At 41.1% G+C, this 72,089-nt stretch overlaps 1 protein-coding gene and 1 pseudogene across 1 annotated transcript; both read right to left on the bottom strand.

Annotated features, from left to right (window-relative positions):
* Positions 1-36,396: 36,396 nt before the first annotated feature.
* Positions 36,397-36,514, bottom strand: LOC124596665 (annotated as a pseudogene).
* Positions 36,515-40,229: 3,715 nt separating this feature from the next.
* On the bottom strand, positions 40,230-56,850 carry LOC124591155 (greglin). The gene is made up of 2 exons (XM_047131712.1): positions 56,564-56,850; positions 40,230-40,405 (listed from the first exon to the last, which is right to left on the bottom strand). The coding sequence occupies exons 1-2, from the start codon at positions 56,748-56,750 to the stop codon at positions 40,278-40,280; spliced, it is 315 nt and encodes a 104-aa protein (XP_046987668.1). The 5' UTR covers positions 56,751-56,850; the 3' UTR covers positions 40,230-40,277.
* Between the last annotated feature and the right edge of the window lie 15,239 nt (positions 56,851-72,089).

The following is a 72,089-nucleotide window of genomic DNA, read 5'->3' as shown; positions in this document are numbered from 1 at the left end:
TAACTACTCTTGTAACGGTTTTTAATTATGAGAGTGAATGAAAGTGTGATGTGAAGTATTGTTTTATGTGAAGTTTTTACACTACATATGTAAGTAACTAGTCTGTTGAAGAATGTTCGAGAATGACATGTGCGTTAGTGATTCGTACCGGGGAATTTGGTATTAACTGTTTCGTCCGTTTATGGTACTAGGGAAATGATATAAGTACAGCACATTTGTTAGGAATGAGTTAATTTTTTATTTGTAGGTTATCGAAATTTGTGTATGTTAATTTACTGTACTGATTCAGTGAAAAGTATTGATTGGTCCTGTATGTATGCACGGGATTGAGCGGGCTTGAAGCTGCTTTCCGATTTGCTGTGATGTTTCTCTGCCAATAAGAGATTAGCATATTCCCATGTTTTAGGAACTAGAAACTTCTTTTTTGTAGGCAAGTGAGGAGAATCGGGGCTTGTATCTCATAGTAAGCAGACTTACTGATTGACGCTCCGGTGAAAATTATTAATATTGTGATATTTTGGTACCAAGATGTTTGAGAACTTCTCTAAAGTGTGGAATAGAGTTAGATTTAATGCACGGTGAGATATTCAGGAATTCTGGTGTCATATGAAATAACTAAACTCTACGTGGCGTGTAGCTTACTCGCCGGCCGGGGTGGCCGAGCGGTTCTAGGCGCTACAGTCTGGAACCGCGCGACTACTATGGTCGCAGGTTCGAATCCTGCATCGGGCATGGGTGTATGTGATGTCCTTAGGTTAGTTAGGTTTAAGTAGTTCGAAGTTATAGGGAACTGATGACCTCAGAAGTTAAGTCCCGTAGTGCTCAGAGCCATTTCTTTTGTTGCTTACTCGCGAACGTGAGACTAATTAGAGCAACATTTGAGCGAACTATTCTAAAAGAAACCATTTGTTTATAAACTTTCTATGTAGGGTAACTAGCAATTACAATAAATAGAATATGGTTATGAGTGATGTGTGCGTGTGGACGTTTCAGGCTTTGTACAGCTTAGAGTAAGGTTTGGCAGTAACAGGTGTGTTTTACGCCCATATATAGTGTCATTCAACTATTCCTTCCACTGACAAAGCAATTTTTAGTGCGGCTTATGGTTACAAGGTATACAGCTGTTTTCTTTTCTATAGGTTTTTAAAGCTCAGAACTGCATTTCAGCAACTTCAAGGATGCGTGCGTACGAGAAGACATTGACCTCAAAGTGATTGGAACTTTTTACGCAGCAGAATCGCACTGCGCCGCCGCACTGCCGCCTGTTTTATACTTCACTATACATCGTTTGTGCCAAATACTTTACGGCCTCATCAGTAAATTCATTTCTGAAAACGACTTACAAGTTCGAGGCGCCCTCTATCCGTAATGCTGGAATTCAGTATGGTGTTTGCACACCCTTAGCCTTGGTGACATCTTCCACTCACGCAGGCATCCGTTCAGTCAGGTGTTGGAAGGTGTCTTGGGGAATGGCAGACTCTGCGGACGGGAATCGATGTCGGTCGGTGAGGCCTGGCACGATTCAGATCAGGACTCAGTGCAGACAACTCCATTACAGGAATGTTATTGTTGTGTAACCACACCGCTACAGGCGTGCATTATGAACAGGTGCTCGATCGTGTTGAAAGATGCAATCGGCATCCCCGAATTGTTCTTCAACAGAGGAAAACAAGAAGGTTCAAAAATGGTTCAAATGGCTCTGAGCCCTATGGGACTTAACTTCTGAGGTCATCAGTCCCCTAGAACTTAGAACAACTTAAACCTAACTAACCTGAGGCCATCACACATCCATGCCCAAGGCAGGATTCGAACATGCGGACTAATATGAATATTGTTTTTAGATGTAATCTTCCTCCAGACAATGTACAACAATGTATAGAGTGTTTGTAAAATTTATCACTGCAGCGGTTAAAACACTGTGTATTGCCGCACAAAGCAACATTTAATTCATAGAATGTTGCAACACTTTAGTGATTAATTACGTAGATACATACAGCTGCAAGCAGTTTTACATCTGACTTACGTCTACGTAATGCAAAGATCGAGGTACTATTAAGAAGTTACGTGTTCTCGTTTACATTTCTAAATTTAAATCTCGAATTTTATTCTGTGCGGACTACAGTACGAAACAGATTTTCTTACGTGTGACAACACTCATAACGTATCCTTTTATTAATCAATAAAATTATCAAATGGCTTCAGCATTCATGCAAAAAATGCTGGAAAGTTTATATATGTATATATATATATATATATATATATATATATATATATATATATTACTTTTTTATAATACATAAATAGGTAGTAAACGTAGAGCTAAGTTGCCGCAATGAGTCCGAAATGGCATAATCATTGGCTTTCGGGCCAAGTGTGGAAGCATTGCCGAAATGGCTAATTTTATAGACTATTTGCGTGACACCATGCTTAAAGTATTCCGTGTACGGCAGCAATGCAGTTGTGATGCACAACGGGGGCATAGATGGCAGGGTTGAACCACTGCTGCAGAATGAGTACGGAGGAATAGACGTGCGAGTGTTGAGTAACTGAGTGCACAGATGAACCTAGGGGCTATCAACAGTATCTCCTGAACTACCGTTCAGCAAACGTCGCTCATATGGGCCCTTGCAGCCAGTTCCTGGATCATGCACTCATGCTGCCTGCTGCTCGTCGGCAACGATGGTTGGAATTTTCAAGCCAATGTCGCAACTGGACGTTCACTGACGAGGAGAACATGGCAACTGTCACATTCTGATTTCCCAGAACCTGCGCCCAGTTAAAGAGGGGTAAAAACAAGCGAACATGTGTCTAAGTTAATCAATAGATACTCGACCGTTTCTGAGATAAAAGGCGCTCCAAGTTTTCGAGGTCGTCTATTTGCCTTTTGGGGCGTAGTAAGCGGGACTATAGTGGCGTCACAGGTTCCGACTTTTGCGCCCCGTCTTCAAAACCCGATTACTTTATTTATTTATTATTTTGTTTTCATTTATGTACCTATATCCGTAGCAGATCACTACCTGAATGTGTAAAGCAATAAACGACTGCGTCACATACTTTAAATTATTTTCAGTGGCATCCCTGTAGCATGTCTTCTCATAGTGTTGCGGGTTTCTTCCCGAGAAGTGGGGCTCGGTCAGCCAGCAGACATATCTGTTTTTCCTTGAAGGTTGGAAGGAGGGCCTTGTATCTAACCGATTCTGACCTGCCCAGCTGGTTTTGTCCCAGTGACCCCGTGAAGGTGTCAGTAAGGGAACATTTCATTTCCGAGCTAGTTCTCAAAGTGAACAGATATCAAAGAAGTTAAAAGTGAAAACAAAAAAATAACGAAACCAAGCCTACAAACTCGACCTTGAAAATTGATCTTCAGGAAGAGTGTATTATGGCAGAATCTACCGATATAGCAAACGAATGAGACACAGCGAACCCTGAAACAAGAGAAGAAATAACTGGCGCAATGTACTAGTGTAATGAACTATTTGAGAAATTGGATATGACTAAGGAAACAAGAACAATACAATCCAACCGTATGAAAATCTTGCGTAAATCAATGAGGGAGAACCCCGCTACGTACGAGGTGCAAATGAAACAGTAGACTTGACTCCGGAGGAAACTATAGATGAAGCAGGTGAAGGACATAGTGCACATGCAACAGTGGAAGGAAAGCCTTACAGTCCTAAAGGAGAGGTGAAAATGAGTCAGAAATAGCCAGACTTCCTGTAGAACTGAAGGTAAATTTAAACATTTTTAAATGTATTTAAGATATTTTCGTATATGTAATTTTAAAATTTTTTGGCAGGAAGTTCATGATATAAATAAACAGTCTTTCATTTTTGTTTACAGGTAAATCCACTAACAATTGCAGAACTTCATTCAAAATGGACACTCAACTTGATCGTGTCAAAAACTGCGCGCAAACTCGGAAATAATAAACCACTAAGGCGACGGAAGAACCATGTGTGGAAGGGTGAAACAAAACATGAAAAATGTCAACTGTTCGATTCGTGGGTCTACCATCGTTCCAAAGTACCAGAAAAGACGGACGCCTAGTTACAACTGGAATATTGCGTCACCGGGCATTGGCTTCATTGCAATGGGAAAATTTTTAATTTAAAACTTCGAACGCACATGGAATGCGATATCATCAAGAGCTAGCACTAGATTCGCTTGAGTCTTTCTATCCAATATGTCAGCACATTGGACAAATGTACAATCGAGGCATTACTGCAAAACGCAGAGACGTTTCAATGTGAAACGTCTGTTATAATTCCGCACTCTTTGACAACGTTTCTTTGAGCAATATGGATCACCCCGAATGCGAGTGTCACATCAAACGTAAACGAACATTGCCACACCGAGATGAAAAAGTCACGTAACTTGCTGTCAACCATTTACATCCCTTGACACATTCATATAAAACCGACCGGTATAACACCGTCCGGGAAGCTCCTGGCACCAGTCTCAATGTGTCTTCAAGAATTTAGCAGACACTTCGGTCCTCCAGTGCAACAAGAGGTGAACTAACTAATGGAACCGCATTCGAATGTGTACGCAACCGCCACAAAATCCGGGAAGTTGACGAAAGAAACAGAAGTCAGTTCTTCCATAAAGTTACCCATAGTTGTGCTAAAACGGATGCATCCTTTATCAAAATTAGTCGTATTCACCTTCATGGTGTTATCACCTTCGTTTCTTATAAGAAAATTTCCAAATTCTGTCTCAATATCGCTTTCCTGTATTCCCATGTGGCCGGTTTCGAGCCACCTGCCCATCTTCAGATCTACTTAAAAAAAAATTTAATAATTATAATTGGAGCAAATAACAATTGGTTTAAAATATAATTTAAGAAAACTTGAAAGAGTTAAGAAAGTTATAACACAAATTTATGGAACATACCATTTCCTACTGTTAGAGTTACCTGTCGAATGTGGAACTGAGAGTTCACTGTCATAACCAGTCATACACTAGCATGCTGCGGATTTATATTTTTTTTAAGAACCCTCGTTGGTGCAACAGCTCTGAAAAGTGCTAGCATTCCTGGAAGACAGTATATTACGGAGACATCCCTCAGCCAAAGCCTGGGGCCTAGTTTCCAGAGAGAAATTTCATTCAGCAGTGGAAGGTGCGCTGGTATGAAATTTCCTGGCAGATGAAAATTGTCTGCTTGTCCGAGACTTTTGACTTTGACAGGTAAGCTCTCTATGGCCTGTTTGTTTATTTATTTTGTCTTTCTATCTGTTTCTCCCTCTGCATGTTGTCAGTGGTTCCTTCCGGATGTTGCATGACGTCTTTCACATTTTATCGGTGAGAACGTCTCTCACTATGTTATACTACAGAGGGAGCCCAGTTCCCGATAAAAGGTAACAAGTTTCTACTTCTGAGATGAAGAGGTTAGCTCAGGAGAGAAATTCGTGGCGGGCCGTATCAAACCAGTCAGAAGATTGATAAAAAAGGGAAAAAAAGGTTCGACTCCAGAACCGACTCTTGACTGAGCTATTCAAGCACGACTCAACAGTCATCCCCACAGCTTTTCTTGCACCACTACCTCCTCTCCTACCTTCTTCTGTACACCTCACGGAAAAAGCACTCCTTGTAGAAAGGATTTAGTGATGACATGGCTTGGCCAAGGTGTACTAGTCTCGCAATGTAGCAGAAGAACTTCTGTGAAATTTGCAGTTGAGATACTGGCTGAAATAGAGCGGTGTGGGTGGATAGTGCATCGTATTGGATAGTTCAGTCTGTACAGCATTTGTCCGCGAAATAAAAACCTCCCAGGTTCGAGTCTCGCTCAGACACACAAATTTAATCCGCCAGGAAGTTCGATTATTGTACTTTATTTCAAAAATGTTTAACCTTGAAGGTGATAATTGTGGGAGATGCATTAAATTGCAATAAAGAAGTGACAGTAGTGAATTGTTATTTATTGCATAAACGACGAACCAAGGTGGAAAGTGTGAGGAAGCGATGGACTATGTAGATTGGAATCTGAGATTTTAATTAGGGCTTCATGGTTTGCTATAATAAGATGGAGAAATTCCTTAGTTGGTGGACCGATAGGATAGGGAAAGGGGTAGAAAACAAGAAGAAACCGAAAGCCTTGATGTGAAATTATACAAAAATAAAACTATGTTTCATGATCAGGGACAAAAAGTGGCTGAAGTGTGAAGACAAAGAGATAGGGAAAGAAACAAGTCTGGGAAAACAGAAAGTCTGTGTTTTTTTATGGGTTAACACGGAGAGAAAGGAAATAGATTAACTGCAGAATATATTACATCTACATGTATTGTAAATTATCTATGCTGTAGAGCGCTTTGCCCAGTACAGCTCCTACTTTCATTTGTCAACCAGCTAAATTCACTTTAGTTCCTTTAGGACTAATTTTGTATTTGTATTTGTCAGTTTCCTTCCCGACAGATCCCGCTACAACGCTCTCCTCCCATTCTCCAGCCTAGCTTTCCGCACATGGATACCTTGAGTAGTGCACGAATGTATGTTTAGTTTATGTCATTGTTATTGTATGCTGCAGTTCCTGCCTTTCATTGATGCCATTTTACACAGATTACAGAACACTAAATTAGATATACATACATTTACAGCCTACACATACCATCAGGCACAGGAAATACATCTATAATTTTTTATATTTTCAGAACGTCAGTTCACAAACAACATTGGTTATTAGTGTAAAATGGCAAAGTCCAAAAACTTCATGTACACCAATTGTACCTGAAGATGTGTTATTAAATCTTCAAACGCTTCGCATGGGAAAAAAAATATTTGTGAATAGGTATTTCAGTTTTCATCCACCTGAAGGAACCAGACGAATGTCTAGAAGTTTATAGGGGAATTTGACGTCATGTTACAACTCAGGAAGATTTACTATCTAATTTTGGTTTGTTTTTGTACTCTTTTCGCTGTTCACAAACTAAAATCTGAACTCATTCACAAATAATTTTACTGATATTACGTATAACGCTGTAAGTTTGCCTGTTCTTTGTCTGTTATAGGAAAGTGCTGTCGTTTCGTAAAAGCTTACTCTGGAAGTGAGGAGAGCGAATGAGGGAGAACTATTGCTGCTATAATATATTCAAACCATTGCTCTACAAGCATAAAGCATGGAGATTGTGTGTGTGTTGTTAATGTGAGCAACATGGATTATTACATGAGGTCGGAAAAATACAGCTGCACTACTCGCAGCAATACATCATAATCATCGACATTGAACTGACGTTCAACTGGCTGGTACTCTTCTATCAATTTAGACACCGTCGGCTTACTGAAATTCAAAACTGTTCTAGTTCTATTTCAGAAACGTACCTCATCTTGCTGCTCTGTCATACATGGTAATCCTGGGCAATAGGTGTCTGCGCTGTGAGGATATTCCCTGTGAACAGCGCAATGGGGTATATTATGCAAACTATATCGCACACTTAACTCGAAACGTTAATGGCAAACCCTGTCAAACAACACCTTAAAGAACCTTCATGAGAATCATCTCTGCATAATTTTCCTTGGAAGTTTTATTGTGTTTGAATTCTCAGTACAATTTAATCTATACATAATGTAACATGGAATGGTGGCCTCCGCAAATGTTCGTAGGTCTGAAATCTTGCTTAAGGCAACAAAACTGCTCTTCCAGAATTTTTGCTGAAAGAGTGTGACGTGTGGGTTGTCAGTGAGGTGTTACCCTTACGATACAGAATGCATGACATTTTCCATTCCATTCTGCAAAAGTAATCAACTCGCAACGTTTGCATTTTTCGTAATTCATGTCAATCAGGTACGTTTATAGAAAAATAAATTGTTTATTTGATGCACGACTTGAACCAGAACAGCTTCGGATGTAGTGTTTAATTTATATTTACTTGACAACGATCTACATTGTTGTTATAGTAAAAGCTGCAGAAAGTATCACATTTGACAGTAAGTGTCATGATAATAATCAACTGTAAGAATGGTATGTGCAATGAAAATGACAGTAATTGTCAACTGCCGATTTGCTGACGCTGTCTTGTGTTGTCTCAGTGTTGATGAAGAGTGCTTTTGAATTGTGCGTACTTGTAACAATACAGATTGTCGTCCCAGCTATTGTTCCATGCAATGATTAACTGCATGCGAAATTCTCATCACAATGAGTTACTTGTGTTATACACGTTCTGCAACTCGGGTATCCACAGTTATTAATCTGTCCGCCGCTCGTGGTCTCGCGGTAGCGTTCTCGCTTCCCGAGCACGGGGTCCCGGGTTCGATTCCCGGCGGGGTCAGGGATTTTCACCTGCCTCGAGATGACTGGGTGTTTGTGTTGTCCTCATCATTTCATCATCATCCAGGAAAGTGGCGAAATTGGACTGAGCAAAGATTGGATAATTGTACGGGCGCTGATAACCACGCAGTTGAGCGCCCCACAAACCAAACATCATCATCAACAGTTATTAATCTGGGTCCAGTTAATTAAATCTTTTTTCCCCTATAAATACAGATTGGCTACAAAGTCATTGCCCCAGGACATCCAAAATTTTTAACACGTTGTAACTAAAGGCCTGCAAACCAGCGACGAACACAACAAACCATTTTATTACACGCTATTATTAATAGGGACTTATTTTATTGTTTTGTCACAGGTCGCTTGATTTCAAAGGACAGTTCTACTGAAACATTGTCTTGTACTTGGATTTACATCTGCGTTTGCATTTGTATTTAAAGGCACGAGACAGTCAGCTCGTACTGAAATGAATCAACGATAGTGGAAGGTAGTCTGCAACCCACCTGCTGAAACGACATCGCAGACATCGCATATCAGCGACGCGGCAACGCTATGAAAGCCAATAGCGCCATCTAGCCGCCGTGCTGAAAGTTAATATTGGCTTCCAGGCGCCATGAAGCTCGGCCTACTGCTCGTCGCAAGTAAGTTCCGGTGAGAAAGTGCCGCTCTCTCCTATAACTAGCCGTCTAGTAACCAGATAAGGGAGCAATTTTGTGGATACCGTAAGGCATAAAAGCAGCTCGGTATTTTTATGAATACAGATCGCACTATAATAATTGGTAACTGATAAACACTAATTTTTAAAATCAATTATTAAAATGTGGAATCAATTTATGATAACATTTGCTTCAGTGAGAAGCTATTGTTCGAAATATGTCTGGAGACCATATCTCATTAAGGAAAATACCTTTTGCGAGAAATTAATTGTATCAAAATTGGGCTGGTACGTATAATATAGTGGTGTCTTCGACAACAGAGCACTTCGTTCGAAGACTTAGACAAGCAATGGAATATACAGATTACAGGTGACGATTTATATTCTTCTCAGTCCATTGTTAAAAGGAAAGTAAATTTAGCTCGAGTTTCGCAAATTACATGGTGATCAAGTAATGCTGAAACTTTGCTTAACCCCTTTCAGGCCTTATTCGTTTTGAAAGAATGAAAAGTATTAAAGTATATTTAACCTGTGCCGTGTCAACGTCCTACCCAGAACTAAGATAGATGTGAGGGGAGGATGAGCGATCGAGCAAGTGAAGCACAATATCTTACAAAATAGAACTCACAGCTATTGAAAAACTGTGTTTATTAATCAGACGATTTCGTAATAGGTACTCTATTTTGCTGTTATGAAAATAACGGTCAGTTACATGCTAATACTTTCTGTTTTTACATTTTAAGTAGTTTCTGACAGTGGACAGTAACACGATAAAAGGCTTTGCAAACTGACGGTGTAGCACTACTGGAAACTTTTAGAACTTCAAGGTGTCTGGCATTTTCATTTATAAATACTTTCGGGATTCCTCGAAAAATACTTCTCTTATAAGACGAAATCGTTTACATGTTCTGTCATTTTTCAAATTGGTACTACGTTCATTCGGACCTCTATATGACGAAGAAGGATGCATTTTCTTTTTCTGAATATTGTAGATAAGGATTTATTGGAGACCAGTACTGGAAGAGTATATTTTATTTGCGCTACAATAATGGCTGGTAAGGTTGGATTCCGAAACCGGAGCACGTATTATCCGAAACTCAGTATCCTCCTCAGTTATCCTCATGAGATTTTCTGGGTACATTCTTGGAAGTAAGAGAAATCGCTTCAATGGTTCTCGGATTTGCTGATCACTAACCCAGAGAGGTGGGCATATTATCTTTTCGAAAGAACATTGGGATCAAGTGGATACGCTATTAAGTTCATCGTAAAACTAACGGGAGCAAACATTGACCACATGTATCTGTTGTCCTTGAAGTTCTGTTTTCAGATAAACTGAGCAATCACAATTGATCACATGTTTCGACACTCGCACCAGAAAGAAGGAGGCAGTTTTTTTTATTTTTAAATTTATGAAAATGGCGCTCTTGTTAATGAATATTATTCGCACCATAAAATAAATATTTTCCAAATACTTACTACGCCGTCGTCAGGTATTACATACTAATAATATCTCACTACCAATGGTCCCAAATCTATTTTAAAGTTAATAATTGCATAAGGGCGTATGGGGATGTGAAAAACGTATTAATAAGATGACATGAGTTGGCCACACAACAAACGTATTTCGAAAACCGTTCTATGCATATCAACCATCAGCAGAGACAGTGGCATCTCATGATATAAATCCGTCCTACTGCAAAGCCGTTAGCGCTGCCTTTTCAAAGCCAGTTTATAAAACTTTGGAGAGACCTGAATCTGCCACGCGGGGTAACGTCGCGGTCTCAGGTGCCTTGTCACGGTCCCTGCGGCACTCCCCCGTCGGAGGTTAGAGTCTTCCTTCGGGCATGGGTGTGTGTGTTGACCATAGCGTAAGTTAGTTTAAGCTAGATTAAGTAGTGTGTAGGCTTAGGGACCGATGACCTCAGCATTATGGTCCCATAAGACCTTACCACGTATTTCCAAAAAAAAGAACGATCTGAATGAACTGGATAATGAAAGGGCAGCATGCAGAATCAACTACAGTGTAGTGACTCAGTGAGCTCGACTAGTCAATAGGATGGAGACTACTCTTCTCTCTCTCTCTCTCTCTCTCTCTCTCTCTCTTCCTCCCTCTGTCTCTCTTGCTCTCCCTCCCCATTTCTCTTCCTTCCATATAGAAACGCCCGTCTGTTGCACACGAAACTAGTAAGTCATCGCTACTTTTAAATTTTTAACAACTTCCGTTGATTTTTCTGATGAGGAGTGAAAGAGGGTGACAGGTGCAGATGTGTTGAAATAAATCTCCTAATCACTACACTGGGGCCAAAATAATATCTTAAATTCCAAACGTCTTCGTGATGTATCATTAAGAAGGATATTTTAGAGGAGCAGCCATTCCCTTCAATCGCAACGTCATTGACAGCACAAACAAGACATTGTACCTTACACGTACTCGTTCCAAACAACTAAAAAGTCTTGAATACGACCGTTAACAGACAAAATAATAATATGTGTGGAAAATATTGACTAGTCATTTGGTCAGGCATAAATTCCTACAATACAGGAATGTGTTAGACTGAGGGTTGGAAAACGCTCCATTATCAGACGCGATCGAACGGCGGTATTGACCGTCTAGGCATGGTTGATCTACAGACAACAAGAGCCGTGTACCTCCTTCCTGGTGGAATGACTGCAAGCGATCGGCTGTCGGACACCCCACATCTAATAGGTGCTGCTCATGCATGGTTGTTTACATCTTTGGACGGGGTTAGTGACAATCTGCACAGTCAAAGGGACTGTGTCTGTGATACAATATCCACAGTCAATGTCCATCTTCAGGAGTTCTGGGATACCGGGGTGATGAAAACCTTTATTTGATGTGTATATTACAGTAAATTAGAACCCCTAATATTTACAGAACGAATTCACCGTCAGAATGAAACATAGCTACGCACTTTTAATAAAGTTATCGGATACAAAACACATAATCTTGACTGTTGTAATCAAGTGCTGTTGGAACTGGGATGTAAAAGACCCTTTAGCTTAAGCTGGCCTAACTGTCCCTATTAGGATATTCATCTATAGAATATCTGGAGTTCCCTACCAAAACGTCTTTCGGACTCCATTTAAACTGTGGTACATCTGGAAACTAATTTTTAACGGTTGCTTAAAATTTGTTGAAAATGTATGTTCCTGAATGTTGGACACCTTTTCGACCAAGGTAAATGAGTTTAGATCTTTATTTAGATTGTTCATGTTCCTAGTACTGATACCTTATCTTGAGCTACTGGCTGGAAATAGAGACATATTATTTGATACAAATTTCGCTAAGGAATAAATATACTGAGGAACAGTCGTTAGAATACCCAGTTCCTCGAGCAGGTTTTTATTTGATGTTCTGAATTGACACCACAAATACGTGTTATTATAAGTATTTGCACTCTAAAATACTTTGCTCGGTTTGATGAATTATCCCAGAATATGATCCCCATATGGCATAAAAGAATGAACGTAAGTAGAGTCTGCTATTTTTTTAAATATTTATGGCTCCTTCTTCGCATTGTCAGTGCAGACTCGTTTTCGTGCTTCGGGAATTCTGTAGTACGCCCTTCCCAACTGAATTTATTATCGAGCTGTATTTCAAGAAATATAACACTGGCAACCTCCTCCGTCTACTTGTCTTCATATGTTATACACGTGCTGGAAGAAAGTATTTTACAGGTTCTGAATAGCATATAGTAGGTATTTTCAAAGTTTAATGACAGTGAATTAGCATTAAACTACTTTTAATGTCGGTGAAAATTTTATTAGAAGCTGTTTTTAAATCTGTACTTGACGTGCTACTTATTGCAATGTTTGTATCATCTGGAAATGTCACAGACGAGAGATTCTTAATGTTCACCAGAAAAGGCAACGGACCCAAGATGGAGTCTTGAGGAATATAATTAATTGCCAACGAGATGAAGACAAGCTGTTCACTCCACAGATATTTCACAATGATACCGTTTGTTTCCTGTTAGTTACATAAGACTCAAACCATTTTGCATCACTATCAGTGACACCATAATATTCTGATTCATTTAAGAGAATTCTGTGGTTCACACAGTGAGATAGCTCAAAGAAAATTCCAGTAGCCTCCAATGATGTACAGAATTAAGGACATTCTCAATGTATGTGCAAATAGTATTCTCTGTATCGAAACCCTTAAGGAACCCAAACTGTGACTTGGACAATATATTACTGGCAATCAGATGCATACGAAGACGCTTGAACACATCTTTTTCAAATATTTTTGAAAAAGCCTTCATAGGTGAAATTTGTCGATAATTTGACCGTGTCTCTTTCTCCTGTTTCTTCGAAAGAGCCTTAACTTCAGCGAGGCTGGAAATGTTCCGCTGATTAGAGACTGATTACACCTATCACAGAAGATAGGACTCAACTCGCATGAACACCCTTTGATTAACTTCGTTGATTTGTTATCATAATCACTACTATACGTTGATTTTAGGGTTTTATGATGGATGCCACGTCTTTGGTTTTTACTGAAGTCATTTGTTGAGACTGGTCTCAGATATTCCATACTACTCTTTACTGAAACAGACCGCCTCAGGCAGTCAGTAACAGAAACAAAGTACTTGTTTAAGAGGTTTGCAATACTACATACCGTTCTTACCAATGTCTCATTTATTTTGGAGCCCTGAGCCCGCTTCCTTTCTGCTCGCACCTGGCCTTGTCGTCACGATACCCCATGTAGTTTATTTTGTTGCCTGATGTAATTATCTATATGTCACAATAATGCTGCTTAGATATTTGGGTATTTTACAATATTCTTCGTAGTTTCCTCTTTGCTCCACATGATACCTTTATTCTTTGTGTAATTTAGACTTCTGTTTGATTTCAGCTACCAATAGAGGTAAACAATTTTCAAATGAGGAAGTAGCTTTGTTAATAAATGCTTTGTATTTTTCATTTGAGTCAGAAGTATTGTAGGCATCTATCGAGTTCATGTCTTCGGTTAATTGCCTAAAATTCTAAATTTTTAACTGATTTATTACCCTCGTGCACTCATATATAATAGAATTTGTATCCTGATAATTTCCAACGTTTAACATAAGGTGTTGCATGACATGATCAGAGAGCCAATTTACTATTGGTTTTACTGTTGGTTTTGTCCCTAGACTTGTCTGCAAAGATATTGTCAATAGGAGCCTCAGAGCATTTACGTACACGAGTTGGAAAGTTCACAGTAGTAATTAAACTGAGCGGCAGTATTACTGATTGAAATAACGGTCTAATGACAGAGCTTTCCAATATATGGCGGAAGACTCAGTGAACAGTGATCAAATGGCATGAGCATTCGGAAGACAGTGTAAACCACGCAATTAATGACACGCTACATGTATCGACAAGACATGTAGCTAGTAAGCATTAGTAAGACAAAGTCTACATATAGAATAAAATTAAAGGTGAAAGGATATAAATAACGTGATTTGCTGAAGACATTGCGATCCTTCGTGAAGACGAAGAACTGCAAGATCTATTAAATGTGGTGAACAGCGTAGTGACTATGACATTCTGATTAACAGAGAACCAATGAAGAAAATAATGAAAAGTTGAGGAAATGAAAGGAACCATGAACTAAATATCAGGAATTGGTGACCACGAAGTAGACGAAGTTAAGTAACTCTGCCAGCTTGGAAATAAAGTAACACGTGACAGTCGAAGCAAGAAGGACATTAAAAGTAGGCTAGCTCACGCGAAAGAGGTATTCTGGACGAAAAAGAGTCACTAGTATCAAACATAAGACGTAATTTCAGATATACGTTTAGTCACAGAATTGCATGGAAGTGAATTATGGACTGTACGAAAACCGAAAGAGAATAGAATCAAAGTGTTTGAGAAGCAGTGGTACTGGAGGATGCTGAAAATTGTTGTTGTTGTTGTGGTCTTCAGTCTTGAGACTGGTCTGATGCAGCTCTACATGCTACTCTATCCTGTGTTAGCTTCTTCATCTCCCAGTACCCACCGCCACCTACATCCTTCTGAATCTGCTTAGTGTATTCATCTCTTCGTCTCCCTCTACGATTTTTACCCTCTACACTGAGCTCCAATACTAAATTGGTGATCCCTTGATGCCTCAACACATGTCCTACCAACCGATCGCTTCTTCTAGTCACGTTGTGCCACAGACTTCTCTTCTCCCCAATCCTATTCAATATATCCTCGTTAGTCATGTGATCTACCCATCTAATCTTCAGCATTCTTCTGTAGCACCACATTTCGATCCAACTTGTGACTTGTTCACGAGATCGGAAGTGTTGGTCAGCCAGGCCATGCGCCATTGATCTAAACAGGTGATAGAGGGAGCAATGCCTGGAGAATACGGCGGGTGTGGTAGGACTTCCCATTTTAACGTTTCCAAGTACGTTTTGACCTCTTTTACAACTTGGGGTCGAGCGTTGTCGTGCTGCAAAATCACTTTATCGAGCCGCTCACTGTATTGCGACCGTTTGTCTTTTAATGCTCTGCTCAACCGCATTAATTGCGTTCGATAACGAGCACTTGTGATTGTTTCACTTGGTTTTAACACCTTATAGTACACGACGCCGAACTGGTCCCACCAAATGTAGAGCATGATCTTGGAGCCGTGAATATTCGGTTTGGCCGTCGACGTGGAAGCATGGCCGGAATATCCCCATGATTTTTTGCGTTTAAGGTTATCGTAACGAATCCATTTTTCGTCCCCGGTCACAATAAGATGCAGAAATCCCTTCAGCTTTTGCCTCTGAAGGAACTATTCACAAACACATAAACGACGTTCAACGTCTCTTTATTTCAGCTCACACGGCATCCAAGTTCCATCTTTATGAATCGTGCCCCTAGCCTTGAGACGTTTTGAAATGGCTTGCTGTGTCACTCCCACTAATCTTGCCAATTCTTATTGAGATCCACGTGAGTCTTCACTCAGCAATGTCTCCAATTCTACATCTTCGGAAACATTCTGTCTTCCACCACTGTGCCGGTGTATGTCGTTAAAATCACCGATTTTGAAGCGTTGAAACTACTCACAACACGTTCTATCACTAATAGCGTCCTTACCATACGTAACTAAGAGCATTCGATGAGACTTAGCCTATGTTATCTTCATACTGAAACAAAACAGTAACACCTCCCGCAAATGACGAGAATTACGCCCGTAAACCCAAGTTTTGTTTAGGTTTCGAAAAAGGAACATCGCCAACGGCGGCCTAAAACTTCTAGAAAAATAAGTCACCAACGCTCTGCCGACGGACTTTCGAAAGACGGAAGACGTTCAGCATCAGATGGGAAGGTATCCCAGAAAGGTGGAAGAATCAGCAATGATCAACAGCTTAAGGGTGCAAAAGTCAATGTCAATCACTGCATTAATGACACATAATGAGTATCCATGAGACCTGTGGTCTGTAATTGAAAAATTGTCATGATGATCCCTCCACTGGCAGAAGACTCCGAATTAGTCCGCCATTTGGATCTCCAGGAGGGGGCTGTAAAGGGGAAGTGACAATGGGAATAAACCCAACGATAGAATAACATTGTACGAGCTGGAGCTTGGAATGTCCGAAGTTTGAACTTAGTAAGTAGACACAAAATCCGAAAAGGAAAATGCAAAGGCTCAATCTAGATATAGCGCGGTCCGGTCAGTGAAGGGAAATGGAAAGAAGTTTTCTGTTCGGACGAATACATGGGGGGGGGGGGGGGGGGGATATCAACAGCAGCAGAAGATGGTGTGACAAAAGTAGTATTCGTTATGAATAGGAAGGTATGGCAGAGAGTGTGCTAATCTGAACATCAGCTTCGACGTCTAACAACGGCCCAACCAACGCCGACAACGACAGTCCACATATACACGACGACGTCGCAAGCAGAAGATGAACAGTCAGAATAAGTGTGTGAGGATATTGAAAGTAAAGTGCAGGATGTAAGGGGAGGTGAAAGTCTAGTGATCTTAGAGGATGGGAACGTGGTCCTAAAGAAGCAGAAATAGATGAAAGAGTCACAAGAGAGTATGGGCTCTGCTGTAGAAATGAATCTAATTGAGTTCTGTAATAATTTTCAGTTGGTAACAGCAAATAAACAGCTGGAGAATGCTAAGAGGTAGTGTTATTCTTGGAAAAGGATCCGGAGACATGGAGGATTTCAATTATATCTCGCTCAAACAGAGATTCGGAAATAAGATATTGGATGTACAGGAAGAGATATAGACGCAGATTGTAATTTTGCAATGATGAAGAGTAGGCAGAAGCTTATGAAAAACATACGGTAGCAACAGTGTAGGACGAAGTAGGATACTGAAGTACTGAGGAATGGGGGTACAAGTTCAAGTTCGCTAAAGATGTAGATACTGTGATGAGGAACATTGCAACAGCCAGTTCAGTTGAGAAGGAATGGACATGTCATAGACGACATTCGCGGATGTTGGTCAGACAAGCAAAGGAAACTATGAAACTACCTTAGGAAACAAAAGAAATGTTTCAGTTGATTGATAGATGTAAATAGTACAAATATTTCCAGGGTAAGACAGAGGTATAAATCATTTAGGAATCATGTAAGCAGCAACTGCAGAGCAGCCTAGGAGAATTGGCAGCAGGAGAAATATGGAGAAGTCGAAAAAGTAATAATCTTGGGAAGAGTTAACTCAACATACAGAAAAGTCAAAACAACCTTCGGTGAGTTTAAAAGCAAATGTGGTAACATAATGACGACAACGAGAACACCACTGTAAAACGCAAAGAGCGGATAGATGGAAAGCATACATTGAAGGACTCTGTGAGGGGAAAGACATGACAGACGAAGAAACTGGAGTGGATAAAGAAGATATAGGTGATCGTCTAATACACCGAAGAGCCAAAGAAACTGGTACAGCAGCATAATATCATGTAGGGCCACTAATTGCACGCAGAAATACCGCAACAAGACGTGGAATGAACTCGAGTAATGTCAGATGTAGTGCTGAAGGGAACTGACACCATGAATCCTGCAGGGCTGTCCATAAATCCGAGAGCGTACGAGGGGGCTGGAGATCTCTTCCGAACAGCACTTTGCAAGGCATACCAGATATATTCAATAACGTTCACATCTGGAAAGTTTTATGGCCAGTGGAAGTGTTTAAATTCAGGAGAGTGTCCCTTGAGCTATTCTGTTGCAATTCAGGACGTGTGTCCAGCATTGCCCTGTTGGAATTGCCCAATTCCGTCGGGATGCACAATGGGCGTGAATAGATGCAGGTGATCACATAGGATGCTTAAGGATGTGTCAAATGTCAGAGTCGTATGTAAACGCATTCGGGGTCCTATATCGCTACTGCTGCACACGCCCCACGCCGGTACAGAGCCTCCAACAGCTTGAAGAGTCCCCTGCTGACATGCAGGGTCTATGGATTCATGAACTTGTCTCTACACACGTACACCTCCATCCGCTCGATATAATTTGAAACGAGACTAGTCCGACCACTCAACGTGCTTCCAGGCATCAACAGTCCGATGTCGGTGTTGACTGGCTCTGGAGAGGCGTAAAGTTTTCTATCATAAAGTCATCAAGGGTATCCGAGTGGGCCTTCGGTTCCGAGAGCCCATATCGATGATGTTTCGTTGAATGGTTCGCACGCTGACCTTGTTGATGGACCAGCATTGAAATCTGCAGGAACTGGCGCAAGGGTTGCACTTCTGTCACGTTGAACGATTCTCTTCAGTTCTTGTTGGTCCCGTCCTTGCGGCATCTTGTTCCGGTCGCTGCGATGTCGGAGATCTGATGTTATACCGAATCCTTTATATTCACGGGACACTCGTGTAGTGGTCGTACGAGAAAATCTCCACTTCATCGCTACCTCGCAGATGCTGTGTCCCACCGCTCATGCGCCGACTATAACACCACTTTCAAAGTCACTTAAATCTGGATAACTGCAGCAGTAACCGGTCTAACAACTGCGCCTGACGCGTATTGTCTGTATAGGCGTTGCCGACCGCAGCGCCGTATTCTGCCTATTTACATACCTCTTTATCCGAATATGAATGACTATACCAGTTTCATTGGGGCTTCAGTGTAGATCAAAATGAAAAACAGCATTGAAAGACTTGAGTTCAAATAACGCAGGAATGATAAATAATATTTCATCACAGTTGCTAATACCAGTAGGGGAAATGGCAAGGAAACAACTGAACAGTTTGGTGTGTAGAATCTATGAGACGAACAATCAGACTCGAAAAATGTCATCCATACAAGTACGAAGATAGCAAGGGATGATGCATGCCTAACACCACATGCATCCTAGCTGCTGACAAGAATAATACACGGAAGAATAGAAAACGAAAATTAGGATCGGTTAGATGACGAACTGTCTACCTTTAGGACAGATAAAGGCACATAAAGGTAGTTCTCATATTGGTCTTGATAATGGAAAATAGACTCAAGAAAAATCAAGATAACCTCGTACGATTTGTCGATGTAGGAAAAGCGTTCGACGTTACTCAGTCGTGCAAGATGTCGAAATTGTGAGGAAACTAGCGGTAAGCCGTGTGGAAAACTGGTGATGTACAAGAATCAAGAGGGAAGACCAAGAACGTAGTGCTCGGATTAAAAAAGGGTGTAAGAAAGGGAAACAGTCTTTCGCCGCTGAAGTTCAATCTAAAAATCGAAGAGGCAATGACGGAATTAGAAATGACGTTCAGTATGGAAAAATACGGAGGTAGTGAGAAGTAGCAGATCTGAGTAATAGCGTCAATCTTAGCACAAAAACTGGCGGTAAGGACATCGACGTAGTTAAGGAGGGGAAGCAGTCTTTCGCCGCTGAAGTTCAATCTAAAAATCGAAGAGGCAATGACGGAATTAGAAATGACGTTCAGTATGGAAAAATACGGAGGTAGTGAGAAGTAGCAGATCTGAGTAATAGCGTCAATCTTAGCACAAAAACTGGCGGTAAGGACATCGACGTAGTTAAGGAGTTCTGCTACCATTGGAGAAAAATTGCCCACCATGGGCGAAACAAGGTGGACATAATAAGTTCAAAATGGTTCAAATGGCTATGAGCGCTAGGGGGCTTTACGTTTGAGCTCATCAGTGCACTAGAACTTAAGACTACTTAAACCTAACTAATTAGGGCCATCATACATCCATGCCCGAGGCAGGATTCGAACCTGCGACCGTAGCAGTCCCGCGGTTCCATACTGTAGATCCTAGAAACGCTCGGCCACTCCGGCCGGCAATAATAAGTACACTAGCACAAGCAAAGAGGGAGTTCCTGACCAAGAGAACTTTCTCGGTGTCAAAATTAGATCTTTCTGAGTATGTGTGTTTAGAGCACAGCTTTGATGGTAGCGAATAATAGATATCAGTAAAACCAGAACAGAAGAGAACTGAAGCGTTTGAGGTGTGGTGCGTCTGTGCTGTGGTGCTACGGAAGAATGTTGAAAATTCTAGGCCAGACTTCTCTTGGCCAGGAATGCCGTCTTTGTCTTTGCTAATTTGCTTTTTGTGTCCTTCTTGGTTCGTCGATCATGGGTAATTTTTCTTCAAAGGTAACAGATCTCCTTAACTTCGTCGATGCCGCTACCGTCAATTTTTATGTTAAGTTTGTCGCTATTACTGATAAGGTAAAGAAAGAGGAGATTTCCGTAGAATTGGCGGAGGAACGAATGTAAGGAAACCCTGACAAGAAGAAGGTACAGTGTGACAGGATATTTGTAAAGACATCAGGTACTAACCTACAAGGCAGTAGAGGGAACTGGAGAGGATAAAACTATAGGGGGATTCAGAGTTTTAACATGTCCAGGGTGTCATGTGTAAGCGATACTCTCTAATGAAAAGGTTGGCCCAGGAGAATAATTCGTAATGGGCTGCGTAAGACCTGTCAGAAGAATGACGACTGCGTCACTGCAATGCCGTCGCATTTCTGCCAGGAATAATTTCAATCTCGTAACTTCTGCTGGCGGAGGGTCTCAGTTAGAATGGCTGAGAGTGGATATGCGACGTGATTTTCACAGGGTTTTGGGAGATAGAGCCGTGGCAAAATGGTTCTACCCTTTCAGCTATATATATGAGAGGAAAGTTATTGTTAAAATGCAAAAATTCTAAACCCATTGAAATTAAGTGCTGACAATGCTACTAATGGTGATATAATTCACACTTTTAAAATACTAGCACATATTGCTTGGAGAGGAATGGAAGGACCGGTAGAGACCGACAACGAACCAGATCGATTAGAATTCCGGAAAATGAAAACTCTCAATTGTTGCATTCGCAGAATTAGAGAAAGCTTTTGACAACGCTAACTGTACAACATTTATTGAAAAGCTGAAGCTTGAGGGGAGAAAATATAGGGAGAGAATGGTTATTCAAAACTTGTACAGAAACCGTACTGTAGTTATAATAGTAGAAGCCCATGAAAGAGAAACAGTAATTGACAAGTGAATGAGACAAGGCTCTAGCCTATTCCCGATATTATCCAACCTGTACATTAAGCATGTAGTAAAGGAAACCAAGAAAAAATTTGAAAAGGGAATTTTGATGGCACTTTATGATGGCACTGTAATTATGACAGGAATGGCAAAAGACTTAGATCAGCTGAAAGGAATTGTTACTGTATTGACAAAGAGTTGAACATCAACAAAAGTGAAACAAGGTAATGAAACATTTTCGAACTAAATTAGGCGATGCTGATGGAATTAGACTAAGAAATTAGACAAATAAAGATAGTAGATGACTTTTGCTACAACTAATGACGGCCGAAGGAGGGAAGATATAAGATGCACAGTGGCAACAGCAATCATGTTTCTTGAAACGAAAAGTCTGATAACATCAAACATGAACTTTGATGAATGAAAGTGTTTTGTGAAGATATTTATTTGTAATCCACCCTTGCACTAAAGTGAAACGTGAACGAAAAGAAGTTTACATATTAAGAGATACCTTGGAAAGAAGAGTCAGAGGAAGAATACTTACTGTGTACGTCGAACAAGGAGATAAACGTAAACATGCGAAGCAGGCCTTCGCCATCTTCCAGTTTCCCACCCGCTGTGTACAAGACGGTATGACGGGCAATGTATGATCGTTGGACCTGTGATCGACACGTCATCAGTCCTTCAAGCCGCTTTTGCCTTTAGATGGATGCTGTCGATCCATCTAAGCAACACCACATTTGGCCTCACAGTGTTGACGGGAGCCCACTAGAGAGCTCCCAGCCTGAGTAAAATAACTTGAGGTAACAGAACTCGAACTCCATTGTGTCCACACTTGAGGCAGCGGGCCGGCCGGGGTGGCCGAGCTTTTCTAGGCGCTACAGTCTATAACCGCGCGACCGCTACGGTCGCAGGTTCGAATCGTGCCTCGGGAATGGATGTGTGTGTTGTCCTTTGGTTAGTTAGGCTTAAGTAGTTCTAAGTTCTAGGGGACTGATGACCTCGTAACTTAAGTCCCATAGTGCACAGAGCCATTTGAGGCAGCGACGGTAACCTTTCGGTTACGGAGGCGATCGCCATTGAGGACTTATTGAATGTGCAGGAGGGATAAACGTATTGATCAACATGGATTCGTCGATAGGACACTTCGTTAGACGTCAAGAAATTGTCAGTTTCGTTAAGGTGGAAGTTACTGTATGGCGGAGAGGCTTAAAATTTTTAGAGGGCACGAATGATGCAATAGTAATGCACAGATTAAGAGAATTGCACAAGTTAGGCTAATGCAAAGAACGGCGTCATACCAGACTGATTCGCAGCAGCAACAACTACAACAACAACAACAACTGTTTTCCCCATCACTTTCCTAGTCGTTAGTGCCCTCAAACCTCTCCTGTGTGTTAAATATCCATCCTTATTTCATAACTAGAACTCTAAGTCTGATACGCCCATCATCTTGGCTGTACTTTTGCATAACACAAAACCTTCCTCCATTTCCTGGGAACAACTTGGAACAAACCTGATTTCCGGTAGGTGCCATTACCTCACATTCGATCTCATAATGAAGAAATCGTTTATCATAATTTTAATAAGATATAAATTTCTTATACTACCCATATCCATTACGAAATCTATTATTATTAATATTGCTACTGTTTTATTATCATTGTGTTCCCGTGAACTGCACACATTGCAATGTCCTCTCACTAAGAATATCTTGCCTAATGAATTAACAGCATACAAAAATATTACAAAGTACGGTAAGACATACGGCACGCTGTTGTGTAATTTGCTTGTAGGAGATGTCACTTTCGGTAAGGCCCGGTTGCTGGCCTGACCCAGGTGGACATGAGCTTGTGCCGGGACGCTCTCAGAGACAAGTGCCCCCTTCGCGTGGCTGCTGTGCAGACGCCAGCGGACGCCGAAGGCGAAGAGGAGTCGCTAAGCGCATAGACTACGGGCCGACTTACAAGCTGCAAGTGGGCAACTGGCCATTTGTCAACTAATCATTGAGCTGCTACGTTCTCGATTAATATCTGCGGATCGTCTTCCTCAATGCACCCTGCTTCACACTATTTTATTCATTTTCGTTTACCCACTGTGAACCACTATATAAATTTACTTTTCTCCTTGTCCTTTTAAAGTTATTCCAGATAAGTCGAAGAAGAAAACTGTACGTTTTTCACCATTTTTAAAATATGTAGCTTGCTACAAATGCTCACTGGGTTTGGCTATCATCTGTTACCTTTGAATGGAAAAGTACTTCTTATCTCTTCAGTTACTACAGGAGTTACATCGCAAGAAAACAAATAAACAGATTTGAATGAAACGAACAGAAACTTATAAAGTTTCTGACACTTACACCTTCCACAAATGATCGATTCTTTTATTTATATTTCAGGCGTATTCGCAACAAGTCTCTTCGGAAACCGTGACGCGTTTTTTAACGCAAAAGTGACACGGTATTGTATAATGGCTTAAGAACGTTCGGTGTTATGTTTCCAACCACGTGATGCTTATTACACTACTGGCCATTAAAATTGCTACACCACGTAGATGACGTGCTACAGACGGAAAATTTAACCGACAGGAAGAAGATGCTCTGATATGCAAATGACCTGCTTTTCAGAGAATTCATCACACTAGGTTCACACAAGGTAAGCGCCGGTGGCGACACCTATAACGTGCTGACATGAGGAAAGTTTCCAATCCATTTCTCATACACAAACAGCAGTTGACCGGCGTCGCCTGGTGAAACGTTGTTGTGATACCTCGTGCAAGGAGGAGAAATGCGTACCATTACGTTACTGATTTGATAAAGGTCGGATTATAGCCTTTCGCGATTGAGGTTTATCGTATCGCGACATTGCAGCTCGCGTTGGTCGAGATCCAATGACTGGTAACAGAATATGGAATCAGTGGGTTCAGGAGGGTAATACGAAACGCCGTGCTGGATCCCAACGGCCTCGTATCACTAGTAATCGAGATGGCAGGCATCTTATCCGCATGGCCGTAACGGATCGTGCAACCACGTCTTGATCCCTGAGTCAACAGATGGGGACGTTCGCATGACAACAACCATCTGCACGAACAGTTCGACGACGTTTCAAGCAGCATGGACAATCAGCTCGGACACCATGGCTGCGGTTACCCATGACGCTGCATCACAGACAGGAGCGCATGCGATGGTGTACTCAACGACGAACCTGGGTGCACGAATGGTAAAACGTAATTTTCTGGGATGAATCCAGGTTCTGTTTACAGCATCATGATGGTCTCATCCGTCTTTGGCGACATGAAGGTGAACTCACATTGGAAGCGTGTATTCGTCATCGTCATTTTCGCGTATCACCCGGCGTGATCGTATGGGGTGCCATTGCTTACACGTTACGGTCACCTCTTGTTCGCATTGACGGCACTTTGAAGAGTCGACGTTACATTTCAGATGTGTTACGACCAGTGGCTCTACCCTTCATTCGATCCCTGCGAAACCCTACATTTCAGCAGAATAATACACGACCGCATGCTGAAGGTCCATTTCGGGCCTTTCTGGATACAGAAAATGTTCGACTGCTGCCCTGTCTAGCACGTTCTCTAGATCTCTCACCAATTGAAAACGTCTGGTCAATGGTGGCCGAGCAACTGGCTCGTCAAAATACGCAAGTCATTACTCTTGATGAACTGTGGTATCACGTTGAAGCTGAATGGGCATCTGTACCTGTACACGCCATCCAAGCTCTGTTTGACTCAATGCCCAGGCGTATCAAGGCCGTTTTTACGGCCAGAGGTGGTAGTTGTGGGTACCGATTTCTCAGGATCTATGCACCCAAATTGCGTGAAAATGTAATCGCATGTCAGTTCTAGTATAATATATTTGTCCAATGAATACCAGTTTATTATCTCCATTTCTTCTTGGTGTAGCAATTTTAATGGCCTACAGTGTACCATGTTTGATTAACTGATTTCTCCAAACTGTTCGGTTAAGGAAGGCGTTCTGTATTGCGTGTGGCTGGAGGATAATGTTATTGTTCGTTACCATTCCAATCGCAACTCAAGCATGGGAACAACGAGTTCCTAAGGAGGAGGGGCAATGTGTACAATTTATGACACGGGACTAATGTGAAAGCAAAATTTTGTTGTCCTAAGATGGCCGAAGAAACAGTGAAGGATTGAAAGTAGATGAAACACTTTCTTGTATCGCGTTAAAAATCTTGCGAAGAAAACGAATGCCGCTACGTGTACTCTAAGAATGCTCTCGACTGTCTTTGACACTGGCCTGTTTACTTTGATTCCTTCCTCTGTACTATCGCCTTTAGTATCACATTTCTGAGCACTTCTGCATAGTCATCAAGTAAATTCTCAGCGAAAATGGCGATCAGTTAAATCTGTTTTGGCAGTTCGTGTTGTCCGTTGTTATGATACCTCGGAATTCTGATCCTGTCATCCCTGTACAAATGTTCAATCACGGGATTTGTTGTTGACAATATTTACTGTTTGAAACTAAAGGACTACAGCCATTCAGTAAACACCAGACGCAAAAACGATCTCCGCTAGGATAACATTCCTGGCGCATTTTATGGAAAGGTGCGCATTGCAAATCTAAAAACTCGAATCATAAGCACTAAGTGTTCCATTCTGAACAGCAGTTTATCTCGTAGCACCGTCTCGTTCCGTGCGAGAGCTATTCGTAGTTGTCCAGGAGTTATTTATTTGTATTCTCTCAATTTTTTGTGATTTTATAACTCATTAATTCTTCCGATTACAAAATTTTTCGTCAGATTCCTATTAACTATGTACTAACTATTTCAGTTGGCTTTGACACTCATTGTCCCTCGGAAACTGCTAAATAAGTAGACATAGAACTAATAAAAAAATAAAGCGCCGATAACATAGTGGTTTACCTACGCAAGCGTTCGCTTATACACAACAGAAATAGTTCATACTTGATGATGTAGGAGTTATGTCAACATGTGTAACGCATTCTTTCCCCTCGTGTAATCAGTGCTATAATTGTAGATGAAACACTAAACGTTTAAAGTAGAATAATATTCCAATTCAATTTCGACATGATGTCCGTAGGAGTCGTCCCAAAGTGTTGCAGAACTGTAAAACAAATACTCACAGACAGCTCATAGCACTTCACCATCAAGCGAATATCTGGTACTATTTAAACCACTGCAATATCTTTTAACAGACTTCCTAAATTTTGGAAATACATATAGAAGCCGAAACATTGTGACCACCTAATTAATAATATCTTGATCTACCTTTGGAAACCTATACATCATTAGCTCGGCGAGACATTCATTCGAGAAGTAACTAGTAGGTTTCCGGAGATATGTGACACCAGATGCTTGCGCATAGCTCAAGACGTCCCCTTGAATGATGGTTCCATAGTTTGCTGGCGAGGAGCTGGTGCCAGAAAGCGCTGTAGATGCGTTTTATCGGGTTAAAATTAAGCAAATCTGATGGTCAAGTCGTTAACGTTCACTACCATTCTCCTGAGTCTGCTGTAGCATGATTGTGGCCTTGTAATACGGACAGTTATTCTGTTGAAAAATGCCGCCATCGAGGAGCAAGAAATAAAATGTGAGGGGATGAGGGTAGTCCGCAATAATGTTCATGTGGTCACGTCATCAAGGACTTATTTGCGTATTTTCCACTAGTCTAGTATAAATACTCTTGGATAAGTATGACGTTCCAAAAATGTCTTTGTCTATTTAATCTATAATACACAGGTCACTTGTTCCAATTCCTGCTACGATTTACGACGTATCTGAGACTGTCCTGATGGACCAGGTTTGTAACAGACCTTGACGCTCGTTCGTACGGGAAGTCAGTCCTTTAATTGAAGGCAAGGTCAAAGCGTCCTCTTGGTACAACAGTGATAACAATGATCATAGAGGTATAAATAGTTCATGGGAAACTTCGTCTGCCATTTACAGCGATGGAAGAAAATTAATGGAGAATTAGGTACAAAAAAGTGTCTCATTTATAATTTGAACAATACTTCCTTGAAATATTTTGCTGAGCTTAAGATGCGTCTCGAGATTACAGTATGAGGGTAAGTGGTCAAATGGGAACTGTATAAAACTGGCATTCATGGCAGTGCTACTGTTTACGAACACCTTATAAGGTAAGTGGAATTAAAGAAGAGTCCCACAAGGAATCTCATTGTAGTATGCTAGCTTCAGTGCAGCTCCTTTATCAGCTGAGAAAGATGTAAGTGAAACTATTTTCCACTAAGTTGTGGAGCGTTATTGAAATCTTTAATGGTTTGGGATGTAATATTATTATTTTCTGTGTGCCCTTTTGATTACACAGAAGGCAAATTTCACTTGTAAGTTCTGTGAATTCATATTCATTCATTTGTAGATATTCTTCCTAACTTGTGAAAGTACCTTTCGAAATGAAACTCGTTTATTAATGTTAACAGCTTTTAGTTTACACGATTTAAAGATCTAAATATTACACATTTATAATGATCTGTAGAGGGAAAAGCATCTCGAGAAATTGAGTGTCTTATTTTCCAGAGGAATGTATCCCCAAAGACTTATTGTTCCCACAGGCTACTTCTGTGCTAACCGACGCCAGTAAGGACTTTCTTGAGATGACAAAAAGTATAAAAAATGTTTTTGTTGTATATATGTAAGAAGCACAAGTTACACAGAAGATTTTTGAACGATTATTTTTTTCAAATTAACATTCCAGAGATCAGTGTGTAATGTACTGAAACGTCCTTTATGCCTCTCCACTGATTGTAGAAAATGGAACACTGCGTCTTAGCTAGCACAGCACTAGCAGACCGAGCACAAATAGCCTCACAACAACACACGCTGTTAGGTACCATAACGTCTTTTCTTTGAATAACATGTCAACAACGACTTAACTTTACGATAGACATTGGATCTGTCCTAGCGCGGACAAATAAGAACTTTTGATTAATTTCTATGTCAAACAAGTTTACTGATAAATAGTTATTTTACACTCGTAAACAGTATGAGTTGCATGACATATATTCAGAGAGAGTTTGTATGAAGTTATTCGTGCAAAGTTTTGGTTGTAGCATAGTAAAATTGTATCACACGCCCCTCCTGTGTTTGTAGATAATGAATCGCAACGTTTTTATCCCAGCTCTGCAGTAACAGATTGATCACTGACAGCATCTCAACAGCAAACGCTGTTAATTACAAAGATTTTGAAATTTACACATACTCTTAAATATTTATTAATGCCATTGCAATGATATGCGTAACATGGAAGTTGGTTTCCGTTTCATATGAGAAGAGTTTCACTTTTTTGGTATCATTTTAACTAAGTAATTACTTTGAGAAATTTTGTGCGGTATGTTGCGTAGATCCATTTCAAAGTAGAGTATAAAATCATATGTATAAGTAGTGCACTGAAAGCTCATTGCGAGTGTAGGAGCTTCTGCGCTTTCATTCCCGTTCTTGGAGTTCCCCTGGAGCAGGACCTCTCCAGTTGGACAGTATCTACCATCGCAATGATGAGGATCCACGGAGTTGAAAACTACAACAATCAAATTAAGGAACAAGTGTTCATTCATTCATAGATGTATCTGGTTTCAAATACTTCTGTTTCCTTATTCTGGTGAGATAGTGTATAGCTGTTTGAGAAATACTGAAACAGCAAAAATTGTAGGACGTTGTTACTTTAGTTTATTTATCTGACTCTGGTATATCAGAATATTTCGTCTGTTGCACACGCCACACACTCCTATGATTAATTTAAAATCACATTCCTCTCAGTTCTGCTTCACATCACCATGTACTGACTAGATCAGACACACATTTAATCATTGATATTGTTATCATTATCACATATTTCAGCCTCAGCTCACATGGAAGGTAACATTACCACTTTCAGTCTATTACCAAATAATCTATTAAAAAAGAAATTGGCAGGGGTAGTGAAATTGAACTTCTGTACACAAATATATGAACCTGAACACATTACACAGTAAACTGTGGGCTGAACAGACACAATGAAACTCTCAAGTACCCATCAATTGTTATACGGAGGTGTTCTAAATAAGTGGACCCACTTTCAAAATTTCGTATTTATTCAATCAAATATCCAAAATGAACAATCTTTATACCAATTAAAAGAGGAAGTTGACAAGCTATTTCATAATGTTTGATATCAATTTAGTAAATTTAATAACTTGTAATTATTTAGTTATTAATAATTATTTAATAATTAGAAATTTGATAAATGTTGTAAATGTTCAATGTGGCCACCCTTGGCTGCACGGCAAACATCGAAGTGGTAGCCAAACTCGTTCCACACACGCGAAAGCTTACCTGCTGTTACTGAGTGTACGGCACCAGTCATCCGGTTCCGCAGATCCTTCAGAGTGGTTCGTAGATGCTTTACGTAAACAGGTGCCTTCACATAACCTCATAGAAATAGTCGGAGACTGTGAGATCAGGAGATCTTGGAGGCCAGAAGTGCAGATCCTGTTCTTCAAGTCCCCTCCTACCGATCCAGCGTTGAGACAGGGAGCCAATAGAAAAGCCTCGTACATCACGGTGCCAGTGGGGCGGAGATTCATCGCTAAAAATTACACGCTGTAAAAATTCATTATCTTCCATCTCTGCTAGCGCATAACTACAAAATGCGAGACGCTTCTTTTTGTCATTGGGGTTGAGAGCGTGGAGAAGTTGTAACCGTTAGTGTCTGTACCGCGAATGCCGTCTCAGAACTTTCCATACAGTTGGTTTGGGTATTTCACATTCTAGACTGGGTGTGTTGGTAGACTTACTGGGACGGCACAGAATCTTCAATCCGTCGGACATCATCCTCTGACTCCCAGTCTGTTTAAATTACTTAAACCATCGCTTAATGCTTTTGCTAGTTGGTGGTTGAATACCGAATTTGGTACAAAATGCCCGCTGCACTACAATCTACAACTCACTTTTCGCGAACTCAATAACGCAGAAAACCTCTACCGGCCGCTTCCGAAACCATCACCTCCCGGCCGCCACAAGCTTTCAAACTTACTCTCTTCATTGGTATAGAAATTGTTCATTTTGAATTTGTGCTTGACTACAAACGACTTATTGAAAATGAGTCTATCATTTAGAATAACCCTGTGCGCTTTGTAACTCTTAAACCACATATATAAGATTGGAAATGTCTTCTATCTGTGCAGCTTCAGTTTCATTAGGTTCAAATTTTCGTAACATTATAGCTACAACTACCTGGTATTTGATTTGTTTTATAAGTTACTATTCTAGCATCCCCTTTAATTATTGTAATGCATTATATTCCACTTCATTATATCGTTCTGCCTCCTAGTGGCATCTTCGCTGACTTATGAGCCCATCTACACAGCGCCAGTCAATTTACTTCCTACCTAGATGTGGCTAACGTTGATTGACACTGTGACTAAACATTATCTCTTATCGTATGTCATATCTAGGTTACTACACCGATGTTTTTACAACATGATTTGCATACGTATATTGTAAATACGGCTATGAGGTATGTTTTCACTGGAAGTTTTGTTGTATGTCACTACTTGCCATTGGATTTGGATTACACCAATGTAGTTTTATTCTGTTTTGTTCAACAACTGATATCTCCTTATGGATGTTAACTCTGCAATGACTAAGTATCTTCTTTTGATTTGAACATCGATTGTTTGTATCCTCATATGAATTTCTAACAGCTTTTGCACAACGATTTTTATTAATGCTATTGTACTCCTAAATATTACTGACTTGTAACATCTTTTTAATAATTTACAGATTAGAAGATGACCGTTTTAGTGGTTTGAACTAGTACTCACTGCTTTCTACATTGCGATCTTGGTCAAATAAATGTTTTAATTAAGTTGAATCATTGTGAGACCTGAGTTTCTCCTGGCGTGTACAATTTTCAAAGAACTTGCGACAACTCAGCCAGGTAATATATACAGATGACGCCGGTATTTCGGAGGGAGTACACCCCATCATTGCCAGTTTGTGCCTTGAAAATTGGGAGAGGCGGGGTGGTTACCCCCGCCGAAATATCGGTGGTTCAAATGGTTCAAATGGCTCTAAGCACCGTGGAACTTAACGTCTGCGGTCATCAGTCCATTAGACTTAGAACTGCTTAAGCCTAACTAACCTAAGGACGTCACACATCCATGCCCGACGCAGGATTCGAACCAGCGACCATAGCAGTTGCGCGGTTCAGAGCTGAAGCACCTTGATTCGCTCGGCCACAGTGGCCGGCAATATCGGCGGTCGCTGTAAATATTACCTGGCTGAATTCCCATAAGCTGTTTGAAAAACTTACAGAGCTGATGTATTTAATCATTCTAAGTGTTATACAGGTTGAATCAGCTAAGATGTTCACCTATAATTTTTCTTGAACCCCTACCATATCGTAATTCTCTTTTCACTTAAGCAGCGAAAAACTGTATTTTCATAGCTATATTAATTACAGAGCTATCCGTATCGAATTCATCTTTTACAAATGGAAAATGTAGAAATTGTTACTGCTCGTATTAGTTACAAAACAGACGAATTCAGGAATGTCTCACTCTTCAAAATGCTGTTAGTAGTTTCCAGGAGATTACGAAATTTAGTATACGATAGTTACTGGTTTTTAAAATGAGATCACTGCCTGTCTTACATAGAAGACCTTCTCGGTACAGGGTACTGACGCGTCAGCCTGATGGGGCAATCCAGTTTGTTCCCACTAGGAGAGTTTACTTAGGAAAGCATTGTAGTGCAGAAAAGTTCAATTTAAAACTGATACCAATCACAGCAGGCTTCGTGTCGTTGGACCGACACACCAAGCCTATAGCATTACATGTTTCTAAGGACTTCAGGAATGAAGAGGCACCGTTCGACATCGTTCGATAGGCTGCACCATTGTGATATTTTAAACCGTCGTTGGTCCTTCCAGAGCACCAAATCAGGTGAAAGTGTTGGCCACCTGATAACAGTTGACCAGGAAAGAGCTAACTGGAAACATTCCTAGCCACAAGCGGTCACTGAGCCGTGCTCCCATCGTGTTGGTACCACACGTGTCTACGAGCTCTAAGTAGTACTTCCTCTAGAGAAACTGGTAGCACTTGGGTAAGATATTACGCATACATTTTGCCGATTAAGGATTGTTTCAATGAAGTATTGAACAATTACGTAGTTTATAATAGCTCCGCACCAAAAGTTCACATATCACTGCCTTTGATGATGACGTTGTCTCAGTCAGTGCGGATTGTCAGCGGCTGCCCAGTAACGTATATTTAAAACTTCCAGCTTTCCATGATTGATAAAAATAGCTTAGCTGGTAAAGGCAGTTCTTTGAAGAAAGGCCCGTTTGTCTTGATTTTGCATCAAAACCGAGCGATGAACCTCCACAGTTATTATAGTTTCGCTGTCTAATACGCTGCTGAAGTGGCAACAACACAGATGGAAGCTACTTGCACGCAAAAGACGAAAACTCTGGGCTGACTTACTTCAGAAGCTGTCGTAATTTATCTGCAGTTACATGTGGGTTATGAGCAACAACTGCCTGACCGTCTGTTTCTCTTGCTCCACTCGTTGCAGCATTGCTCCTTACACCTGTGTAGAATTCCAGTGTCGTTTCAATTACTTTTTGGTACAATCAACGAATTTTCATTCTTGTTGGATGTTGTTACTCGACACTGCTTTGTGCGTGCGACTGAACCGTTCTCTTTGTGCTCCTCTTGCGTCATCCGTAAGGAAGTAGAACGTCAAGTTTCTGTTTTGTGATGGAATAAAAGCAGCATTTCCTCAATATCTCTTTTATATCGGAATCGTGCTGTGTAACTCACTGTTTCCTCCCTATTTGACGTGATATATTTATTTACTCTCATTTGGTATGACGAACTTCCGCATTAGGCGACAATTGCTTTCATGCGTTAAACTGCTTTATTTTAAGTTTTATATATTGTAACTATTCCGACAACTCCTTATCGAACTTTGATGGCTTAAATGATGCTTAACTTGTCTCAGAGAGACCTACCATGGCCGCAGCACAATTTCCTATTGTTCCATTTCAATATGTGTTGTTACTGATAGCTCTGCATTTACTCTGTCTATGATAAGGAACCATATGGCGTTTGTTGAGAATCTCACAATTAAACTGGACGAAGGATTCCATCTTAAACATTTCAGCATATATCTGAGGTAAGCAGTTTGGTTGTCTCATCTTGTAGACACACGTCACACTGCTGCTACCATTTCCCGCAAATGCTGACCGTGAAAACCCCGTCCACCACGTGGGTTTGGAGTGCAACCGTTTAGCCGCACTTTAAAAATCAGGTTTACGCGATGCTTCATTTCAAAGTCTGTAAACTGAGAAAGCAACTAGTCAACAATAAGCTGCCTGCAAAACACTTACGTGTCCCAGTTTTGCACTCGCATTGCCATGAACTACATGGATGGCTGAATTTGTAGTACCTCCTGGTGGCCATATTCTGTCTGCAGTCATAAAGAGTTTCCTCGGGACAACTTCCTGGGCAGCTCTCTTCGACCGTGTCCAGGGATACGGATGTGGCAAGCACAGATATCGCTACGCAAAGAACACATTTGGCATTCACAAACCTTAGGCCACATTTTTTGGGTCCCTTTTTAACTTCGCCTTACACAAAAAACAATGTACTTCTCTGTAGTCATCCAAATATACTTTGACATCTATCTCTCATCTCCTGTTAGTCTCGATTTATTTATGTGAAATATCATACAAAGGTGAAGGTTGCTTCCTGCTTTATTTATTGGTGTTTAGCCTCAACGTATTAGGACTTCAGTGCCCTCTCTTACACATGTCCAGGGAACAATACATGCAAAAAATTACGTATCAGTCACAACAGTAATATCTTTAGCCCGAAAATCTACATGTGCGTTTTGTTTAACTTGTTTGGATTGCTAACCTCGAATTATATTGCTTGTGAAAGTGGATGTTTTCTGGTTGGCTTTATTTGTGAGTTTTTATCGTTTTGGCAGCAGTTATTTGCAGCGTAGTCATGGAGAAATTTGGCTATTTTTGAGTTAGTTATTCGTGCGTGATGGTTGAGTAAGTGCGAAAAAAGTGTTTCAAAAATAAGCGAACTTCTTCGTGAGTACGTAGCAGATAACATACTGCTAAATGTAAAAAAGTACACAAAGAAAGCTGACGTTGTAAAAATCAATTCTCACAAGAGATGTTATTCCAGATGAGCAATCGAAACAAATTAGACAAAATTCACATGTTACAGTTTATATCTCTAAAACAGAAGCCTACCATGAGCGTTGCACGGTTTTTTTCACCTGAAGTAAATAGAGACTCACAAAATGTGAAATATAGGTGTCGAAACATGTCAGGATACATAAAAAAATAGTATATATTGTTTTGCACAACGCGGAGTTTAAAAGATCGAATTTAATTAGCGAACACAGAAGAAGTCTGCACGAGCTTCCAAACCGAGCAAGATCATAATTCACATTTCAAGTAGCATCATATACATGGTATTCACGAAGTCATGTGTCGATTAGTCCGGCGATAGATCTGCCTTTATCACAAACTGTAGCAGCTTCAGATGCAGCCAATAGTTCCGAATGATACAGCCACAGGTTACAGAGAACATTAAGTCTAATCCCAATTAAAGAAGTTTACAACGACTTAATTCTATTTCAGTGACAGATAAACCAGGTTAATGGCAGAAAGAATTTTGTAGCACAAGGAGGGCAATACTTGGAATAGCGACTATTGAATAAAAACATTTGGTGCAACGAGTCGTTCCTTGCATCCTTTCCCGTCGCTGTGCAAGATTAGATGTACATCAGTGGATGCGGTCTACAATACTAGTAGTGAAACATATGGATACCTTGTGAAGGTTTTGGCGTCCATCTTGCAGTTATCAGTGGGCAGTGTCCAAATTACAAATTCATGTCAAGCTCTGTGAAACCATTTTAGGTCACAATGTTCATCCAGCGACGTGGGCGTTGTTTCCAGCAGCGGAGTGCATTTTTCTTACGATCACACCTCCACATAAAATGCTACAAATGTCGAAGACTGATATGAGAAGCTTTGATAGTTGTTAGATAGGAATGTTATATAGCAATTGTGGTGTGCGTTGGAGAACGAATTACTGGCCTTATTACCTCTTAAAGCCTCTCTCCAGAAGTGGTCATCGATTCATTACGAATAATAACATAAAGTCCTAGTCACTATCTTTAAAGATTTATACACTTCGATACAGGCGAAAATCTGAAATACGACCTTAGGTGGGTGTTCGTATCTAAAGAATCTTTCATAGCGCTAGTTCCGTGATAATATAGACTGGTCACACAGTAGCAAGATTAAATCTATGGGATGTATCTAGTGACATGTAGTTGAATGCACAGCTTTCACAGTCGATATTTGGAAAATAAAAGTCTCTCCTTAGTTGCTATCATTTTAATATTCTAATTTTCTTTATGTTTAATGTTGAATACATAATAAAAGTTGATTTCAGTACCGGGAGGATATGCCCAAGGTTGAATTTTCTTTTAATCTACAAAAAGAGAGAGAAAAGTTTTTATTCCAGTGGAATTAGACCTACCAAGGCATCAAGTGCCTCACATTAAAACTTCAAGTAACGAACAACACTTCAGAATCCACTTCCATTCTTGTGTTACCAAGTTTTCGCTGAAGAACAGCTCGCCACTCAAACAGGAGAGGTTTTATTTTAATCAGCAGAAGCAGACGGCAATCTCTCAGACGTTTCATTCATTTTCCACGTACGACGTATCCTGTCAAATAGCTCCAAACCTTGGCATAAACTGCCCGCCAACGTCAGGTGCTACGTAGAACCCTGTAGTCGGCAAACTTTGTCTCACAATGTAATATGTAGAACCCCTAGACACATTTACGTTCACTGTAGTGAAAGAATTTACCTGAAACCATCACAAGAAGATACTTCATTAATTTGACTCGCAGCTGAGCAGTACCAACAGAGGACAGGCAGCCCTAAGATTTAAGTAGCGAGAGTGCTGATCTGGCTGCTCCTCATTTACTGCTAACTCAAAAATCGTTGAGGGTTATCAACGTGGCCTAAACAGAGAGTGCACCCCGAAAAATGGCAACAGCACATGGTGGCCCGGATGGTCACCCATCCAAGTGCCTACTACGCCCGACAGCGCTTAACTTCGGTGAACTTATGGGAACCAGTGTATCCACTGCGGCAAGGCCGTTGCATTCTGAGGATAATATGATGAGAAAATTGTTCCCCTAATAAGTTAATTTGAATCCCATTACCTCACAAAGCATAAAAAAGAAGTGAAGTTAGAAATTAAACAAACATATGGTCGTGATAACATCTGATTGTCACCTATAGGAAAACTTGTCACAAACAGCATTATAATTAGTGGCATTCAAGATTTGTCACATCGGCCTATGTTGTTCTCTTTCGAGAGGACAGATATCTATACCGTTTGACTAAAGTGCTTTAAATTTTTTAAGGTTTTTGTATCTCGCTTAAGCCGCATTGCGGTATGTTTCCTTTCAAACGGACGCCGACTATTCCCTTTCCCAGTTTTATCCAATCTGAGGTTGTGCTCCATTTCTGACGATCTCGTCGTCTTTCCTCAAGACGTCCTTGCTGCTGCACGACAAAATACTTGAATATGGAATTAAGCTCTCTCTCTCACACACACACATGGCCTCGTAGGATGAACATCAGGATTTTGAGGAATGCTAAAGCTTATTGACCTGCTGCACACACACTTAGGTGTGCTACTTCGCCTGAGTCTCGCTAAGGGGCTCAAAACTTCAACTTGTCGGTGGCTCGTTTCTAGTTCGTCCACGATCGACAGAGGATCTGTCACATCGGCATGGGAGTAGCATCCGTGGGAGTTGGTTATATGATACCTTGAGGTATTAGTCCTTCTGCTCTTCGCACAATACTCGTACGCGGGCGGGAACGGAAAGAAGCTTTTATTTGGCAAGCCGCCCTTGGGACGCTCAGTCGGAAGAGCTCATTAGGCGAAAGACATGTGTCAGCCGGGCCAGAGCGCCTGTCCACCTCCTTTCGAGCAAACAACAAATCATACATGTTACGCAAATATATCGATGAAAGGTGTAATATCAGCTCTGGCTTCAGAATAATAACAAAATATAGCAAGTAGTTGGCTACTATACACTACTGGCCATTAAAATTGCCACATCAAGAAGAAATGCAGATAATAAACGGGTATTCATTGGACAAATATATTGTACTATAAGTGACACGTAATTACATTTTTACATAATTTGGGTGCATAGATCCTGAGAAATCAGTACCCAGAACAGCCACCTCTGGCCGTAATAACGGCCTTAATACTACTGGGCATTGAGTCAAACAGAGCTTGGATGGCGTGTACAGGTACAGCTGCAGATTCAGCTTCAACACGATACCACAGTTCATCAAGAGTAGTGACTGGCATATTGTGACGAGCCAGTTGCTCGGCCACCATTGACCAGACGTTTTCAATTGGTGAGAGATCTGGAGAATGTGCTGGCCAGGGCAGCAGTCGAACATTTTCTGCATCCAGAAAGGCCTGTACAGGACCTGCATCATGCGATCGTGCTTTATGCTGCTGAAATGTAGGGTTTTGCAGGGATCGAATGAAGGGTAGAGCCACGGATCGTAACACATCTTAAATTTAACATCCAGTGTTCAAAGTGCCGTCAGTGCGAACAAGTGGTGACTGAGACGAGTAACCGATGGCACCCGATGCCATCACGCCGGGTGATGCACCAGTATGGCGATGACGAATAAACGTTGCCTATGTGCGTTCACCACAATGTCGCCTAACACGGATGCGACATCATGATGCTGTAAACAGAACTTGGATTAATCGGAAAAAATGACGTTTTGCTATTGGTGCACCCAAGTTCGTCGTTGAGTACACTATCACAGGCGCTCCTGTCTTTGATGCCGCGTCAAGGGTAACCGCAGCCATGGTCTCCGAGCTGATAGTTCAAGTTGCTGCAAACGACGACGAACTGTTCGTGCAGATGGTTGTTGTCTTGCAAACGTCCCCATCTGTTGACTCACGGATCGAGACGTGGCTGCACAGTCCGTTACAGCCATGCGGATATGTGGGCTCACAAGTCCTCTTATCTGTGCTGTGGTGACTCTGCGATCTGACATTGCTACCCAATACGACGATAAAGTTTGGCATCTGTGCTGCGTGGACGTCGAGAATCACATCTCCAGGTCTGAGAATGTTCACGTGACCACTGATACCAGCACCGTTACACGACTGAAGCTGCACGTTCAACCTGTGTGCCGATTCTCCGAAAGTACCATCCTGTCACTCGGAATGCCACAGTTGGACCCCTTTCAAATTAACTCAGTTGGCTGTAGGAGACACGAGTCGGACTCCGTTGCGTGGTTGCCTGCTTGCTTCACACGTTTGAACGACACTGAACCTTCTTACTGTAAGCATTTCGTATTAAAGGGTAGACACATTAGGCTCTGCTCTGGTAGTTATGCCACTACGCTATGTGTTCGTAGACGATTATCAGTGCAACTACTATACCATAGATGGCATATGCCGTTATCGGATCAAAATCAACTCGTCTTTCCAGGCGCACATTTTTTTTTTTCTGTGTTAATGAAGCTGTATAAATATATGGAATTAAACGGAGACTGTCTTACGAGATTATACCACAACACTACGTAATAAAGCTTCTATAACATTAATCAGTTTGTGTGACAAAATAATTTCTGGAAACACATATTCATTTGTTGGTATCAAATGCATGTACTACGAGTACATTAACTTTAATTTGGAATGCAAACGTTTTGTACCTCCAGTTGATAGTCACTCAAAATCGTAGCCACATAATGACAGCTATTTTATTTTACAGTTGGATGTTTTTATTATTAGTTTGATAGCTTAAGATAAAATATTTATGTAGTAAGATTTTCGTTCACAGTTAGCTTGTAATGAACTGAAACATCAAACTTGCGCACACACAGTGATGTCACCTTAGCTGCCATTAATTCCGCATACCATCATATGGTACTTAAATAGTAACCAGGGAAAAAAGAAGTTATTGAAAAGCACGCTGGAGGCTAACAGTGCAGGTCTTTAAGACTGATTGAAGAAATACAAACATAAATAGTGACTGTAGTCACTGTAAAACGTTGCCCAAGCAATAACGCCACAAAGCGCTAGAAAGACTGCTTTTGTCAAGAATGGCTATACTCCTGGATTCGACATGCGTTATTTAACGCCATTTAGATATAAATCTCATCCACTGATAAACATTATTCGACATCTATGTTTCATCTTTACTAAATTATTTAAACTGTTTTTGGTAAAGTAATATAGGTATTTTCCGCAACCGAAGCGTCAACGCATTTCACCATGGCGTTTTGAAGACCGCAACCTGCAGATAATATGTTCTTCAGAGGTGCGCTCAGTCCTTTTACCATTAGTTAAGGTTTACAAAGGAAAAGCAATACAACTTCTATTTATAACCAACAGGTTTATTTTTAATTTGGCAGCACGTTGTCAATGAAACCATGTGTCATTATGATAGAAAATCAGCGATTTGAATGTATAGCTTGATTGGGCCGAATGTGGTTGACGTTATTAATGTGCATTTATTATTTTTCAGTATCAGATGCTATTGGCAGATAAATTTATTGTGTAATCAAAAATGTAACAACAGAGGACATGAAACTTCCTTTGGGTTGTAGCCAATTTATTACAGAAAAGGAAAATGATAAAGTAGGACTGAAAAATTTATGTAAATAACATGTTACATAAAATAATAGCTGATTTGGTTTATTGTATTTCGTGGTCGAATCAATGAAACAGAAAAGTCGTTGAGGTTATTCAGGTAGTTTTGTTGCGAGTACATGAGGTAAATTCTTCTGCTCTCGTATTTTCCTGGTACCTCTAAGCACAATCATTATTTTTCTGCTTAACGAAGATTCCTTGTCGTCAGGACAGCCACTCGGACGTTACTCGCTGGAGGACGAGTCTTCTATTTCAGCGTCTTCCTCTAGAATCAAACGCCGGGAAGATTTCGGTTGCATTGGACAGAGTGACGTGGATCCTTTACACATCTTCCTTGGTACAAACTTGTAAACTGTAACAAATAAAAGGAAGGATGTGTTAATAACGCTAGTAACAGTGAAAAACTTTTCTAAAGGTGTTATTATTTATTGTTGATAACATATATGTCGCTTATTCCATTTCCTTAACGGCACGGATAGCTGTTGTTTCAACGTGACCAGATCATGCTCCGGATGCGCAATTTAGAGAAAGTTAGGAATTCATTAGCTACAAGTGGGTCCCCACATGCCCAAGAGCATGTCACAAATGCAGAATTCCTTTCACCACATCCCCATTAATACAACTGTGTCTAGCTTGTTCTTGAGCATTTAGTCGTCCATATTTGCTAGCTCGGTAAATACATTGTCAAGTTTATTCCATAGCGAAAATGTTTGAACGGCGTAGGATATTAGCACGTGTGCCTTGTTGTGTATCTTGTATTTTGAAGGCTAGTGCAAAAGGCGGTTCATTACTTACACTTGTGCTACGTATACAGCTCGGAAGTGCACCGAGTTCTTTATATTTTTATATGATTGGTCGGCCCCCTTACTTTCATGGACGAAGCGTAGGCCGATGACTGTTCATATGTGTCTGTGTGTCCAATCTTCACATTAATTTTCTCTTGAAAATGTCTATGCTGATATGTAAAGGGATGAAAGGTCCGAGCCTTTGCAGTACTGCTGTAATGTTGTAACATGATTCAGGGACTACAGTTGAGCTCGTCGGTGGTACGTTGTATGCCAAAGGGAAAGGGGGATCGTGGCTTAGCCGTCTAGATTCCGAGGTAGATAGAGTCCTCTATAAAATAAACTCGGCCTGAATATGTACTGCATGTCGATAAAGCGGAGCACTCGTCAGTGAGTACCAGCAGTAGAATTTGTCCCGTTTCAGTGGTATAGCAGCCCGCTGCGGCCGAGCGGTTCTAGGTGCTTCAGTCTGGAACTGCGCGACCGCTACGGTCGCAGGTTAGAATCCTGCCTCGTACATGGATGTTTGTGTCCTTAGGTTAGTTAGGTTTAAGTAATTCTAAGATCTAGGGGACTGATGACCTCAGTTGTTAAGTCCCACAGTGCTCATATCCATTTGAACTATTCTGTAGTATAAAAAATATGCAGGCAAGAGGCTTTCTGCTGTAGTGGACTGTACAGATCCCTTGCTGTTCCTGGGAACAACGTGGTCTTCGATTTCGTAATTTGCGATATCACCAAGAGAACAGATGTATCATCAGGCTGTACAAACACCCATAAAAACCACGCAGCTTGTCTTAGAGATCGTAAAAGAACACGTTCACAATTCAAAATGTGTATATAGCTATAAACATAAAAAAAGGCTTTTGTTAAAGTTACATATTTCTATATGCACAAAAGTTTTGAAGATTTTACTGTAGACGTACATCCGTGAAATTACTAAGGACAGCATACACACTACAGTCGAGACAACAGGAGAGTAACGTATTACCAGTGCGGAATACAAAATATCAGTATTAACTGCAAAACACTAAGGGAAAATAGTCGTATTTTGAGAACTCGGGGAAAACAGAATATCCGCAGAATGTTCCCTATATTACGAAAGTTTTTTTTTAGATAAATCATAGTTCTCTTCTATATCTGCTTTAAAAAAGATGGTTGCGTTATATATAAGTATGATTATCTCGACATTGTAACATGCCAACAAACAAGCCATTCGCAGAGATTACAAACTGATTTAATAACTACTTTTGAACAATCAGTTTCTTTCTGATGTAGTAAAAAGTTGAAGTTCTGTATGAAAATTCTTCTAAAATACAGAGAAGAATTACTGGAAAACAACAACAGTTTTGTGTCCTCGAAGTCTTTCGCGGCGACATGACTAGATAAAATCGTATCAGTTTTCAAGCCACATGAGTTCAAACATAATTCTGGAGCTTTCGATGGCTAGCTCCGCCATCGTCGACAGTAGTAAAACTACTGACTGCCAGGGCTGTTGTTGTTTGTGATTTCATTCCCCTGCCTTGTCTCCGGTGTGTATAGTGTCCCTTGCGAGTGAGGCAGTATCTATACTCCCCCCCCCCCCCCCTAGCCCTGACAATCAGCACAGTAGCGGTTCGTTATACCGTGCACGAGGGACATACTAAGCACAGGGAGCTCGACAAGTCGGCCATAGCTGAGCATTGCCTCAAAAACGGACACAAAGTACTGTCTGAGAACACAAGACTCTTGGCTCACGCGTCAACATACTGGGAATCAGTTGTAAAAGAGGCTGCCGAGATTAGAATGAACAGCAACAATTGCAACAGATATTTACTGTTAAAAACAGTCTTGATCACGATTTATTTATCAAGGTGACCGGTTTTGACCACTACTATGGTCATCTTCAGACCATTGAGTAGGAACCTCTTTCCGTTGGAGAATGGTAGTAGTGATTGTCCAACAGAAAGAGGTTCCTGCTCAATGGTCTGAAGATGACCACAGTTGTGGTCGAAACCGGTCACCTTGATAAATAAATCGTGATCAAGACTGTTTTTAATAGTAAATATTTATAATACATGGATCACTGCCTTTCCCATAATGTATTCAAAAGTAATTGCAACAGAGACCAGGGATACACACTAAGTAGGGCATGGTGGCGGGCTTCGGACGTCGAAAGGAAGCAACGGCGGATGCTTAAGGGAGGCGGGAGCAGCAGTTTCAAACGTGGCGCCGGCCCATCGCGCCACCTGACGCCACTCGGTCCTGCAGCGTGCCGGAGCTGCTATGAGCTGCCCAACTCGCCTTCAGCCTACCCCTCGTTTCGACCCCTCTGACTGGTGCCAGAGGCCGTAATCGTTCGAAAGCGGGAAATAGTGGCAGTCCCGAGGCCTCCCCTCCCTCGGCATGTCCTTCCACGCAGTTTTTGCTTTTCTTCGTGTGTGCTCCGTCTCGTACAGTTGTTTTAAAGTGTAATCTTTCTGGTATGTTTTAATGCTGTGGCCAACCTTCAACTTGTGCGTGTGACTTTAGAGTTTTTATTTGCTATACAAATCACCAGCTGTGTTTTTTTTAACTTTATGTGGACTTTTTTTTAACTATCCCACAATTAAGGTCTCCGCGTACGTGCGTTTTTAGCCCCCACGTATTCGGTTCTTATGTTCCTCTTTATCGCCTTTCATATGTATTGTGGTCACCTTTTTATTGGTATTATTATTATTGTTATTATTGTTTATTATCACACGGCTGAAGAGCGACGGATTGTGCTGCTGCCAGTCCTCCCCAGCTCAGCTTCATCTATGGGGTAGGGGAATGAAATCACAACAAAGAAAGGAAAAAACGCTGTCCCGGCAGTCGGTAGTTTTACTTCTGACAACAATGCGGAGGTAATCATCGAGAGCTCGAGAGTTTTATAGGAACTGATGCGGAATGGAAACCGAGAACATTTTGTGCAGGGACAGTCTTTTCAATGATTAACGAAAATATTGGAACAAATAAACCCTCGGTCACAAATATAAAGTGAAAACTGACCTGGTCTCGACGCTACTATGAACGTCGTCTTCAGAATTAGACTAACTGTTCTAAAACACATTAGGTCAGTCATGTTGCAACCCTTGTTCACAGTATGAGCAGCCCTTTGCGGTTCGCCATCTCACAACTGTTCATGACGTCGCCTTTCCGGCTCAGATCTTTTTTAATATGTGACTTGTAAGTACTGCATAATTTCCAGTCATTACAAACTTTAATTTTATTAATGTACTATACAGCTAATATGTTTTAGAACAGTTAGTCTAAATCTGAAGACGACGCTCATAGTAGCATCGAAACCAGGTCAATTTTGACTTAATATTTGTGACCGAGGGCTTATTTGTTCCAATATAATTCTGACACGGTCACTCAACCTTAGCAGCTATGTATGGTTACATATTTATTGAGCTAGCTAAGAGCTAAGGCGCTGTACAGATAAGGCTCTAATCATTACCTATTAAATTTTATCATGTATAAGTCTCAGCATGATCAAGATTGTTGATAGTCTTGTTACTCATATTAATAATGCACTTTAGCAATAAGAATTTAAATGTGTTTACACCCATTATATGACTGCCTTTGCGACATATTATTGCAGCAAAAATTTATGGCCTAAGAGATGCTAAGAACTATTAGAGAGTGACGATCTACTATAAGGTACTGTGTTCTGTGACTGCATCTTAAAATTTGTTTTCGATTTTAGCACATTAACTTCTTTGTATTGTGCCGGCCGCGGTGGTCTCGCGGTTCTAGGCGCGCAGTCCGGAACCGCGCAACTGCTGCGGTCGCAGGTTCGAATCCTGCCTCGGGCATGGATGTGTGTGATGTCCGTTGGTTAGTTAGGTTTAAGTAGTTCTAAGTTCTAGGGGACTGATGACCACAGCTGTTAAGTCCCATAGTGCTCAGAGCCATTTCTTTGTATTGTAAATTGCATGCAAGAACCTTGTTTGTACTAAAGATGGCATAGTGCATATACAGTGCACTCAGTACTGTGTAGAAGTTCCTTTGGCAAGCAGAAAAGCTCTGATTGTTCTGGGTATCGATTCACACACGTCTGACACATGAGTCAATATGCCCTTTTTACAATCTCTCGCAAAGGAACTACTTGAGAGGTGTGTGGGACGACCATAAGGCCAGCCGTTACCATTGCACTGCACATCAAAATGACTCGTTAATATTCAGATGTGACTATTTTCAAGACAGAAAGGAAGTACTGCTTCATCCTCACGATATTCAAACTATTCTCAGTCATTCGTGCTTCCTGCACTGCAGACATCCTGAAGACGACTGAACATGGCTTGCGGCCATCTGCTTCGTGTGAAGAGAGCACTATCGTGGGCGTAGGGTGTGACGCAGCACCAATCCTTGTGGCACGCGTGCTGCGATGGGTCTGACCGTGGTGAAAGAATTGCAGCAGTGCCATGAATGTCTTCTTTCTGCAGTTCCTGTCCTACTCTTTTCATTGTCATTATCCTCTGCAAGCCATTAAGCCTAGCCATCACCGCCAGGCAGTAGTTCTATCACAATCTTCTTTAATACAGTCCATGCATATAGCATGATATTACGTCTAGCAAGTAGAGTTTTCCTGTGGAGTACGTAAGCTATGCTGTCTTAACTCTAGATACGTTATCTCTACAAATATGCCTTGACTAGATTTACGACGATTGTCTCCTATTTACTATCGCTTTCGCCTCGTTCAAAGTTTGTTTGTCCGACACTATGGTTCATCAGCATCACTAGCAACTTCCGGCTTCATAGCTGTAGCGAATTTCAGTCTGTGACAAAAACTGAGAGATTCTGTCAGCGCCATGATGCACACACTTCTCTAGGCAATTGTTCACCACTTACTCAGAGAGATCGGGAGGAATAAATGCTATTTTCCTGTCTGTAACGTTAGTGAAGTATCTGAGGGATATTGTTATGTACAGATCTCGAACGCAACTGACCTCTTACCTACTGTTCTGTAACAGATGCCACATTAAGGCGGTAACATTTCTACACACGCATTAGTAACACATTCATTTCCGCATAGTGTGCGGAACTCACAGAAAAACATTAATTTCCTAAATGTATTCCTTTCACATAAACATCTTGAATTACTTCTTTCGGGGAACTAACCGCTAATTTCATTAAAAGTTTCCTTCCCTTCGTGTCTACAGGGAAGTGAGTCGGAACATTTACTCACACTGGACATGGAAACTGGGAGAATCATTTGTAGCACCGCTTTGCTATCATGTTCAAACTACTGAGAATCCTATGGTATCGTGTGGAGTGCAATGTATGTAATAACAAAAGTAGCTCTTCACATTGATTGGGATTTTTCCAAACGAATGGACGTACCTCACTGGCGAGGGTGGTACGTCCTACAAGTAATCATTGGCAATTCACAGTGGTACGTAGAAAGAACACTACATTGGTAACATGAAGCAAATCTGACATTGGTGACAAATTATTGTATCTATGACATTCTGAAGCCTTATACAGCGGAATGCAAACATTGTTATATGGAGCTGCCCTATGCGTTCCCCGACAGGTGGCTCTGTCTCTGTTGTAAGGGTACTTACCTATAAGCTCAAGCTTATCCGACCAAGATATTCCAAGACCACTTTTTTCAAGGTGTGCTTCTGATGTCATTACACAACAAAACACCGCTACACTGTCTAAGGTCTAATAAAGCTCGGCGATGACAGGAACTCATCTCGGGAAAGCACATACACGAGACTTATATGTCAGTCGTCTACGGGCGTATAAACCCTCCTCTGCCTTTCCCCACTCCCTCTCGCGTCTGCGCCCCCCCCCCCCTTCTTATGAGTCGTCGTCCTCCGTCGGCTCCTTCCCCTCACTTCGTTTTTCCTCTCCTTCCGCCTTTTCTTTCCCATCATCTGTCCAGGTTCCCCCCGTCTGCCCTCGACAGTGGTGTGTAATATTTGTGCCAACTTTTTAGTGCAGTGTTCAAGTGTGCGTTCAGTGTTGTGTGTATTTTCCAAAGTGTTGCGAACAGAAATCATGCTGTCGGTGGGTGTGATTTTTATATATCTTGCGAACAGAAACCTAATTGTCTGTCTATTACTTTACCTGTCTGCTTCCTGTGTATTTTATTAGCATCGCCAACCCTTTGTTTTATGTTTTAAGTTCCACAATTTCCCGCCGTATTACCATTTAAGTCACCGACTTTATTGCCTGCTTTTATTATTTACTATCTTAATTTTTTTTAAAAATTGTGTAGGCTGAAGCGCGGTGTACTAAGCTGCTGCCAGTCCGCCCTCTTCTGGGGGAATCAAATCTCAATAAAGGAAAAAAAAGAGGAGCGTGCTAACCGGTTGTGACTGCTTGACGTTAGCTAGCACGTAATAACAACTCAGTAGAAAGAAATATTTTATTCACTCTATCTGGCTACCTCAAGCTCTCCATGGACTGCCGACATCACGATCATTTCAGATACAAAGCTAGTTCACACAGACGATGGTACAAATCGGCAGTAACCTCAATAAAAGAAACACACAGACATTAGAGAACACTGATAAAAATCCTGTAGAAAGCATCTGATGTCTTTATGGCGCTTAGAGATACGTCTCCAATAGACCAATACAGTACTGCCAGACTGATATTACTCTAAAATATGTGGCTGAGGTCGTGTATGTTGGCGTTAAATCATCGCCAAGTCCACACTGTGACTTCTTCCATGTGTTTAGTGTTTCCACCAAATGACGTATTAGCCCATATGGCGCCAGACTCGGAACCAATATTCATTGATATTGCTACAGTTGCACAAGTGACAGTGATGTTGGAGGCGTGATGTCTTCCTGCTCCCTCCACGACTAATCAGACCACCCTTACTGTGGTAATTTAATAGAATTGCATTGCTTTTCGGGATTCAACTACCAATTTCCTCCAATTTTGCAATCTGTATTGCTCTCCAAGGAGCACGTAACACAGACTATCATTCAGGTCTTTGAGGTTATCGTGGACTCTGACGGAACAAATATGGTTCGTTGACAATTAAGCCCATGTGCAGTAGAAATGAGTGCATTTAGAGAATAATACTGTCATCTAATATGAGGATTATAAATTTTCAGAAATAAATCCATTGGTCGTTATTCACAACTGAGACGATGTCATAAAGTTTGTGGTCCTAGTTTCTATTCGCTCCAATTATGGGGTCATTAGAGAAGACTAATGCTGCGTTGCGTTACGGTTGAGGTGGGCGATCATAATCAACATACGCTCCACCCAGACTCGTCTTTAGTTTCCCAGTAAGTCAGCCATAGCCGAGCATTGTATCTCCACAGGACATTCTACTCACACTTCCGCCACGGAAACCTCGACCCCAACGACAGCCTACTGGATTTCAGTTATTAAGGAATCTGTGGAAATAAGTTACGTGGAAGTTCTTGTAAAACGTGTTGGCGACTCAACTAGATCAGGCGTTGGACCCAATGATTTTAATATTCTCAGAAAAAAGGAAAAAAAACTGTATGCATTACTACACGCCTAGCGACAATCGATTTTAATGACTTGACATATGGATTTTAACACCGTGGACCCGCGTTCCCCCAGAAGACTTGCATGCAACATTACCTTTACGCTTGCGTTTGCGCTCCACACATGGAGCAACATTTCAATGCGCGCTGAACTCAACACAGGGCGCGCATGCAGTTGTAAACTGTTCGCCAGTTATTAGTGCAAACTGAGTGGTGTACACTACCAATGTCCAAGTGTCAAAAACCTAAGGGTGGCTGATCGGTTGCCATCCGGAGAATCGTGTCAAGGCATCAATGTCATCCGGTTCCAACCCCGAAAACCTCACAGAAATCTCACAAATCAAGGAAAACTTCAAAAATATTTTGTAGTCATTTCCAAATTCACTGCCACAGTGCCTCAAAAAAAAAAAAAAAAAAAAAAAAAAAAGAAACTGTACCAGCCAGAAGGGAAGGAGGAATTGAAATGAAAGTTCACGAATTAAGAGGGTACGTGATGATATTTTAGTGACATGTTCAGGGATGATTCTGAAGAGGTTACGAGGTGCATAATACACTGATCCTCCCTTTTGGTAGCCAGACGATGACGACAGGAACCTTGACGAAGAATATGCCTGCCCCCACGTTCCCATGCAGTGTAACATTGGGCCACTGTCACATGCAAATGCCCCACATGTCTGGATATTGGACGAATTGACCAAGAGACGAGATGGAGAGTCAAAACGATGTCTCTGAAAGTGCGTCAGGTGTTGCAAATGCTGTCTCCTTAGAATAAGCTACATGTCATGTCCTTCACAGTAATCACTGAACATTCAGCACTACTGAAGCTCGTTAGCCGCGCGAAGTGGCAGCGAGGTTTGAGACGCCATGTCAGGGATTGGGCTTCTGCACCCCCCCCCCCCCACCCCCCCTCACCGCCCCCTCCTCCCTCTGCCGGAGGTTAGAGACCTCCCTCGGACATGGGTAAGTCTAGGGACAGATGACCTCAGCAGTTTGGTCCCTTAGGAATTCACACGTGTTTGAACATTTTTTTTTTCAAGCCCGTTATACATACCTTACCAAGCCAGGAAACAACAGTGAACACGAACAGCTCTAATGCGCTCAGGCCGCTATACCGGTCACAGAGAACTGCAACCGTAATCATTTGCATTTAACGCCGACAGTGTTCACCTGTATGAAGTTACATTGATATCCGACTACGTAATCTACACTATGTGATCAAAAGTATCCGGATTCCCCCCCCCCCCCCCAAAAAAAAAGAAAACATACGTATTTTTCATATTAGGTGCGTTGTGTTGCCACCTGCTGCCAGGTACTCCATATGGGGGGCCTCGGTAGTCTTTAGACATCGTGAGACAGGGAATGGGGCGCACCGCGGAATTCACGGACTTCGAACATGGTCAGGTGATTGGGTGTCACTTGGGCCATTCGTCTGTACGCGAAATTTCCACACTCCTAAACATGCTTAGGTGCTCTGTTTCCAATGTGATTGTGAAGTGGAAACGTGAAGGGTAAAGGACGAGCTCGTCTGTTAATTGAAAGAGACTGCCGACAGTTGAAGAGGATCGTAATGCGTAAGAGGCAGACATCTATCCAGACCATCACACAGGAATTCCAAGTTGCATTAAGATCCACTGCTAATACTAAGACAGTTAGGCGGGAGGTAAGAAAACTTGGATTTCATAGTCGAGCGGCTGCTCATAAGTTGTACATTATGCCGGTAAATGCAAAACGACGCCTCGCTTGGTGTAAGGAACGCAAACATTGGACGATTGAACAATGGGAAAACGTTGTGCGGAGTGACGAATCACGGTACACAACGTGGCTATCCGATGGGAGGTTGTGGGTATGGCGAATGCATGGTGAACGTCATCTGGCAGCGTGTGTAGTTCCAACAGTAAAATTCGCAGGCTGTTGTGTTATGGTGTGGTCGTGTTTTTCACGTTGTTCTGCGTGGCACTACCACAGCACAGGCCTACATTGGAGTTTTAAGCACCTTCTTGCTTTCCACTGTTAAATACAAATTCGGGGATGACGATTGCATCTTACAACACGACCGAGCACCTGTTCATAATGCGTGGCATGTGGCGGAGTGGTTACACGACAATAACATCCCTGTAATGGCCTCTCCTGCACAGAGTCCTGAGCTGAATCTTATAGATCACCTTTGGGATGCTTTGGATCGCCGACTTTGTTCCTGGTCTCACCGACCGACATCGGTATCTCTCCTCAGTACAGCACTCCGTGAATAATGGGCTGCCATTCCCCAGGAAACCGTACAGCACCTGATTGAACGTAAGCCTGCGAGAGTGAAAGCTGTCATCAAGGCTAAGAATGTGCCAACTCCATATTGAATTCCAGTATTACCGATGGAGGCACCACAAACTCGTCGTTTTCAGCCAGGTGTCCGGATACTTCCTGTCACGCAGCGTATTGCTCTTACAACTAAATCACGATCATTAATGCAGTCTCTAGGACAACTTCCACAAATGCTGATATTTGGTTGCCTACAACGAATCTAATATATATTTCTGGCATTTGTAAACCCAAAATTATAAGTTCTACAAAGTTTAAGGGAAAATACCTTTCAATGGTTCAGCAGGAATTTTTATTTTCCAGAGTTATTTCTGAGGAGATCAAAATTTACTGTGCTGCTGTTGAACGTCTAGGAAGCAGATGTACTAATGAACAAATGTTTTCTTATCAAACTATCAGTTACATTTACAAGTGAATTTGGAAGACACAATTACAAATTTTAACTTATTCTTAGCGGTCATTCTTGTCAAAATCAACACTGCTGCACACACAGTTACCAAGTGAATGTTTTCCTGAGCTATTCGCACTACTCTGCCAATCTGCATTGCATTACAATTGCCTCGGTAGCTGTTTTTGTATAACTGAGGTAGCTTTCCATTATACAGTTCTGATTTCGAACTTCGTTGGGTTCCAAACATTATGTAAACACGACTGATCTTCAAACTCGAGATCAGTTTTGCGTGGTATTCACGGCTGATTAGTGATACGGTGCATGAATAAGATTCATGGCAGTAAGGTTTATCCCATAAGGCAGAGGCCGGTACGTTTCGTCAGCAATGTCCAATCCAATCTACTCCTTCGTCGCTAATGACCTCTCTTTCGTCTGGGCTCTTTATCCTGAACTTCCTTTATCTTATACGCCTATTTCACTTTGTTAATTACGGACAGTCTTTTCGCACGCTATTGATTGTTAATGACTTCAACGCGTTAAGATGAAAAACTCATTCAGCTGTGCCGAACACGGGCACAGGCACTGGACCTCTAACGCAGCATCCGTCAACTACCAGTCATGGCATTCGTGCCAGCATCAATTGCTTGCTGAAATATCTCTTCCCAGAAACTACTTTTCAGAACCCTTTATCCCGCATCATCCCGGTATCAGCTTTATTAGTTTTGGATTATGGCATTATTAGTGTTAGAGAAATAGCTTAGAGTGACGACATAGCGCATGTAGAAGAGGATTATGAAAAGACTAGGAAGTATCCTTGCATAGTGCAGGAGACATTGACTTCAACTGATGAAGGGAGACAATATAAAAAGGTAGAAAATATGACAAAAAAATACAACTGTATGAAAATGAGATTCATGTGAAGTGCAAAATGGCAAACAGGAGTGGCAACAGGACAAATATAAGTCTACAGAAGCCTGTGTATCTAGGGGAAGGATAAATACTGCATTTGGAGAAGAAAGAAGTAACTGTATAAATACACTGCTGGAAATTGAAATAAGAACACCGTGAATTCATTGTCCCAGGGAGGGGAAACTTTATTGACACATTCCTGGGGTCAGATACATCACATGATCACGCTGACAGAACCACAGGCACATAGACACAGGCAACAGAGCATGCACAATGTCGGCACTAATACAGTGTATATCCACCTTTCGCAGCAATGCAGGCTGCTATTCTCCCATGGAGACGATCGTAGAGATGCTGGATGTGGTCCTGTGGAACGGCTTGCCATGCCATTTCCACCTGGCGTCTCAGTTGGACCAGCGTTCGTGCTGGACGTGCAGACCGCGTGAGACGACGCTTCATCCAGTCCCAAACATGCTCAATGGGGGACAGATCCGGAGATCTTGCTGGCCAGGGCAGTTGACTTACACCTTCTAGAGCACGTTGGGTGGCACGGGATACATGCGGACGTGCATTGTCCTGTTGGAACAGCAAGTTCCCTTGCCGGTCTAGGAATGGTAGAATGATGGGTTCGATGACGGTTTGGATGTACCGTGCACTATTCAGTGTCCCCTCGACGATCACCAGTGGTGTACGGCCAGTGTAGGAGATCGCTCCCCACACCATGATGCCGGGTGTTGGCCCTGTGTGCCTCGGTCATATGCAGTCCTGATTGTGGCGCTCACCTGCACGGCGCCAAACACGCATACGACCATCTTTGGCACCAAGGCAGAAGCGACTCTCATCGCTGAAGACGACACGTCTCCATTCGTCCCCCCATTCACGCCTGTCGCGACACCACTGGAGGCGGGCTGCACGATGTTGGGGCGTGAGCGGAAGACGGCCTAACGGTGTGCGGGACCGTAGCCCAGCTTCATGGAGACGGTTGCGAATGGTCCTCGCCGATACCCCAGGAGCAACAGTGTCCCTAATTTGCTGGGAAGTGGCCATGCGGTCCCCTACGGCACTGCGTAGGATCCTACGGTCTTGGCGTGCATCCGTGCGTCGCTGCGGTCCGGTCCCAGGTCGACGGGCACGTGCACCTTCCGCCGACCACTGGCGACAACATCGATGTACTGTGGAGACCTCACGCCCCACGTGTTGAGCAATTCGGCGGTACGTCCACCCGGCCTCCCGCATGCCCACTATACGCCCTCGCTCAAAGTCCGTCAACTGCACATACGGTTCACGTCCACGCTGTCGCGGCATGCTACCAGTGTTAAAGACTGCTGACACTGACGGCGGCGGTGCACAAATGCTGCGCAGCTAGCGCCATTCGACGGCCAACACCGCGGTTCCTGGTGTGTCCGCTGTGCCGTGCGTGTGATCATTGCTTGTACAGCCCTCTCGCAGTGTCCGGAGCAAGTATGGTGGGTTTGACACACCGGTGTCAATGTGTTCTTTTTCCCATTTCCAGGAGTGTATTAAGATTTCAGATGAAAAGTCAGTACTAAGCAAAGAAAGCAAAGATGACACGTAGCAGGAATATGTACACGGGCTATGCAAGGGAGATGACAAGAATTTATAGAAAGGGGAAAGGAAGCAGAAGAAAATCACACAGGAGATATGAAACTGCGGGAAGATTTGAAAGTGCAAGCCGAAAGAAGGCTCCTGGAGTAGGCGAGATTCTTCTAAAACCTGCGATATACTTGACAAGGCACCTACATGTATGACGAAACTATTGCACCTGGTGTGCAGGATATACGAGACACGGAAAGTACACACCAGCTTCAAGGAGAATATAACAACTTCTCATCGAAAGAATGCAAGTAATGACATATTTGAATGTTGCCGGACTATCAGTTCAATAAGTCATCGTTGCACAATACTCATGGAATAATGGAAAACCTGGTAGAAGCCGAACACGTGGAACATTATTTTTCTGGAGAAATGTAAGAATACGCAAGACAATATTGACCCTTCGGCTTATCTGAGAAGGGCGCTCGCGACAAGCGGTAAATCAGGTTTCGAATTCCACTCCGGCACAAATTCTCATGTGCCATATATTCATACCTAATGCAGCTAATGTCAGAATGATTGCACAGCTTGGAATAAATTTCGTAAATTTAGTAGAGCTGCAAGATCTCCACCAGTGTCTGTTCCTTCAGACATCGTAACCAAAAGATACTGAAAGCCTCGACTGGCAAAATAGCGATCTTAACACTAACGTTGAATACGTTTGTGTCTTTGACACGCTGTGGCGGTAATATGACTAAAATTGCGAGAGACAGGGTCGTACACAATATGACGTATGGAAGTTTTGGTTGGCCCTGGAAGCGTGCTCGATTTGCCGAAATGGTAAAGGCAAGCGCTCGGGATAAGTCCGTAATATGGTTTAGTGTCACAATCTGGTAATAATTATTCTGTGTCAGTAACAAGTCATATCACCATACCAGACTCAGCTGTTGTCAGAGAGATTCTTGAATTCCGAATTGATTTTATAAATTTGGTACTGCTGCAGGATCGTCACCAATGTCTGTTTCTTTCAGACCTTCTTAAAAACGCTTCTATATCGACAGCAAAATAACTGATAATGGCCAAAGTAGAGAGGATATAAAATGTGGATTGGCAACAGCAAGAACAGCGTTTCTGAAGAAGAAAAATTTGTTAACAAAAATTTGTTAACATGTAATACAAAGTTTAGTATTAGGAAGTGTTTTCTGGAGGTATTTCTTGTAGCCTCGTACGGGAGTGAAACGTGGCCGATAAGCAGATCGTAGAAAAAGGAATACAAGCTTGGGAAATGTGATGCTAGACGAATGCTGAAGACTACATGATTAAATACTGAAATAAAATGTGGAGAAATAATTTTGAGGTATTAATTTCACTACAGGAAGTGATCGGTAGATAAGACACATTTTCGGACATCAAGAGTTCAACAACGTAGTACTGGAGGGAAGTGTGAGGGGAACCAAGAGACGAGAACAGCAGGTAGGTTTCAACTGATATTAATACGAGTACTGAAAAATTGTTGAATTGATCAGTGAACGAAATTCCAGTAGTTAAAAAACCAATAACTTTATTGGACTCGTTTCGGGAGCTATCCATCCTCATATAGTCTAGGTATTCAGATGCACAGAGAGAAGCTGTAACTGATACAGCTGTCATGGCAGACATGATAAGGCTGTATCTGTCATTATGCATATCTTTATGCTCTGAGTAGCTAGATGATCAAGACTCTCTGATGATTTGTATCTCCCGAAACGAGTCAAATAGTCAGTGGCTTTTTCATTAGTGGTATTTCATTCAGCCACCAATTCAGCAGTTTTGCATTACTCATATCAATTTTCATTATGACTCCACTCATACTGCGTGACTTTATGTCGCAATTACAGTTGATGTGAAATTGATGTGTGTGTTAGTAGTTATTCGGAAACGAAGAGGTTTGCACCCGGATAGGGTAGCGTGTAGAGTCTCACACGACCACTCTCCGGACGGAAGAAAACAACAACATTAGTGGTAGAGGATGGCGGCGGGACGTTCGTCCCCTGTCGCCACTCCCCCCCCCCCCCCCCCCAACGCCTGTGAGGGAATTGGTGTAATGCGTCTGTCTACACCTAGTGGTATCCAGGTGAAAAGTGTGCTACTGTGCCAACATTTTCTAAGTACTTGTCAATAGTCTCAATGAGGTAGATAGTGTGTACCATGCCGGTATTCACAAGGTCGGATGTGAGAAACCGCCTAAAAATTACAACCAGGCTGACTCGCACACCGGCGCTCGTCGAATCGATTCAGGGCCACTGCCTCCCAGAATCTTGGAAAGGGCGTGCTAATGCGCCCATTTATCACAACGGTAAAATTTAAATGTCGTGTGACTAGTGTCTCCCGTCGGGTAGACCGTTCGTCGGGTGGAAGTCTTTCGATTTGACACCACTTCCGTGACTTGCACGTCGATGGGGATGAAATTATGATGATTGGGAGAACACAACACGCAGTCCCTGAGCTTAGAAAATCTCCGAAACAGCCGGGAATTGAACCCGAGAACTTATGATTGACATTCTGTTGTGCTGACCATTCAGCTACCGGGTAAGGACATCAGAACGATAAGAGGATAATTAAACGATTAAGAAAAGTATGTTCCAAGAATACTGAGCCTAAGACTGACGGCGTCTTTCCTGGCAGATATAAAACAAATCCTACATAAATGTACTTGTACACAAAGTTATGGTCGGTCAAGACCATGAAAACATCTACTGGGCTCATAAAGTATTGTAAAATAAGCAGATTAAGTGGATGTAGCAACTACCAGAGACAGTTCTGACGAATAATCCAAACGAATTCTAAGCACAACAGCAAGATGGGAAGTCATGGACTGAGCGAAGAAAGATAGCTCCCTGCCGTTTCACTGTAAAGTACGAGGAACAATGGTTCCTTAATTCATTTCGCAGGCATAAATAAGGAAAGTTCCATTCCTGGCTAATCATTTTTCCATTCTGACATTAGAATCCAGCGCTAAGTAACCGCACAGTCCGTCGATATTTCATCAATGACACACTTAAAACAACTTCACTTAAATGCCAAGAACTTACCGAACCCTGCGTCACAGCCGCACTTTCGCACCTCACACTCATTCACGAACAAGTAGTAGTCATGGTTGATGTCTTCGACACACACGGGTGCGTAGATAAGTGGACAAACTTTTGGGCACGGCAGCTCCGTGGACGACATTTCCTGCGACTCTGAGGAGCCGGCACCGTCGTCTTCTAAGCGGCGCATGACCGTTCTGGGACTGAGCCGCCTCTCTGCCGATGACGGCTGCTCCCGGTCCTCCGTGGGCTGGTAACGCGACTCCCGAGGGCCGTAGCGCGCATGCGCCACGGCGACCATGGCTGCGGAGACCAGAAAACACACATATTGTAGCGAATATCGTCTACTGGATGGCAGTTGAGATGTAATTTTATAATCAATTATCCATGCAGCGCCAATCCTGACACTTAATTACCGACAATTTAAAAATTTATATTGAGTGAATCGCACGTATTTTATAGAGAATTTTATGACAACAGCACAAGGTCACTCGTTACTTGTTTATTCCACTGGTCCTGAACAACTATTCCGAAATTGTATTTTATAATACCTGTAGGAAACCCACACTTGCACCAGCTGCAACATAGTCGAGAATACCAAAAGTGATCCAATACTGATGTTAATGATGTTTACGGCATTCGATGCCGCGTATATTGTCTATCATGGAACAACAATACTATCTCCTAATGGCCACAGGGGGCGGGACTCCAGGTATCCAATGATGAGCACAGCATGAGGCTACGGATCATAGTTGAACTGATTATCCGACGAGTAGCTCACAATAGGGCTACAGTTCTAGTCGTGTCGATAAAGAGCAGAGTAATATCAACGATAAACAAACATTGGATTATATCCACAACAACAGTTACTGAAGGCGACATTTTCAGAAGGAACCCAAGGAATTTCTGAGAGTGAGAGAGAAGTGGCAGACGAAATATTACCAGAGTAATATCAACGATAAACAAGCATTGGATTATATCCACAACAACTGTTCCCGAAGCCGACATTTTCAGAAAGGAGCCCAAGGAATTTATGAGAGTGAGAAAGAAGTGGCAGATGAAATATTAGCATTTCGGCAAGATGATTCAATGGAATGTGCGTTGTCGTATGCGTTCGACTGTGTCAACAATCTCCATGAGGTGTACGATGATGACGATACGTGATAAACAAGTGATAAAATATTGGAACAGGTGTCGATCATGTAGTTCATAATCCTTGTCGCACAGGGAACCCGTCCGACACTTCCCTTCTCAAGTGAAACATAACACAGGACAAACGTTGTCCATGGAGGGTGTGGAGCGGGTACTAAACAAAATTGTGTGTATGGAAGATTATCCGCAGCATAGTAAAAAAGCAATTATGAACAGATTTAGAATGAGTCCGCGGCAGTATGGCTATGTAGAGCATCAGAATTGCTACGGATAATCAAGGGAGGACAAAGTGCACTAGTCACAGAAACTGGTGTCTGCGCTTTTCAAGTGTGCTCGCTACAGTTTACACTATGTACGTGATACCGGACTACTACGTTACGCACATCAAACTGGCTGCAACACGGGTTACAGGTGATTTCAAGAGAAGCAGTCGATGGTTGCATAACATCAAACAGTGCTACAGAATTTGAAGATACAAGGAAACGAAATTTCAAACAAAGCGTTAAATTATCAATGAACAGCAACCTGCGGAATAGGCAAGAAAATTTGTAGATCAGATAAACAACCTCATCTCACCCTTCAGTGAGGAATATACTTTCAATTCTAAACCATCGCGATATGAAGAAGAAATACCTGTGAAAGGGACTCTTATAGGTAGATATACCAAGAGAGCTGTATTAACAACAACTAACGTCAATGCTCTTAACACATTTGTATAAAAATATGCTGACTGTTGATTTGGGTGGTAAATTGGCTAGAAAGTTATATATTGTGCTAAATGTAGTTGGATAGCATCAACGGCAATTGAGAGAGCTACACCATTGAATTAATAAGACTGCGATTTACTGGCAGTGCACTTAGAAAGTACAACAGACGTGTTGTATTTTGTAGTTGGCACATAAACTGCAGACCTCAAAGGATACTAATTTATCATTGTGTGAGACAGAATAACATTTAAATTATTTACACGGCCCACAGAGTTTGAATTACCATTCTTTGGTTTACATTTCGTCTTGATCTTAAATGAGGTGCCCAGTTTACTATCTAGTTTGTAAGTTGGAGCCGTCAATGATCATAGAACTGGACGAATAGGAGCACCTTGTTTATGCAGTTTAGGAATCCCATACATCATAGGAAGTACTGGATTCACATGACTTATCAGTTTTGCTTCAAAATCAGATAACATGGTTTTGCATGAATTGATTGCACATTTAACATTCTCTTTGAAGAATTTAGTACAGTCTTTAATAAGACGTGGAAGTACATGGTTTTCAAGAAATCATTAACTTTATCCACATAATCACGTTTGTTCAATAGTACATTGCTAATGCCTTTTTCAGATCTTGTGAAAATGACTTCATCTTGTTGCAATTTCTGTTATAGGGACTTAAGGATGTTAACAGAATCTTCCGTCGGTTCTTGGTAGAACAACATTATAATAATAAATGAAAAGCACCAGTTTGCTTTTGTTCTACGATGTTACTTTTATTGCTAACCGGTTTTCGTCTTAGAAGTCCAGCTTCAGTCATTTACTGAGTATTATCACCAAAGAAGTTAAATGTTAGCAGACAACATTGGAAGAGAAGTAACATATCTAGACTGAAGTAGAAACATACAGTAGCATCTTTGCAATGAAATAGTAAAAACTGAACAGTACATAAATAAGAATGGAGTTGACAGGAAAACCTTTAGCACAAAATAGGAATAGCATGCCTACATAACAGTTTCTATTAATAAACAAATCTAATAAAATAAGATAAAATTAGTACTGGACAAGGCTGCATCAAGAGGTATGAAATACAGAGAGTGATACACAACCAATTAAAAAAAAAAGACAGTTGTCAATGTAGATACAGAATACATAATGAACTTAATGTTAAAATGCAGTACCACCACACTCTCAAACTGTAAGTTCCCTGAAACACCACCATTTTTCTGCATTTATTAATTTCAGTTTATCTTATTGATATTGCTTAAGTTTCTTTTGTATTCTGTATTTACATTGGCAACTATCTCTCTTTTTTTTATTGGTTGTGTATCACTCTCTATGTTTCACACCTCTTGATGCAGCCTTGTCTAGTACTAATTTTATCTTATTTTATTAGTTTTGTTTATTAATAGAAACTGTTATATAGGCATGCTATTCCTATTTTGTGCTAAAGGTTTTCCTGTCAACTCCATTGTTATTTATGTACTGTTCAGTTTTTACTATTTCATTGCAAAGATGTTACTTACTGTATGTTTCTACTTCACTCTAGATGTGTTACTTCTCTTCCAATGTTGCCTACTAACATTTAACTTCTTTGGTGATAATACCCAGTCAGTGTCTGAAGATGGACTAGTAAGCCGAAATCCGATTAGCAATAAAAGTAATATTGTAGAACAAAAGCAAACTGGTGCTTTTTATTTATTACTTAAGGATGTGAAAATCAACATCCCGTGGGATGTTACACTCAGATCTGATTTATTTGTTCAGTTCGTTGCCAGCTAAATATTTTCAGTGATATCTTCATTAGAGCATACTCAGTACCTACTTTCGTTACATCGTGTTGTTTTTCTGACGGAGAGTGGGAAGGGGCAAGTTTAAAACCTTTCTCAAGAGCTTTTTATTCATTTGGTGACAGAACCAAGTTCGATAGTAATGGTATTGTGCTCGTGACAATGTATGCAGTCGCCTAAAAGTGGTACCAACGGCTATCACATCCAAGTTACACCAATGTGTGTTTGACATTTTTGATTGTGAAGTCCGTCATCCTGTAAATGGCTTTATTCATGATGTATCTTTGCTTCAGATCAGGACATTATCTATGATTAAAAATGTGAGTACTCCTCTAAAAGCAAATTGCAAACAAAAGTTTTACCAACGTGTAGTTACCGTATCGAACTTGGTTCTGTAGCCAAAATAAAAAAGAAAGTGCAAGATTCTCTTTTCTCACTGGATTTGTTTCGACATAACAGGAAATCACATAAATAATAATGGTCTAAATGACCATTTTTCAAGGAACGTAAAGGGCTGTGCTGTTTACATAGCAGACATGTTAAAAATAATGAGAACACACGTTACATTCATACACCTCGCTGTATTTATTAATTCTGCGCTGGTCTGTCTTAACTGTCTCAGCCTGTATAGGAAAAGACTAATGCAACTTTTCTCGATCTTAGATTCATCTGTAGAGGTGACAACTAAAAGTTCACAAAAATGGTTCAAATGGCTCTGAGCACTATGGGACTTAACATCTGAGGTAATCAGTCCCCTAGAACTTAGAACTGCCAAAATCTAATTAACCGAAGGACATCATACACATCCACGCCCGAGGCAGGATTCGATCCTGCCACCGTAAAGCTTTACAACTACCTTTCATAGTTTCTGCGTCTTGCATGTAAACCAGTAAATAAAATTTGGCAAAGTGGTGTAAGAGAATACAAGTGTATACATACAGGGTGAGGCAGTCTAACGGAAAGGTGTAGGAACTAAATGACTTCCCTGATGTAGATTATGGGACTGGGGATTTGACCTCGAGCATGTAGAGAGATTAAAGTCTTAGTACCAATGGAACGTAGGTCAAGTGCACAACGGGTGTTTTCTGTAATGGCATACTATTAAAATTCGGATTTTTCTTGGCGCTGAACACGCTTTTGCCGTCGGGAGTTTAATTTACCCGCCACGAGGTGCCGTGGCATTTCCAAACGCTATCTGGCTTTGGGCAACAAACTTTGAAGCCACTGGAAGCACTACAGAGGAAAGAGGTGGTGGCACAAATACGTACAAGACGAACGCTAGAGAATACTGACCGCGTCTGTGGCCTTTACGAAGGAGACCGCAAAAATCAGCTGGACGGCTCAGTGCAGAACTTTGTCTCTTCCAGCAGTACGACGTTGAAACAAACAGGACTTCTGCAGTGTCATTGGATTTAGCCAGACGCACAGTTTCTCTATGTATCATCAGGAGAAATGGCGATATTCCGTAGCCGTCTGTCCACCAGCTTTAACGGCTACAGGCTTATTTCTTTGGGGTTATCTCAATCCAAAGTTTTCCGAAGAAACCATCCAAGCATCGGAAATGATTTGAACGGTTGAATTTGCAAAAAAATTAGTAGTATTCTGTTTGAGATGTTACGTAATTTCGTGGGCGGGTTCATATCAGACTCAGATAATGTGTGCAAGACCTAGGACGCAAAGTGAGTGATACGAAATTCAGAGAAAAAAATTGAACTTTTAATGTAAAGTATTAATTTCCGCTCGTTTAGACTGTATGCATGAAAAATAAATTAAAATTTGTTTAAATTGACGCCTTTTTATTTTTTATAATCTTCCATTCGAATGCCCTACTCGGTATTTGATGATATACTGTGACACAAGACGAAAGTATTCAAAGTATTCAATCCTTTATTTCAACCAATACAGAATGAAGTGTAATAGTTAATTAGCAAAAGTGGCAGCTTTTGTTTCACATGTTTTGGGTGCATTATGTATTCTTTCTAGTCACAGGAAGTGAATAACAGTATATGTCTTCAATTGTACTGGCTTTCTGACCTGCAGTTTTCTGGGTACCTACCTCCATTAAAATAATCTTCACTGCAGGCAGCGTCACATGACACTCGAATTTTACACATAAATTCCAAGCGTCGAGCAAGCCATTGAGTATTGTCGTAATCACATGTGAAATACTAAGCACGGCCAACGATTCGTAAATTTTGTCCAGAACGTACTGTCCTAGGAAAGAAGAACTGAACATCGCTCCAACGCTCTTCTTCCGACCTAGGTTTCAGTAGGTTTCCCTAGATTTCAAGGCATACACAGAGTATTGGAATCCCCTGCGAACTGGTAATCCATCTGCTCCACTATCAGCTCTCCTGGAAAGTAACTGGGCTCTCAAATGTGTTGCATGTTTCAGACACCAGCTCCACATTTCAGGGTACTGAATGAAATGAAAAATAAAAAGAAGAATAAAAAGGAACCAAACTCTACAATAACAAGATATCAGAGACCCAGCCTGCTCGTCCAGTTAGTGAATGAAACGTGTTTTCTTTCTGTTCTTTATGGATGCTATATATTCAGCTAAGCCTTTTACTTTGCACGAAAAAGAATAGTTCGTACCATTATTATTTCTTTGTCGCCCTGTTATATCGAAACAAAACCATTATCTTGCGGTAATTGGTCGCATATACGTATCTTGTACTGTGGGGAGGTGTATTTGGTAGTCTACATTAAGTACTAACCCAAGAAACAAGAAATCGATTCTGCAGAGCAATCTGAAATTGTGCTACATGACATTCGCCTGCCTACTGCAAGGTACAAGATACCTTGTTTAAGACACTTTAGCGGCGATCTTAAAAGGACTTCATGATGACTTTAACTCTTTAACTAACAACAATATACGAGAATATCGTCATCTTCCTCAAACATTCTGAATATCTGGCAGCTGTCGTGTGGACTATGACACTAGCCTCTGAATTCATTCGCAAACAGATTTCAGAAGAGTATACGCTGTTTTTTTCCATTCTGATGCGCTATTTTTCCATACAGTTCTACCCAGAAGACGAAGACTTCCATTCGTACTTCCTATAACAGGTTTTATGTGCGCATTCCACTTTATATTTGGATAGTTAGCAACTTTTACTAAATTACAACGACTCTCGTTAATTCTTTAACATCTTCCAACGTTTTCCCCTCCCTTCTCCTTGCACATACTCGTATAAAAGCCAAGATGTCATCAAATATACAAAGTATAATTCTGTGTATGTCGACCGTAGGGTTTTTGCAGTGACTCTGTTGCACAAGCAGCTGATTATTCAGCAAACACTATGTACAGGTTGCTTTGTCTAATGGTCGTCTCTTAAATTCTTCATTCAGCCCCATTCTTTAAAGTGTTTCACATCCTTCAAGGATACGATGTCTGTGGCAGGTAGCACTTTAATCTACCTAAATCACACTATCAATTGTACTCAAAAATTCTTCGTATCGACAACGCGACAGCGTCAAGTCCTGAATATAGGAGTTTGGCTCTATTTGGTAGCATAAGTAAATGAAAAGTCTTTGTAGTACATCCTCAGAATGCTAGGTTACAACAATGACTTTGCTGACTGTGAAAATGAGCATTTTTACAACGAAGATAGAATTACTTCTATTAGAGTAATCATCATTCCAAAAATTATTTAATGAAAGAGGTAAATAAAGAAAAGCCTTTATCGTAATTGAATATTAATACTATACATTCTGACAGTACTTACCAACAACAAGCAGCAGAACGACCTTCATTGTACTCGGCAAGCTGTACTGCTGCTCCCTGCGATATATATATAACCACTAACAGTTGTCTTAAGTACTGCTCGTAGCACCGAAGGTTATCATACAGCTTCAGTTCTTTTTAATTTATATTCTGTGTGCTGTGGCAGCATGCAACTCAGCAGCCATCAGAAAACAAACGCGGCGAACTGCAGTATTGCTGAGTGGACGTACCACACGTGTTAGCGGCAGTTGTTGAAAATGGCTGGTGTTATATACGTACATAGAACTGCTAATGCTAATTCGGGAAGCGCAGAAGTCAGTTATATCTAAAGTGAGAAGGAAATTCTCTGAAGAAAATGTATTCCTGCACTACTGCAAGTTACTCAAAACGTTTAGAAATAATTTTTTTACGAATAAGGCAGAATCCTGATGAACAAAATTTGTTTCTCCAAATAAAGCCGAATTTTTAACACAGTACAGCTCAAATGCTGATGCCTTTTACATGAGTTGCTAATAGTTTACTTCGGTCATCGTGTAACTAATTGCCTTTTCATATTTCTACCATGTAGGTCCAGGGAAATCCGCATATCATTTACAGAGGTTCAATGTATTTTATTCAGTTGTATTCTGATATCTGAGCAATAGAGTAGTGGAGAAGCTCAGTTCGTGTTGCCATCGCAACGACCCATGATTAAGACAGCACGCTGTACTAGTGCCAAATCAGCTTTTTTCGCTTCAATGTTGGTCGCTTGTGTTTTCAACTCCAGGATTTCCTGGAGAAAAGCAAATTTCTGATTTCTATTGTTGAGTAAGCGAATATATATTCAGGAGATCGTCATCTGCATCCGATGAGCGTAAATTTTATTTAATTTATTATTAACTTTACTGACGTTCATTACATGTACTGATTTGCCTCATCACTACGGAGATTTGCTGGTCGCATTTTCTTTGTGAAACTAGGCGTGTAAGCGAAACAAAAAAATTGTAATTGTAAAAAATTCACCACCTGGTGTTCTACACACAGCTTTACTCTTATTCGAATACCATTCATGGTTGCTATTCACCCCCCTCCCTCTCTCCGACCAACTCAACAAATGCTATTAATAACAGCAGCTTTTGCCAAGAAAACTACTGTAAAAATGCAGGAAATGTATTCGCTTTTACGAATATGAACCACCGCCTGCTGTATAGTGGAATGACGAAAGGGAAAATTTGTGCCGGACCAGGACCACTTCAAGCAAGGTGTCGCCCTAACAGCTTTGACTGTGTGCGAATCACCGAAACCCAAAATTTCATATGTCGTCGTTCATGTGCCAAAACATTCACTCGTACGCTACGTATATTCCTGTACAGGAAGGACACTTATTGAGAGTCAAGGCGAACAAATATGAAATGCATGCTTGTCCTAAGGAACCGTACTGTTTATTAAAAGAGGCATTGCTTACTAGTATTTAAAGACTTTTTGATATATTAAACGCAGTTACTGTCTCTTACGCTCTTGTCATAGTAGAAATTAACGTCACTTCGAAGGTTTGCTCATTAGAAATGGAACACCAGTTCATATGAATACGATTGGAGAAAGATACTGGTGGTAACCTACTCTAACAAACCCTTATTCACATGTAGCGTTGTAAAGAAACTGCGGAACATCTAATTTCGGATGGTCGAGCGAGTATTCGAACTGCATCCCTACCAAACCTACTAAACTTCTCTTAGCAACTCCCATTTGGAGTCACATGCAAAAACTGTAATGAACGTTGCTGTTATTGGAACTCTTTATCCTCTACCCTTGTGATGAATTTTAGGCTTAATTATCTGTTCTTTTCGCTGCTAGCCTACACATAAGAACCAACAGTGCCAGTTACCTCTAATTAAATCTTGTATGGAAAAGACGTTTACGGCGTAAGGCAATTCGTCAGAATATATATTTTCCGTACAAAGTAACTATTATTGAGTTCCGTCTTTCATGTTCATTCAATCTATATTCACAACTCATCGCTCCTACTGACGAATAATGTTCAAGTTTACTCACTTGAATGACAAAGTAAAACAGGCATTATTGGAAACTTCATCACATAGCATCCTCTCAGAGTATGAATCACCCGATGTTCTATTTTATTCTTGCGAAGTACTCTATATGTTCGTGGATGGATGTTGTTTTCGTTGCCGCATAGATTAACGCCCCTTTCGACACAATCAGAAGACCTGGATGAATATCGAAGAATAGGCTGAATGAAATGCCACCAGTACAACAGTTGTCTTCAGTACACTAAAATATATCAAAATAAGCATTTCATATATGAGATTTATAATCCGTCTGAACTATGATTACCATTGTCAGAAGTCTGACCCGGATGGAATATTTTAAAATTAATTTTTCCAGTTATATCTTCCTTCTTTGTACAAGACATTTTACGGTTTTATGTACTTAAAACATCATAACTGTGGTCTGGGAGACGTTTCTTCAGTTTTTATCTCTTGCAACATCGTCACCATCAGGATCACGTTTACTATTCTCGAATCCTTCGACAGACATTCAGCCACCCAGTATTTTCTCACATTTGTGGTTCGTTACATCATTCTTTCCGGCGTATACGTACCTTTTACATTCGTAATTAACGTCTTCTTAAGTTTTGAAACCTCTCGGTTATTTAGCAATTCATATACTTCTACTTTCTTCGTTTACAATATCTTTACTGTCACGTATTGCTCCCATACAGCGCTGTTCAGACTTTTGTTTTATTCTACCATCTTTTACTTGTTTGAGTCATCAGTCTTCTCATTGGTTTTGAGAAGACTCATGCGCTAACCTCTTCATCTCAGAGAAGCACTTGCAACCTACTTCCTCAATTATTTGTTGGAGGCACTCCAATCTCAGTCTTGTTCTACAGTTTTTGCCTTCTACAGCTCTCTCTAGCACCGCGGAAGACCTTTCCTGATGTCGTAACAGTTGTACTATCATCATGTCCCTTCTCCAAGTCAGTGTTTTCCACATATTCCTTTCCTCTTCGATTCTACGCAGAACCTCGTCATTCCTCACCTAATCAGTCCACCTAATTTTCATCATTCGTGTATAGGACCACCGCTCAAAGTTTCGATTCTCTTCCATTCCGGTTCCCCGACAGTCAAATTTTCGCTAACATTGCTATATGACTGCTCGTTGGCTGTACACTGGTTCTTTATATATTTTTAATTTATATTGAACCTGTGTGACCATCTCCTTGCGTTACCTTAGAGAATTATACTCGACTTTGTGTCCTGGCTGCTAATATATCAGGCCCATAAGAAGCGAGTTTCTCTAAGATAACACGTTATGGGGTGGTTGAACTGAAAGCTGTCACTATAGCAGCTGGTAGCCTATCTAAATTCAAATAGCAGATTATTTCTATCTCTTATTAACTTTAGAAGATCGAACTGAAAAGGCTTGCCAGGTTTAATTGAACTGAATAAGATACATCCTATCCATTTCATGTATCAGGTGACTGGGGGAATATTTCTTAATCGAAATGCTGACCTCATTTAATACATTTGTTTTCTACTCTGATGAAAATATTGTAGAAGACGACACATTAGAATTTTCCTTTAGTTACAAAACTTATGTCTGAATGAGCGTTAAACCTATCATGGGTAGGACAGTGGTCTCATTACACAAAAAATACATTAGTGGGTCACACCGTTTCTTAGCGGGATAATCGTCATTCATTCCTTAAAACTCACGTTTTATCATGCATGAATTACACAATAGAAATTTAAAGTCAACCATTACTTAAGGTAGAAAATCTCAACCAAAGAAAAGATTCTGGGTAAAATGTTGATAAAAATTTTGTAGATTTTACAATATTTATATGCCGCTGTCTGTTTCAATTGAATGCACTATGCAATGAACACAGGTAGCTTCAGTTTTAGCACGTGCTACGCTGAGGGCGCAAATACGTGGTCGATCATATGAGATCCAAGAAACTACATCAAATTCATAAAATATTTAGGTAAAAGCGCAGTAGCACAGTAATAACGGTTAAATATGTCACTGGAGACAACTGTAAGCATACTGAAACTCAAGAATTGACCACATTATATGACTTTGTACTATTGGCGCCAAAGTGAAGTACGAAATAAACTCACAAAGAAAGTATCAAAAATAATTAAATTTCGAGACAGAAATTTCTCGATCTACCATTCGATACGCAATCTGCACTCACTGAGCTAAAAGTGAAGCTTATAACTCGGGAAATAGCTACACCAACCTATTGTTTCCTGTCGCATGTTCAATACCACAAAGCAAATTTTCACAAACACATTTCAGAGAAAACTATTGCAAACAAATTAAAACCATAACTTGTGCCGATGAAAGTATGTTGAATGCGTGCTATGAGCAAACCCTGTCGTGAATTTTTAGCCATATTACCTCATTTTTGTCTCACCAAATCTGCGAGCTGCTGTGCTCCCACATCCGGTCCGTCTCATGGCTAGAACCACAGTGCTGTCCACCCGCCAAAATCCGACCAACGTTCCCATTCAACCGCGATGACGGGGAGACTCACGTCACCCCCGCACCAACTTTGTAACCTACCGTCGTGCCTGTTTTCAGCTTTGCTTGCTGCTCTGGCCTACCTGCCGTGATTCTTGTAATGTTGGCAATGACTGCTACTCCCATAAACTGTTCCCTCTGGTCCATTGTCCCGCTACATTTGACATCCATTCATTCCCATGCACACTCATACAGGATGGAGCAAGGAGTTACATGTAAACGGCGTGTGACCTCTTTGTGAACTGATGAAAAATAAACAAATGCGTCAAATATTCCTTTCATCCAGCTAAGTATTGAACCTGCTAGCAATCAAAGAAAAACACATATCTCGATATAGAAAACATAATTACTTCCTACTGTAACCTGAGGCAAAACGAAAGTAACGCCTCAACATACAATGCTGTGCTCCAAGTGTACATTCACAGAAATTTCTTCCTCAAATTAAGGCCTACATTGAATACTATCAGACTTCTCTTTGTCAGGAATGCCCTTTTTGCCAGTGCTAGTCAGCTTTCGATGTTCTCCTAGCTCCGTCTGTCACTGGTTGTATTCCTACTGAGGCAGGAGAATTCCTTAACATCATCTGCATCGTAACCATCAGTCCTGATGTTAAGGTTTTCACTGTACTCATATTTGCTACTCTCGTTACTTTCGTCTTGTTTCATTCAGCAGATCATGCAACTCTTCTTCACTTTCACTCAGGATAGCAATGTCATCAGCCAATCGTATCATTGATATCCTTTCATCTCGTATTTTAATTCCACTCCTTAACCTTTTTATTTCCATCATTGATTGTTCAATATACAGACGCAACTGTAAGGGTGAAAGACTACATCTCTGTCTTACACCCTTTTCAGTCCGTGCACTTCGTACTTGGTCGTCCACCCTTAATTTTCTCCTGGCTTGTGTACTTATTGCGTATTACCCGTCTCTACCTGTAGATTACCCTACTTTTCTCAGAATTTCGAACATCGTGCACCGTTTTATTAACGAACACTTTTTCCAAGTCGACAAATCCTTCGAACGTGTTTTGATTTTTCTCTAGTCTTGCTTCCATTATCAACCACAACATCAGAATTGCCGCTTTGATGTCTTTATCTTTCCTAAAGCCAAAATGGACATCATTTATCACATCCTCAATTTTAGATTATATTCTTCTGTATATTATTCTTGTAACCAACTTGGATGCATGCTGATTGTAAGATAATTCTCGCACTTGCAGGCTCTCGCAGTCTTCGGAATTGTGTGGATGACATTTTTCCGAAAGTCAGATGATATATCGCTTGACTCATACAATCTAAACACTAAAGTGAACAGTCTTTTTTTCCACTTCCGGCAATCATTTTCGAAATTCTGAAGGAATGTTAGCTATACTTACTACCTCATTTGATTTTAAAGCCTACGAAGCTCTTTTAAATTTTGATTCTAATGCTGGATACCCTATCTTTACTACATCAATTCCTCTTCCATCTTCTACCCCACAAGACAAGCCTTCCCCTCACAGAGGCCTTCAATGTACTCTTTACACTTTTCCACTCTCTCGTCTGCATTTAAGAATTGAATTTCTGTGGCAATCTTTATGATACCAGCATTGTTTTTAATATGACCGAAGGTTATATTGACCTTCTATATGCTAAATCAGCATTTCGGCAGTCATTTCTCTTTCGGTACTTCACATTTGCCATGCATCCATGTCGTCTTAGCTTCTCTGCAACGTCCTATGTATTTCATTCCTCGTTGTTGTTGTGCTCTTCAGTCCTGAGACTGGTTTGATGCAGCTCTCCATGCTACTCTATCCTGTGCAAGCTTCTTCATCTCCCAGTACCTACTGCAACCTACATCCTTCTGAATCTCCTTAGTGTATTCATCTCTTCGTCTCCCCCTGCGATTTTTACTCTCCACGCTGCCCTCCAGGACTAAATTGGTGATCCCTTGATGCCTCAGAACACGTCCTACCAACCGATCCCCTCTTCTGGTCAAGTTGTGCCACAAACTTCTCTTCTCCCCAATCCTATTCAATACTTCCTCATTAGTTATGTGATCTACCCATCTAATCCTCAGCATTCTTCTGTAGCACCACATTTCGAAAGCCTCTATTCTCTTCTTGTACAAACTATTTACCGTCCATGTTTCACTTCTGTACATGGTTACACTCCATACAAAAACTTTTAGAAATGACTTCCTGACACTTAAATCTATACTCGATGTTAACAAATTTCTCTTCTTCAGAAACGATTTGCTTGCCATTGGCAGTCTACATTTTATATCCTCTCTACTTCGACCATCATCAGTTATTTTGCTCCCCAAATATCAAAACTCCTTTACTACTTTAAGTGTCTCATTTCCTAATCTGATACCCTCAACGTCACCCGACTTAATTCGACTACATTCCATTATCCTCGTTTTGCTTCTGTTGATGTTCATCTTATATCCTCCCTTCAAGACACCATCCATTCCCTTCAACTGCTCTTCCTAGTCCTTTGCTGTCTCTGACAGAATTACAATGTCATCGGTGAACCTCAAAGTTTTTATTTCTTCTCCATGGATTTTAATACCTACTCCGAATTTTTCTTTTGTTTCCTTTACTGCTTGTTCAATATACAGATTGAATAACATCGGGGATAGGCTACAACCCTGTCATACTCCCTTCCCAACTACTGCTTCCCTTTCATGTCCCTCGACTCTTATAACTGCCACCTGGTTTCTGTACAAATTGTAAATAGCCTTTCGCTCCCTGTATTTTACCCCTGCCACCTTTAGAATTTGAAAGAGAGTATTCCAGTCAACATTGTCAAAAGCTTTCTCTAAGTCTACAAATGCTAGAAAGGTAGGTTTGCCTTTCCTTAATCTTTCTTCTAAGGTAAGTCGTATGGTCAGAATTGCCTCACGTGTTCCAGTATTTCTACGGAATCCAAACTGATCTTCATCGAGGTCAGCTTCTACTAGTTTTTCCATTCGTCTGTAAAGAATTCGTGTTAGTATTTCGCAGCTGTGTCTTATTAAACTGATTGTTCGGTAATTTTCGCATCTGTCAGCACCTGCTTTCTTTGGGATTGGAATTATTATTTTCTTCTTGAAGTCTGAGGGTATTTCGCCTGTTTCATACATCTTGCTCACCAGATGGTAGAGTTTTGTCAGGACTGGTTCTCCAAATGCCGTCAGTAGTTCCAATGGAATGTTGTCTACTACGGGGGCCTTGTTTCGACTCAGGTCTTTCAGTGCTCTATCAAACTCTTTACGCAGTATCGTATCTCCCATTTCATCTTGATCTACATCCTCTTCCATTTCCATAATATTGTCCTCAAGTACATCGCCCTTGTATAGACCCTCTATATACTCCTTCCACCTTTCAGCTTTCCCTTCTTTGCTTAGAACTGGGTTTCCATCTGAGCTCTTGATGTTCATACAAGTGGTTCTCTTATCTCCAATGGTCTCTTTAATTTTCCTGTAGGCAGTATTTATCTTACACCTACTGAGATAAGCCTTTACATCCTTACATCATTTGTCCTCTAGCCATTCCTGCTTAGCCATTTTGAACTACCTGTCGATCTCATGTTTGAGACGTTTGTATTTCTTTTTGCCTGCTTCATTTACTGCATTTTTATATTTTCTCCTTTCATC

The sequence above is a fragment of the Schistocerca americana genome, chromosome 2 (genome assembly GCF_021461395.2).
Source record: "Schistocerca americana isolate TAMUIC-IGC-003095 chromosome 2, iqSchAmer2.1, whole genome shotgun sequence".
Lineage (NCBI taxonomy): Eukaryota > Metazoa > Arthropoda > Insecta > Orthoptera > Acrididae > Schistocerca > Schistocerca americana.
This window is presented reverse-complemented; position numbering and strand designations above follow the sequence as displayed.

Excerpts from the sequence above, each read along its gene's own strand:
- LOC124591155 (XM_047131712.1), bottom strand. The coding sequence starts at position 56,750 with ATGCGCCGCTTAGAAGACGACGGTGCCGGCTCCTCAGAGTCGCAGGAA. Across the intron at positions 40,406-56,563 it reads CGGCTGTGACGCAGGGTTCG|TTTACAAGTTTGTACCAAGG; the intron begins GTAAGTTCTTGG and ends TATTTGTTACAG.